Source organism: Uranotaenia lowii, chromosome 3 (genome assembly GCF_029784155.1).
Source record: "Uranotaenia lowii strain MFRU-FL chromosome 3, ASM2978415v1, whole genome shotgun sequence".
Taxonomy (NCBI): domain Eukaryota; kingdom Metazoa; phylum Arthropoda; class Insecta; order Diptera; family Culicidae; genus Uranotaenia; species Uranotaenia lowii.
In genome coordinates, this window is record NC_073693.1 from 187540324 (window position 1) to 187612412 (window position 72089).

At 39.9% G+C, this 72089-nt stretch overlaps 3 protein-coding genes across 3 annotated transcripts; 1 reads left to right on the forward strand and 2 right to left on the reverse strand.

The window, feature by feature from the left end:
* Window positions 1-10165: 10165 nt before the first annotated feature.
* On the reverse strand, window positions 10166-16216 carry LOC129752938 (uncharacterized). The gene has a single exon (XM_055748729.1). The coding sequence runs from the start codon at window positions 16214-16216 to the stop codon at window positions 10166-10168; it is 6051 nt and encodes a 2016-aa protein (XP_055604704.1).
* Window positions 16217-36623: 20407 nt separating this feature from the next.
* On the forward strand, window positions 36624-38867 carry LOC129752939 (uncharacterized protein K02A2.6-like). The gene has a single exon (XM_055748730.1). The coding sequence runs from the start codon at window positions 36624-36626 to the stop codon at window positions 38865-38867; it is 2244 nt and encodes a 747-aa protein (XP_055604705.1).
* A 26543-nt stretch (window positions 38868-65410) lies between these two features.
* On the reverse strand, window positions 65411-66859 carry LOC129752941 (uncharacterized protein K02A2.6-like). The gene has a single exon (XM_055748733.1). The coding sequence runs from the start codon at window positions 66857-66859 to the stop codon at window positions 65411-65413; it is 1449 nt and encodes a 482-aa protein (XP_055604708.1).
* Window positions 66860-72089: the final 5230 nt, after the last annotated feature.

The window sequence follows — 72089 nt, forward strand, 5'->3', positions numbered from 1 at the left end:
GAGGTATGCTGGAAGGGCTCCACGGTATGAACGTACCCAGATGGTCGTGCCATCTACCAGAGCTGCGGCAACACACACGAGCTTGGAACAGCTTTTATAGTGATGGGAAAGATGCAAAAGCGCGTGATCGGGTGGTGGCCGATCAACTCACGAATGTGCCGGTTGAGAATCACAGCCCTCACCCCGGAAGTACCGGTGACGACAAAGACGAATTTTACGCGCAGCTGGAGCGTGAATACGACCGTAGCCCAAAACATGATATCAAGATCGTCATCGGGGATTTCAATGCTCAGGTCGGCCAGGAGGAGGAATTGAAACCGACAATTGGAAGGTTCAGCGCGCACCAGCTGACCAACGAAAACGGCCTCAGACGTAGTACCTTTTTCCAGCACCGCCTCCCACACAAGTACACTTGGAGATCACCGTACCAAACGCAATCACAGATCGACCACGTTTTGATTGACAGTCGGCACTTCTCGGACATCATCGACGTCAGATCCTGTCGAGGCGCCAACATCGAGTCAGATCACTACCTGAAGATGGTGAAGATGCACCCAAAATTCTCCGTAGTGAACAACACACGAAACCGGCGCCCGCCTCGCTTAAATATCGCACGACTGAAGCAAACTGAGGTTGCAGCAGACTACGCGCAATCGGTCGAAGCAGCGCCGCCGGCAGAGGGCGAGCTTGACGAAGCCCCTCTCGAGGACTGTTGGGATACCATCAAGACAGCCATCAACAGTGCTGCGGAGAACGTCATCGATTATGTGGAGCGAACTCGACGGATCGACTGGTTCGGCGTGAAGTGCAGGAGGGTGATGGACGAAGAGAATGCCGCGCGGGCGACAGTAGTGCAAAGAAGCACCCGTCGAAATGTGTAGAATCACCGACAGCGGAAGAGGCAGCGAGTCCGAACTTTCCAAGAAAAAGCGCCGCCTGGAGAAGGAGGAGCACGAGGAGCTGGAGCAGCTGCATCGTTCCCAAGAAACACGAAAGTTCTATCAGAAACTCAACGCATCCCGCAAAGGCTTCGTGCCGCAAGCCGAAATGTGCCGGGATAAGGACGGGAGCATCCTGACGGACAATTGTGAGGTGATCAAAAGGTGGAAGCAGCACTTCGATGAACACCTGAACGGCGCACATGCAGGAGATCAAGACGGTGGGGGAAGGTACATCGCCGGCGTAGCCAACGACGTAGGGGAGCCACTCTCAACGATGAGTGAAGTTAAGGAAGCCATTCGCCAGCTGAATAGAAACAAGTCGGCTGGGAAGGATTGCATCGCAGCTGAACTCATGAAAATGGGCCCGGACATGTTGGCCGATTGGGACATAGAACAGCTACCGGAGGAGTGGAAGGAGGGGGTAATATGCCCTATCTACAAGAAGGGCGACAAATTGGACTGTGAGAACTACCGAGCGATCACTGTCCTCAATGCCGCCTACAAAGTGTTGTCCCGAATCCTACTCCGCCGCCTAACGCCACAAGCAAACAGATTCGTGGGAAGTCATCAGGCCGGCTTCATGGAGGGACGGTCAACGACGGACCAGATATTCACATTACGGCAAATCCTCCAAAAATGCCGTGAACACCAAGTTCCTACGCACCATCTATTCATCGACTTCAAAGCCGCATACGACACGATCGACCGTAACGAGCTATGGAAAATCATGGACGAGAACGGCTTTTCCGGGAAGCTGATCAGACTGATCAAGGCGACGATGAATAAAATGCAGTGCTGTGTGTGGATTTCGGGTGAATTGTCGAGTTCATTCGAATCGCGCAGGGGGTTTCAACAAGGTGATGGTCGCTAGAAGGTGTTATTTCGACGAGCGGTGGGCGAAATGCGGGGCACAATTTTCAACAGATCCAGTCATCTTATCTGCTTTGCCGATGACATTGATATAGTCGGCAGATCATCTGCGGCGGTGGAGGAGATCTACCGCAAACTGAAACGCGAAGCTGGAAGGATTGGGTTGATGATTAATACGTCCAAGACGAAGTACATGCTGGCCTGCGGATCCGAGACCGACCGAACCCGCTCGTCCAGTAATAACAAGGTCACGATCGACGGCAACGAGCTGGAGATAATCGAAGACTTTGTCTATCTCGGCTCACTGGTGACCGCAGACAACACCAGCCGTGAGATCCGGAGGCGAATTATCAGCGGAAGTCGTGGACTCCACAAGCAACTGCGGTCGAGAAGACTTAGCCTTCGCACGAAGTGTAACCTGTATATGACGCTCATTAGACCGGTTGTTCTCTAAGGGCACGAGACATGGATATTGCTCGAGGAGGACCTGCGTACACTCGGAGTATTCGAGCGACGAGTGTGTCCTGCAAAACAGGTGTACGAATCCGGTAGGAACAAGACGAGCGGGGGCGCAACGAGCGAGGTGGTTAGAAAAAGTAGACAAAGTGATCTAGCTAACGTGGGATGCCCGAGAAATTGGAGAAAGGTTGCCCTGGACCGAGTGAATTTTAGGTTCGTCAAGTTATGTCGTGAGACGGAATACTATGTGAATTAAATAAATAAATAATGAAGCAAAGAAAAAAGTGGCCCATGATACCACCCTCTCCCCTACTTTGGGCTATGCCATGATCGGTTTGGTACATCCATTTTGCTGACTTTGAATTACTCGGTTTCATTAGATGTCAATGAACAGGTAAGTGGTGACTAGTAGATATTTTCAAAATTGTTTGCCGCTTTATTGATCATTGCTTTGAATTTTCCAGTAAGGTCCAGCGTTGCGTGAGAACAAAATATTCAAGAAAAACCAAAAAAGTGACAATCCCCGAACATTTTTTTTTGCGTTTTCCATACAAAATTTCAAATCAAAACCCGGGTACCTAAATCATATTTTGAAAATCTGCAAAAATTCTGGCGTTCGTTATAACCCAAAGGGACACTTTACAGAAAGAAAAACTTCTGGGGATGGTTCTTCTTCACGGCTCTCGCGAATAAACACTTTTTAAGCTTATATATTCCAAGTCCTATAGGTTAACGATGGACTTCATACCGCACAGAAAAAAATCATTATAGTCTTTTTGTTGATGTAACTCCTCAGATGAAATAAATAAAATACAAAATTATGGTTGCTTTAAGTAATAAACATATTTGGAATGAAAAATTAAACCGTCACCATGATAAAATCAGTCATACACACACAAAAACCGGCACGTGTTCATACTGTTGATTCGCATTGAATCCCTAAAGCTCAATCGCTGTTGTCGGTTTTCGTCCTCGGGTATTCCGAAAGTTTGCTTTTCAAAGTTTATTTTCCTTCTTTGATTCGGTGCAAGACGTAAAAAGACCCGGTCGGGGTATTTTTTCCCGGACAGCTCCACCCTCGAAGGCTTCGACCCCCCCGGCGAGCTAACAAAAAACGTTCACTGTCTCAACAAATATCAAAAACACCGACTACAATAAAGAGAAACTGTTATGAGACACATAAATCCCTACAGCAAACGGCGTTTCTGACAAAATTAGGAGCCAAACTTTCACATCGTTTGTGGTTGACGATGATTGGATTTGTTTCGATCCGTGCGGGGGTGCCACAATGATGCAATTGAGTTTCACCACTGAATGAGATAATTAAAATTGGTTTGGCAAATTCTACGCTTTTGTGCGCTGTCGAAACACAATTCACAATATACAATGTTATTGCCGGTTACCCAAATGCCAGAAAACCCTATTAATATTGAAATTCATTTGAGAGGAAATGCATTTGAACAGTAGAAATGAAAAGGACTGATTTCGTTAGACAAAAGTGATGAAACATAATCAGTAGGTATAATGACAGTTTGAACTAAATAAAAAACAAAATACTGATCTCTAAGGATTATTTTGAAGTTCAGAACATATTAATAGGAATTATTACATTAGAGGCATTTCTGTTCAAGTCCTTCAAAGACCGTAAGCCGATTTGGGGTACCGTAAAACGGGGTAACATTGATCACCGGGGTAACTTTGACCAAAAATAATTTTTTTAACATTTTTATCAATAACTCAGTCTATAGTTTGAATTTTTCAAAACTGTTTGCATCGTTTTAAAGCCTATTAATGGAGTATCAAATAGGAACAATTTGGTTTGTATTTTATTTTTTTTTCTGTTTGTAAGAATCTAATTTCAAAATCTTAAAATAACTATTTTTCCAGGGCTCGCAAATAAACAGCTCTCCTTACGAGACCAAAAAGCATTTAGAAGCAAACGGGTTGTTGAATGTGAAAGAACAACCTTTATTTTGTATATGTATCGATAGAGTGTTATTTTTATAGTCATTTAATGATTAATTTTTGATATTTTAGAAATAAGGACATTTTCATAGAGTAAGCTCGTATTGGACAAATGAATCCCTATCAGATGGTTAACTTTGAAGAAAAAATGAAAATGGGGATAATGGGCCTAGGGCAGTGGTCGGCAACCTTTTGAGACAGAAGAGCCAAAAATTGCAAATTAAGGAAATTTTAAAGATCGAAAGAGCCGCACTTTATTTTATTCTTACTACATATAATGGTGATCGCTAAGGTACATTGCATTCTGATATGAATTCAGTTTTATTATCCTTTTTCACATCGCCACAGATTTTCGTTGTTTTATTGGCAAACAGAAGATATTTCCTTTCTTCTAAATCAATACATTTTCAAAACGAGTACAACTTAGCAACGTTGAAATTATGGAGATTTGCTATTGTGACCTGATAAAATTTATCATTTCAAACATTGGTGCAATTGATTCCAAACACCTATTCCCAGATAAAAAATAGACTTTCGATGTGTTCTGTTGAAATATTAAAAAGATGCATTAAAAATTTTATATCATAAAAATGCATTCTACAAGGGATAAATTAATTTTAAGAAAACTAAGCGAGGGTTTATCACTATTATTTTTTTCTTAAAATTCTTCAAATAAGCCTAATTTTTTTTTGGTTTTGAACATTCGTTAAAAACCATTGAGGTTGATTTGTTTGTTATGCGCATATAACTATCATTTCAAGTAGATAAATATTTTCCGGGCCTGAAAATAAATAAACCAAAAAATTTTTATTCATGAATGCTCATTTAACGGATTGAAAAAAATTAGTGTAAATTTCACAAAATTTTACGATCGGTAGCGAGATGTGGTCTGATAATACGGTTATGAAATTTCTTTTTATTTTTTTTACTACAAGCATTCCGATTCAGCTTTCTAGCTCTCATTTTGATTTCTGGTAAAATGAAAAAAAAGTTTGAAAATTTTATTTTTCTATAACGAAAATCATATGTATAAAAATGGAGGCGTTTTCTTTGTAACACCATCACGTATGAATGGTCGGTCGGAATAAAGTGGAATTTGGTATCCGAGGGTTTTTCGGGTCAGAGATGGTTTGTATAATAGTTTCAACAATCTCACTTTTTATCGAAGGGATGCTCGTATACAAAATCAACTAGAAACGGGACAAAACTCGAACAACTTGAAGACGATTTTCATGAAAACTGATTCACGAGCACGAAGAAGTTAAAGAACTGTAAACATTTTCCAACGATTTATTAAGTAACGGGTTTAACGAAGTTTACCGGGTCAGCTAGTTAAAATTTAAATTCTCAATTCTGCTCAAAATCGTAACTCTCTCAAGTGCTTTCTTATTCAAACTAATGCAATCTTAAAAAATAATGTCTAAACCTCTGAGTCTCAAATATATCATGTTCTATGAATTCTAATCACACATTCATATTTTTAAATTTGGCCGAAAATGTTAACCGATTATAATGATATAAGATTCATTGTTTAAATAATTTATTTTAATATTTCAATATTTCAAAACAAAACAATTTCAAATATTGCAAACAGTCAAAAAAAAATTTTTTTTTAACTTGACAGATTTGCTGTATTTCAGTGTATTTTGGATTTTTGGAATTGTCAAGAATAGATTCATCCGATGATGTAGAAACTCAACTTTTAAATTCAAATTTAAATTTTTGATGTTGTTTTGATCAGAACTTTATAGAACAAAACCAAAACTAAAGTTCTGATAAACACTCAGAATTCACAATCAACTCTAAAAACAGTCATGACGTTTTAAAAATAATTGCAGAAACACGATAAAAGAATTAGGTTTATAATAAAACAAACGGATTTAAAAGTTGTAAGAAGATAAGTTAAAGTTGATGGAAGAAAATGCTTCTTTACCAAATAAAGTTGTTCCTTCGAATAAATACATAAAAAATTTCATATTACATATGAAATTCTAAAATAAGATTTTTTCAACAATCTTGAAAATTTTGTTCACTTGAACTCATGTTCAAAATTAAAACGAAGAACTTGAATTTTTGAAAATTTGTGAAATGCTTTCATGGATTTGAAAAGAAACATTGAGAGAGGGAATTCAATTTTTGAAAAATTTAAAAACAAAAAAATTTAAGAAAGAATTCATCAGCTGATGTTCGTATTTGATCAGAATGGTGGTAAAGCAAATTTATTTTTAAAATATTCAATTCAAGAAAAACAAACTCAATTTCATAATCTCAACAGTGAGGACTTTATCAACGGAAAACCTCCCAATCCACCGAAGAAAAATTTCTCCAGGCTTCCAAATGCTATTTATTTATTTATTTATTTATTTATTTATTTATTTATTTATTTATTTATTTATTTATTTATTTATTTATTTATTCTGATCAACAGATCACATATAGATCCAAATGAAGACTTAAAATTAAAATTAAATTAAAACAAAACACTTAGGTCTAGCTACGGGCTCCTCAGCGCACTTAGAACTTTTCTTCGGAAAACATCCCTCGAAACGTCGAAGTCAAAATGCTCGGAAAAGCGGTTGAACGACTTCATTGCACCGATGAGGGCGCTGTTTGCTCCATAATTGTTCATTCGAATGGGAACATACAATTGAAGATCCTGATTTCTGAGACCACGGGGTCGCACACTTAGTGGAATAGCTTCCAGTAAAGTGGGACAGTCGATTCGCGATGTTAAGATATCAGCAACGAAAGATGCACGGGTTGCATGTCTACGGGCTTGAAGAGTGTCAATGTCTATAAGGCGGCATCGATTTTCGTAGCTTGGTAAGCGGAAAGGGTCTTGCCAGTTTAGATGCCTAAGGGCGAATCGTAAAAAGCGCCGCTGGATAGCCTCGAGACGTTCAGCGCCGTTCTGGTAGTAGGGGCACCAGACGACAGATGCGTATTCAAGAATGGAACGAACAATGCTGCAATATAGGCTTTTCAGGCAATATACGTCCTTGAAGTCCTTCGCTACTCTAAAAATGAAACCCAGACTTCTGGATGCTTTGTTGACTACGTAGTTTGTAGGTGTCTTGAATTCCAGTCGCTTATCGAGGATGACGCCCAGATCGTTAATATGGTCCACGCGTGCGATGGGCTGTTCTCCAAGGTAGTATTCCGCAATCAAAGGCTGCCGCTTACGAGAAAAACTGATAACTGCGCATTTGTTACGATTCAATGGCAAGCAATTGATGTCGCACCAATTAGCGAAGAGGTTGAACTGATTTTGCAGAAAATTAATATCGTCGTAGTCGTTTACGTTGTAAAACAGTTTGAGGTCATCAGCATAGCAAAGTATTGGGCTGTCAAGGAGTGAAAGCACGTCGTTAAAATACATAAGGAAAATAATCAGTCCTAAATGGCTTCCTTGTGGCACACCGGAGGAGGCAGAAAACTGCTTGGAAAAGGTATCACCAGTCCGAACAGTCAGTTTGCGCCCAGTCAAATAACTGCGAATCCAGCCAAGTAAAGTAACACCGAACCCCAAGCGTCCAAGTTTTCCTATGGCAATTTCGTGGTTCACTTTGTCGAATGCAGCTGACAGATCGGTGTATATGGCATCAGTTTGAGATTTTGCAGCAAAGCTTTCATGCACAAAAGAAGTGAACGTCAACAAGTTGCTTGTCGTAGAGCGTTTAGGCATGAATCCGTGCTGGTCATTAGAAATGTAATTCTTACAAAACGAGGAGATGGGATCCAGGACCACTAATTCGAATAATTTGGCTATCGAACATAAGGCTGAGATTCCACGGTAGTTGTTGACATCTCGTCTATCACCTTTTTTGTGGACCGGGAACATATAAACTTCTTTCCACAGTAGCGGAAAGGTAGCTCTGTCAAGCGAAGCTTGAAAAATAAGACGAATAGGAGTCAACAAAACAGGCATGAAACTTTTTATAAACGAAGCTGGTATCCCGTCCGGACCCGTAGAAAAGGAATTCTTGAGCTTCGACGCTGCCTTTGAGATGATTGCATCCCCGATTTCAATACCGTTCAATGAAAAGCCCAGTGGCGAAATGTTCCTGATAGCACTAGCCAAATGCTCTGGGGATGTGGAAGCTGTTGTGAAGATATTTGAAAATTTTTGGGCAAAAAGATCGCAAATTTCACGATCAGACTTCGCCGTAATGTTATCCAGAAACATGTGAGTAGGAATACCAGGTTCTTTCCTCTGACTATTCACGTGTTTCCAAAATGATTTTGGGCAGGATTTGAGGTTACGTTGTACTCGGCGAAGGTAGTTCTGGTAACAACGTTTGCTGGCTTTTTTATAAGCCGAATTAAGCTTCCGATATATATACTTGGTGTAAGGAGATTTTTGTTCGTTATAATTTCGAAGCGCACATCTTTTTTCCGTTTTCAGTCGTCGCAATTCAGTCGTAACCCAGGGAGTTCGTAGATTTTCTCTGATAGTACGTTTAGGCACATGACGATCAATTACATAGTTCAGGATATGCGAGAAGGTTTCTGCAGCAGAGTTAGGATCCGATAAATCGAGCTCCGATGCCCAGTCGATGGTGGCCAAGATGCGAGAAATGTCCTCGAAGTTGGCGTTCTTATAGTCGAGGTAAAAAGCTGGTAAATTTACAACACGAGCGTTCAACTTAGTTACTTCAAGTGAGGCCGATAGAGCAGGATGATGTGGAACTGCTTTAACGAGCGGTGCAGGAGCTAATTCAATGGTCGGTATACGAGACCCATCGTTATTAGACTTTTATGATGAACGTTAATTGATTTCTAAATCCCAACTTGATTGCAAACTGACAAGATGCTGTTAAGTAGTTTTTTTTGTTTTCTTTTTGAATCCTGGGAAATATTATCTGAACTGAAGGAAAACTCATGTTGCATCCGTTTACTCTAGAAAATTTCGAGGATTTTCAATTGTTTTTCATTGAGCTAAAGAGCCGCAGTTATACATCCAAAGAGCCGCATGCAGCTCGCGAGCCGCAGGTTGCCGACCTATGGCCTAGGGGAATGTATGAAGGTGAAATTTCATTTGTATTTTGAAGCTAAAACTATTTAGCAATTGATTTAATTTTTGCCCCTAAATGTATGTAGCATAATTGTTCTTTTTTCGATTATAAATGTTTAAAAAACGATAAAAAACAAGTAAAATTGATAAACTAGCATTTGTAAATATTATGAAGGTGTTTTGTATCCTTTATGATCCAGAAAACTCGTTAAAACCGTCCAAATTGAGACTGATCAATATTACCCCAAATCATCGAAATCGATTTTTAAATCAAATTTAAAATCTATTATATAAAATTCTCTTGTAACGGTGTTTGTAGTACTACTCCTCCGAAACGACCCAAACGATTCGAATGAAATTATTTTTAGAATATTCTGTAGCCATGCGAATCGGTTTATATCGAATAAAAACAACACAAAGTCGTATTGTTGAGGGAGAATTGTGATACGTCTTTTGAGCGTAGAACACCGTCAACTTGTAGTGTATCTTTAGCTAAAAGCTGTTAATATTTCATTAGCAACATAGAAATTCAGTTATTTTATCCGACTTACAAATTTCGTAACCTCAATTTTCCTAATTCTCCTTCCAACAACTATATCCAACACACTCGCTCGTGCTACAATCAGGTAAGTACAATTTAGGTAAATATCATTGTTTTAATTTAATTTTACTTACAATAATATTATTTCTTTTCTATTTCAGATTCCAATGAACTCTATCGCGTGGACAATTCAATGCTATCGTACTTCCTGTTGACTTTGTGAATTCTACTCAACTGATTTTAATATTGTTTACTGTCATCATCATTCGTTCTCAATCATCATCATAAACTAAACACTCTGAGAAAAGCTCCTATCAATTATCCGACAGTTGAGATACAATTTCAAACAACTTATTCTTAACTACTTTTGTTTAATTATTGATCGGCTAACATTCCCCGACCCGTAACACTGGTAAGGGGTTCTACGAAACCAGTTTTACCTTCTATATCCAACCGTGCAAGTTTAGCCACAGCTCGCCGAATCAATCCTGAAGTAGTTTGTACTACTGCTCTTCTCTTCCTGCCATCTGCTGCCGTTGTTATGCTCACTACTTTTCCTCGGATCCATCCCTTACGTTCTGCTTCATTTACAACAATCACAAGATCCCCCGGTGCAATTTCCTTAGAATCCTGGAACCACTTCGTCCTTCTCGTAAGCGTTGGCAAGTATTCCCGGATCCATCGTTTCCAAAACTGGTCCACGGCGTGGTTAAGAAGGTTCCAGTTATTACGATGCGAAGATCTGTCGTCAATTAACCTTTTCGGCGTCTGAGTAACACCATTTGAGCTTAACATCAAGAAGTGATTTGGCGTCAGAGCTTCCTGGAGTTCGTGGTCTACCGGAATAAATGTAAGAGGACGCGAGTTCACTATTCCTTCGGCTTCTCTGACAATCGTCCTAAACGTTTCTTCGTCAGGATTCTTTGTCATCTGCATGGCGCTGAGTGCTGCTTTGACAGAGCGCACCATTCTCTCCCATACTCCGCCCATGTGTGGCGCTAAGGGAGGATTGAAGATCCATCTGGTGTCCGTGTTTGTGAAACATTCTGCCAAGTTCCCGGTGTCTATTTCTCGTGACAGCTCGTTGCTAGCGCCCAAAAAATTAGTCCCATTATCGCTATAAATTTCTCTTGGTGATCCTTTCTGTACTATAAACCGTCTTATTGCCATCTTGCATGATTCTGTATTAAGAGAATGAACGACTTCTAGGTGTACTGCCCGTATCGTCATACAGGTAAATAGTGCGATCCACCTCTTCACGAGAGCCCGTCCAATTTTAATATAAAATGGTCCACAGTAATCTATCCCCGTAAAAGAGAAAGGTCTGGAATACGCTTTTAGTCTCGCTTCGGGCAATGGTGCCATCCTCGGAATAACCGGCCTCGCCTTTTTCACCTGACAGTGAGAACATGTTTTCGCCACCTTTTTCACTACTGACCTCAGATTCGAAATATGAAATCTTTGTCTAATCTCGTTAACAACCGTTTCTGCGTTGCCGTGTAAAAACCGTCTGTGGTACCAATCGACGAGAAGTCTTGTTCCAACATGGTTGGACGGAAGTATTATGGGATACCTTACATCGAAAGACGCGTACGATGCAGCTACAATGCGACTTTCCAAACGAATTACTCCATGGGCATCCAGACACGGTGATAATCTGAACAATTGGCTACTAGTTGACAGTTGGACTCTTCCAGTTTTCGCTAAATGCGCTGCCTCAAGCTCTTTAAGTTCCCTCGGATACTCCTCCTGCTGAATCCATCGAAATATAGTCATTTCCGCTTTGATAAGCTCGTCTTGTGTTAGCGGACCACTCGGTACCTCTCCCGTTTTCTTGACGCGTAGATGATTGTAATAACGATAAACTTGTCCTATTGCACGCCAAAGCCGCATCCACTTAGAGAAACAATCCCATTGAACCATTCGCGATCCTTTTTCTTCCATGTGTGCGAAACATTTCTGCAATTCTTCAGAAGTATCCACTTCCGACACAGTATCCGCCGGCCACGCATCTTCGTTTTCCAAGAGAAATTCCGGTCCTCTGAACCAGCGACTTTCAGGGGAGAAATTTGGATGTTTACCCCACTTCGTTGCGTCATCGGCTACGTTCAGCTTGGACGGTACCCATCTCCAATCCTCCGCACGTGTTGTAGTAAGTATTTCGCCGACCCGGACACCTACAAATTTTGTGTACCTGCGCTGATCTGAGTTGAGCCATGCGAGCACCGTTTTTGAGTCACTCCAGAAAGTAGTTTTGCTGATGATCAATCGATGTGATTCTATAATCGAGTTTTGCATACGCGCTCCAATAACAGCTGCTTGCAACTCTAAACGTGGGATGGATAAAACTTTCAAAGGAGCCACTTTAGCTTTACCTGCGACGAGTGAGCATCGAATTCTTCCTCCGATTTTGACGCGTATGTAGGCGACGCATGCGTAAGCGCTATCGCTAGCATCGCAAAAAATATGCAGCTGAACTTCCTCCAACTGATCTGTAGTGCAATTCGGAAAATAGCTCCTGTTAATGCGTACATCGCCCAGTCTCGCAAAGTAATTGGCCCACAACTGCCATTTTTCGTTGATTTCCTTAGGAATTTTTTCGTCCCAATCAGTTTTTGCCCGCCAAATATCTTGGATTATAATTTTTCCATGCACTACGAAGAATGATAACAATCCTAAAGGATCAAACAATGACATAACAGCTCGTAGCACTTCCCGTTTCGTTGGTCGTAATGGCTCTAATTGCATCGAGGTACGGTAAGTGAAGACATCCGGTTTGGGTTTCCAGTACATCCCCAAGACACGTTCCATAGAATTGCAGTCTAGACTCAGCATTTTTTCTTCCTTCCCGTCGGACGCCCCGACCCGTTTGAGAAACTCCGGGGAATTTGACAGCCAATTGTGTAGTTGGAACCCTCCCTTTGAGTGCACTATTTTTACCTCCAGCGCCAGTTTAACTGCCAGTTCCACCGTATCAGCGCTGTCCAACCAATCGTCCATGTAGTGGCGTGTCCTGATCGCCTCTGCCGCACCAGGAAATTCTCGTTCATGTTCACTTGCGTTGAGGCTCATAACATATTGGGCCGAGCAGGGCGAGCACGTGGATCCAAATGTGGCAACATCCATTATATAAACTTTCGGCTGATCCCGCGCATTCTCCCGCCACAACAACCTCTGGCAGTCGCGATCCTCTTGTCGTATCCTTACTTGATGGAACATCTCCTTGATGTCGGCACATATGGCCACCGCTCGTTCACGAAATCCAAAGAGAATTCGAGGCAAGGAGCTCAGAAGGTCAGGTCCTTTCATCAACACCGAGTTCAATGAGATACCGTCCACCTTAGCAGCGGCATCGCAAAATATACGAATTTTGGACGGCTTCTTTGGGTTGATTACTATACCCAAGGGTAAATACCAGGTTTTCCTAGGGTCTGCTCTTTGTAACTCTTCGTTCGATGCTTCGTGTATGTAGTTCTTGTCAACGTACTCTTTCATTTGTCGCCGAACACTCTCCGAGATAACTGGATCGCTGGCCATTCGTCTTTCTAGACACTGCAGTCTGCGTTCGGCCATCACCCTGCTGTCCGGAAATTCAAAATGGTCGTATTTAAAAATCAATCCGGTTTCAAACCTATCGGCAATTCTTCTCGTCGTTTGCTGCATGATCTGGTTCGCTCGTTGATTTTCTCTGGATTCCAGATTTTTTGTTGTGGTTATTCCTAGGGAATCAATCCTAAAATATTGTTCCACCAACTCGTGTAAGGATTTACTCTGCTGCTCACATTCGCACATATGGAAAAATCCAGCTCCAGACGATCCAAATTCCGATGCTCCATAAACCGTCCAACCCAGGCGACATTTTGCTGCAATCGGGTCACCTATTGCTCCTTCTCGAATTTTTTGCGTTGCTGCTACGTACAGATTATCATTACCGATCAGAATCTTCGGTATGGCGTTTTTGTAACTCTGAATCGGTAATCCTTGAAGGTGTGGGTACTTCTGAATCAATTCCTGTCCCCGGATGGTCTGCTTGGGCAGGTTTAGGCACTTAACTGTCCTAACCTCCTTCAACTTGTAATGTTGTCCTGGATTAGAGTTGCCACATATATCTAACGAGACTCGTTTAGAATTCTTTTCGTTCCGTCGTATATTTGCGGTCCATTGTAGACATAGCGGTGCTTTTTCTCCTTCTACCTCTAGCTGCTTAACGACTTCCTCTTCTACCAGCGTCAACGAAGATCCTTCATCCAAAAATGCAAACACCTCTACAGATCGTCCATTTCCGAACAGCGTTACCGGTATGATTCTGAACAACGTCGTATGTTCCGCGTGATGATGGTTTGCAACTGCCCCAGTTGCTTTGGGTTCCGTTTCGTCATCCGGTTTCTCATGCAGTAAGGGATGGTGTTTATGTTTACACTCATCAACCCCACACTGCTTCGCGGCCTTACACGGCCTCCTTCCGTGGCAATTCAGACAGCTACTGCACATATTAAGCTCCCGTACCTGCCTCCACCTATCAGCGACGTTCAGTTCCACGAATTTCGGGCAATTTTTAACTCGATGTTCAGGGTCTCGACAGATAAAGCAAACTGGAATAACGTTTCTCCTTAAGCGTTCAGCCTTAATCTTCATTTGGTGGTCAGCGATACGATTATTCGAGACGTGGGACATAATAGCACCAGCGGATGTCCTCATATCAACGACTTCTTCAATATCTGAATCTGATTCAACCTCAGCATGTGCACCGAAGAAATTCTTCTCCCTCATTTTATCCTTTCGTCCGGTTCTCTGAATGGGTTTAGAGCTCATATTGTCACAGTTTACCGACACATTGGAAATACCTTTAATGATGCCGCCCAAATACGTACAGAAAGTCGGCAAATCGGCTGTCCCTACTTTTTCGATATACATGCCCCATTCCATTTGAAAATTCGGTGGCAGCTTCTCAACCAATTCAAACAGTAGCGTTGGGTTGTTCAGATGTTGATCCGCTAGTGCCAGGTGACAGCATAGATTTTGAACAGCTAACCCGAAGCTGACTAATGTTTCCAGTTTATCGGCTCTTGGGGCAGGCACTTGCTTAGCTTTCTGTAGCAACCTATAGATCAAAATCTCTGGTTTTCCATAAAGAGTCTCTAGTGTACTGATGATCGAGGGTACTGCTTCTGGCATCATGAGTCGACTGCATACTGCTTCATAGGCGGAACCTTTTAGACATCTTTGGAGTCTCATAAGGTTTTCTGTATCGTCGAATCCACAGGCTTCTGAAGTCATACGGAAAGTACGAATGAAAAGCGGCCAATCTTCGGGATTCCCGCTAAAAATCGGCAAATCTTTCGTCAATATTTGTCGAGATAATAACTGCTTCTTTGTAGGACACACTTCAAAACTAATCTGTCCATTCGCACAATTAACGCTTCCACCTTCGTCAACACAGGCGGCAGGTGCACCACCACTTGATCCATATTGCGGGTTGCCGTCATACACAGCCGCTGAAGTGCTGGCATTCGCCCATGCTACTTTAGACAAACCGGAAAAACTATCCGCGCGATTGGGAGACAACTCCGATGTAAAGTTGAAATCTCGCTCATATGGCGGAACAAAGGAAAGGTTTTTAAGTTGCTCTACAATTTGGCTTTCGTCTTTGTTCAATTTTGAAGGACCGATCTTCCGACCTGATCTGGTTATTTCCATTTGATGGGACCTGCTATTGGTGTCTATAGGAACTTTACTTTGGAAAAACTTTGACAACTCAGACACCCTATTGTTTGCTGTGTGTGATGATCTACCTATCGGTTCGGCTTTATTAGCTAGCCCCTGACTTCTTGGCTCTCGCAAAGTGGATTGGAAACCCAACGGAGGTAGTCCCTTGCGCCACTCTTCTACCTTATTAATCCCACTCTGAGCGGATTTTCTACTCCTTGTTTCACTTACGGCGTCTTCCTCGTCCTCCAGGGCTTGCAGCTTCTTTTTCATAAATTCTTCCTCCAATTGAAGTTGCCGTCGTTCAAATTGTGCCTCTTTTTCCAGACGTTCCTGCTCGCGTCGCCTTGCATCATCTCGACGTTCGAAATCAAGCTGCTTTTCACGCAGCGTTTTTTCCGCCTCGAGTCGTTGAAGGGTTAACCGAGCTCTGGTTTTCGATGACGTTATCGAATTGAGGGTCAAAGCTCTCGTTGGTACGATCGTCTCTCCCCTAGGAGTAGCAAGCTCGGGTCTCGAATCCATAACCGTAGCTTTTTGACACGCCGGGCACGTGAAACTACGTTCACTGATGCTTTCTCCAACACCTACGCAGGCAAAGTGCCACCAAGTGTCACAGTGATCACATTGGACCATTTCTTCGTTGTCCGGTGCATTACAAGCCGAGCAATTTCCGATCTTACCGTCCGGGAACACGATGTCCATTGGCTTTCCATCCATTTTCAAGAAATTTCTTTTAGTTTGTTGAGGGAGAATTGTGATACGTCTTTTGAGCGTAGAACACCGTCAACTTGTAGTGTATCTTTAGCTAAAAGCTGTTAATATTTCATTAGCAACATAGAAATTCAGTTATTTTATCCGACTTACAAATTTCGTAACCTCAATTTTCCTAATTCTCCTTCCAACAACTATATCCAACACACTCGCTCGTGCTACAATCAGGTAAGTACAATTTAGGTAAATATCATTGTTTTAATTTAATTTTACTTACAATAATATTATTTCTTTTCTATTTCAGATTCCAATGAACTCTATCGCGTGGACAATTCAATGCTATCGTACTTCCTGTTGACTTTGTGAATTCTACTCAACTGATTTTAATATTGTTTACTGTCATCATCATTCGTTCTCAATCATCATCATAAACTAAACACTCTGAGAAAAGCTCCTATCAATTATCCGACAGTTGAGATACAATTTCAAACAACTTATTCTTAACTACTTTTGTTTAATTATTGATCGGCTAACACGTATCAATTGTCCGTAATTATTAAATTTGTAGTTTTTTGAATGAAATGAAAGTCATGGCTTCCATTTTTTCGACATTTTTTTTTTCTTCGGGCGGTTTGTTTTTCGTCTCCAAGGTCGAGGCGTCGCGACCTGACGTCCTTAGAAGAACCATGGCATAGCATACTGATCATTGTGAATATTTTGGCGCGTATTTCTCAACCAAGCATATTTTCAATGCAAGTGGTGGCGACATGATGCCTTGATGTGATTTTTTTTGTTCTTGATTCCTACCTCACTTCTATAGCACATGGTAATGAATGACGCCTAGATGTGACTCAGGTTGACATTTTGCTGATCGAATAAAACATATAATATTTGTTTTGCCAAAATCTGGAATTGAAAAGTCAGGCATCCATTTTTAGAGATTTTCTTTTCTTCGAGGGGTTTGTTTTTCGTCTCCATGGGCGAGGCGTCGCTAGCAAACGTCGTTGCAAGATAATAGTAACCAAAGCATTCTGTTCATTGATCGCTGGAAAAATTTAAAAAATTAGGCGCCTATTTCTCAACCAAGTAACTATAGTTCTTATGCACGTGGGGGCGATATGCAACCTAGATGTGTGTTTTTTTTTTTTTAATATTTGTACACAGCACATGGTAATATATAACGCCTAGATGTGACACGGATTGATATTTTATCGATCGGATCAAAACAATATAAACTAATCCAAATATTAAAACCATTTTTAATTCGTGTTAATTTTAATAGTAAATAGTTGTCCAAAAAATATGAATTTGATAATGCTAAATATGAAATAATGACACTTTGAGAACGTTTGAAAATAAGAAATTGGGAAGCTTTACATTCAATTTCGTATAATCCACTACGCCTAGAACGCTGGACACATTAACTGAACGAGAGTCTGTTCTTTGAAATAGTTTAGATAGGATTGAAGTTTTTAAAGGCCGACTAAAATGTTTGATTTTTTGCAAACGTAAGTTGAAGTGATCAATAAAATCATGTTCTTTTCAGTAACAAAAAGTGAGTATATGCATTTTCCGGAAGAATTTTCAATAAAGAAAGTAAACTAGACGCCATTTAGCAATGAAACATCTACAATTCAAGAATTTTATCTCCAGAATGGCCAAACAGGATATCCCGGGTGTTGAATCTGAAGCGGATATTCAAAATTATTATAAAGGTCTTTGTAAATCAAGGTCTTTTGGTTGAACAGCATTCAGTGAAATTGAAGTACCAAGCATTAATTTATTCCGGAGAAAAACTTAGGATATATCAATGAAAGTAGATAAAACAGACAAACAAGAACAAGTATTGAATTCATTTTTATTAAGACCTATGTGTTTTCACTTGCCTCTATAAATGGGACAAATGTATACTTCGATATTTCTTTTCGTCATAACTAATTTTTTTTTTTCAAAATATTATTTTTCTCAGAAAATATGTAAGTTGAACTGTGGTGATGTTCGTTTGCATTTGCCCCGGTGTTTCATTTTTGAAATGAACTCACGAAAACCATCGAAGCCTGAACAGATCATTTCATTTCGATCTATTAAATTTAAAAAAAAATCTGCTTTTCAATTAAATGTTATTAAATCTTAAAAATATTACATAATCCTAAATGAAATCACAGATCACCACCAACAATGTTCAGAAAATTTTGAAATCAGAACATCCCAATGCTTCATAAGAATCTTTAAAAAAATGGGTGAATAATATCTAAACATATGTTTTCCTCTTTTCAAAACCAATCGTTTCTGTGATTCATTGGGTTAAAGTTCAAATGAATTATTTTGCATTTTTTGCTTGAATAAAAAAAAGTAATATGCAGTGTACAAAATCGTCAGATTTAATGCCATGACAAGTGCATTAAATGTTTGGGAACATTTTAAGTTGTAATGTGTAAAGTCTTTAACTAAAGTATCAGGCGATACTTTTTGGAAATGATTTTGGTGAAAATATGGATTTTAATTCAAACTGCTTCGAAGCATGAGGATGGTGAATAAAAAGCTGTTTGAAAATGGTTAGTAAAAAATCTTTTCTTATGTGTTTCATTTCTTCAGCTCTAAAAAATGCACCATTCAAAGCTAATTAGGAGCTGAAAGCGCTGCGTTAGGCACAATATTCGGCAAATACTCCAAAAAATTGTCCCGATTTCAAAAACAATATAACAAATCGGAATAAATCTACTGAATGGAATACAGCAAATGAAACATATTATCAACATACAGTTATTTATGGAACAAGTTAAAAAAATTGAATTTCAAAAGACCCTTTGAGTTTAAATTCTTTGATTTAATTTTGATAGAATTGAGCGGGACGACTCGAGTAAAGGGAAAGAAGGGAAATGTAAAGAAAACTAGGAAAAATAGAAAATGGACGCCAAATTGAACATGGTAAGACGAAGTTTACCGGGTCTGCTAGTAGTCTAATAAATTTCTGAAGTCATGTTTTACGTTCATAGGAGTCCAGTACTGGTTTTAAAAATATGAAACATGCCACATTCACCTTAACAGAAAAAATAATAATCGAAACATATTGAAAAGTGATTAATTTTACCCCGGATTACGGTAAGACAAAAACGAGATTCAGATATCTCAAGTTTGAGAACATCAGAACTATGCCAAAAGAATTGTGCAAAAGGTACTAATATTAACCCATTAGTGCATAGTGTTGTTTTGAAACAACACTAATTAAATCAAATTTATTTCGAAAACGCATTGATATTCACGGAACATTCCTTCACTAAAGTTGTGCTAAAGATTACAGGAAATCAGCTCAGGATGTTGTTAAAACTGGTTTTCCAATCATATGTAAGTTATTTGAGAAGGTACGCATACAAGTTAACTTTTCACACTGTTGTTTTAAAACAACATTATGCATTAAAGGGTTAAATCAATTGCTTTTCTCATAGTCATAACAGTTTCTAACAGGTGCATTTGTGCCTTCTCACGGTTGTTTTGCACTCTATTTACTTTAGCACGCAGATCAATAAAAATTAGTTTCAAAGGAAAGTGCCGCAAAAACAAAGGTTTTTTTTAACAATATAAAATTACTTAGGTCCAAATACATTTTCCTTTGCTTCCAAGAAATATTTCCCTTTGAATCAAAAAATGTTTTTTGATAAAATATCTGAAAAACTTTGATTCAAAATTTCAAATCCCTCAAATCTGTAACATTTTGTAGAGATGCCATAGAATTTTCTTTTATTTCCAAGTAATTTTTAATTTTATTTGAAATTTTATTCGTTGATTAATTTTCTTTCTCTTTTTTTTTACATAAATCTAGTACCACCAATAGTTTCTTTCGAAAAATAATAATATTTTATATTAAAAATATTTTTATTTATCTTACAAAGCAGGTTTTGCCACTGCGATTACTTCCTGGTCCAAATTATGGGAAGTCTAGTAAACAACAAGAGAGTAAAATAGAAAACCTTGAAGTAAACAAGTCACAACTGGATGACAAAAATACTTTATTTATTATTTGAGCAGGGAAAAGCTACTAAGTTTTCCCAGTAACAATGAATGAAATGGGAAGGTAATTATGCACTACCAACATCAAGATCGTATTAGAACAATAAATAATACTCACTTTGGAATATGCTTGAGTTGATCTACAAACGGTTTTCTGGCCAAACCGTGAAATCATTGCACCTGCCGGATCGTCGTGAAATTCCGTAGCTTCCAACTTGATACCTTTTTCGTCAGCTGATTAGTAGACCAAAATCAAATTCAAACGTTTAATAATTCAGTTCAGTTAACATTAACTTATCAAAAATCCTTCACGCTACCGAGTGGAGTGGAAATGGAGTAGAGTGGAAATTTTCGCCAACCTTCATTGTCATGAATTCGATAAAATATCATAAATGTAGTTAGAATCGTTAGAAATATAATTTTGAGTTATAATGATATCAAAATTTAGTGTTATTTAAGGGGGGGTAGGGTCTAACGGGTAAAAAAAACACCATTTTCACGATTTTTTTTAGAGCTATCGTTCAAACAAATGTATTCAAATTTTTTGCATTATACAAAGCATTGTTAAAAGAACATTTAGTAATTTTTTCGTAGAAAAATATTGAAAAATGAGCAGGTGACGGAGCACTTTCGAGGATGCCTTTTAGAAAACAGGATTTGCGGTGGACACTGTATCTCAGCACAGAATCATCTGAAGTAAAAAAATCAGAGAAATATATTTTTAATAGATGTTTTTCTGGACCCTTACGTTTTTATTTAACTTAAAAAAAAATTTATGAAATTTTTGTGGCTGTTTGAAGTAAAAACTACGATTTTTCACGAAAAAATCCGCCGAAATTTTTATCTGTAAAATCTCCCCAGAGTAAAAAAAAAAAGAAAAACGTTGGGGTCTGGTATTTAATATGTAGAAAATATGTTCCAAATTTGAAAAGAATCGGTGAAGTAGTTTTCAAATGACGATGTCCACGGACTTTAAAAATGTGCTTTCGAGAAAAACGCGTTTGAAGTTTCTGCTCTCTCTCTCTCTCTTGCAGTATTAGATAAGAAGAGATAAAGGCCTATAATTTCTACAGTTTTGCTTCGATTGACTTGAAAATTTGACGCAACATTCTTGAAATGTTTTACAATAAGAAAATAAAAAAATCGGTTTTTTGAAAGTGTTAGACCCTTTCCCACCCCCCCCCCCCCCTTAATTCTTATTTCGCCAGCTGAAAATATTCAAATATTGTGAGAATATTTTATCATTTATGGTCCAGACAACTTAAAGCATCAATGCCAGCGTAAATTATTAGTAGATCTTTTCTTCAAACGTAGTTTTCTCGTCAACTGTTCGTGGACAGGAATTCGAAGAGATCAACGAGGAGGACTTCTTTTAAATAAAATAGCGTTCCAGAAATATGATAGCATAATACAATTGTTTTTCCAAGTGGTGCTTTTTTCCTATAAGAATTTTACATTTAATGAATGTATTAAATTTCTGCATCGATGTCTTAGAAATGCGAAACAGCGATCAACGGAATGGAAAGTATGCTTTTAGTTATTTTTATTTTAATATCATTGATAAGAAAATTTCAATCGTTGAGAACATTTGGGTAGAGTATGCAACAGAGGTGGAAATGTGGTTCTCTTATCAACGGTAACTGATACTAACATACAAAATACTAATTCATAATAATAAAGTTTTTCTGCTTCAAACCTCGATATATTACCTATATGATTTGGATGTCCTTATTATTTTAGAACACATTGGAGTTTCGAAAAAGCGAATATGTACTGATCATCCGTGAAAACCATTGATCCTCAAACTTGTTGCGTAATTTATTCAAAATTGGTTGCTAATTTGACTCGTTCGTAGAATACAGATTTTGCCAAGTATCGGATATTGTATCGGATATTGCTCTTGAGAATTTTTGAAAAAAATTTTAAAGAATTTTTCTCTGACAATCGATTTATAATTTGACTTAAAGGCATAACGTTGATCTGTACAACCCTCAAAGTACTCTGCAAAGTGATCCTGAACAGAATCCAGGAGAAAATCGACGCTACACTCCGACGGCAACAAGCTGGATTCCGATCTGGACGATCATGTGTGGACCACATCACAACGCTACGAATAATACTGGAACAAATCAACGAATTCCAGGACTCTCTTCTGCTGGTGTTTGTTGATTTCGAAAAAGCATTTGACCGACTTAACCATGAAAACATCTGGGCGATTCTATTTGTTTTTTGTTTTTTCTGGGATTTTAACACTCTCGTGTTATTCATCCCCTAATCAGGGCGGTTCTAAGACGAAGAGGAGTACCAGAGAAACTAGTCCATCTCATCGAAGCACAATACGAGGCATTTTCGTGCAAGGTCTTGCACGACGGTGTCTTGTGCGATCCAATCCCGGTAACTGCTGGAGTGAGACAAGATGTATTCTATAACCGCTACTTTTTCTAATCGTAATGGATGAGATTCTAACTGGATCGATTGACTGTGCACTGAACCGAGGATTGCCGTGGAATCCTTCAACAATGGAGCAACTGAACGACCTTGACCTGACTGACGATATTGTTTTGCTCGCCAAACACAACCAGATATGCAGAGCAAACTCGACGACCTCACCGAAAGTTCAAGGCAGCAGGTCTCAAAGTTAATGTCGGAAAGACCAAGTCGATGGACATCAACATAGGAAATCCCCCCAGTTTCATGGTAGGTGGACAACAAGTTGAGAAAGTGGAGTGCTTCTAGTATCTTGGTAGCCAGATAACGCCTGATGGTGGTACCAGGAAAGACAACGAAACTCGGATCAGAAAGGCCCGTTTTGCATTTGCGAGTCTCCGGAACATTCTCTCTACGAACGAAAATCCGAATCTTCAACTCAAACGTCAAATCCGTATTACTGTACTGGTGTGAAACTTGGTGCACATATGCGGTAACAACGCGAAAACTGCAAGTATTTGTAAACCGCTGCCTGCGGAATATTATCCGCGCTTGGTGGCCTGGCAACTGGATCTCGGACTACATCGCCGGTGTCATCAAAGGCCGCTAGAAATCGAGATTCGGGAACGTAAGTGGAGATGGATTGGGCACACGCTGTGAAAAGATGAATACGAGATTTGCAGAGAGGCGCTAGACTGGAATCCAGAAGGACATCGAAGAAGAGGCAGACCCAGAAACCAAGGTTGCCAAAAAAAAAAAATTCTGTGTTTTTGAGAAAAATAATTCTGACTTTCTGTGATTTTACCCAAAAATTCTGTGATGGATTTCTGTTATGCTATTGCTTTGGATTTCATAGAAAAGTCATGATAAATTGGATCCTTTTCACATTTCAGTTGTGCAAAATAAATTACCATTACCAATCTTATCATACTTTTCTAATTCAAAGTAAGAAATCAAAACTTTATACTGTCCAAAAAATTATAATTTCGGAAATCCATTCAAAACTTTAAAATTCTGTGAAATCTGTGAAAATTTCAAAATTATGTGTTCTGTGTCACAGATTCTGTGATGAAAATTTGCTCAAAATTCTGTAAAATTACAGATTTTTCTGTGATTTCGGCAACCTTGCCCGGATCGTCAACAGTGGAGGTCTTTTACCACGGCTCTATGCACCGGAGGATCGGCGCGGGATCATTAAGTTAAGTAAGTAAGTTAAAGGCAGCTTTCCAGTACCATTTGCTTGATTTTGAACAAGTAATTTTCAAAGGGATATGAGGAAATCGAGGTAAGTGATCCAAACCTTTTAACTTCTTCAACGACGTGTACTAAATTATGTAAATTGCTAGTAACTGACCCAAAAAATGAGTCATAATTGAATATGAATTTTTCGAACATCGTTTGAGCTACACCTAACAGATCGTGGTAGTTATCACTTGAACAAAATGTAGCTGCACAAAATAAGCAAAGGAAGTTTTCAAAGTGATCTAAATCTAACGATTGATCCAACAGACTAATTCCAACATAATGCAGAAATGTGGCACATTCGCCTTCTAGTGAGACAAACTCTCTATGCTGCGAACTGCACGATGTATTTCGATTGGTAGTCTGATACAATTGAGCTTAGATGACATCATTCATTTTTCGTTGGAATTCTATCTTTTTACATTATTACCAACCGTGTATTTTTTAAGCAGTTTGTTCATTACCCCTAAATTCTATAGGTGTAACGAATCAGACACGATGAAATCATCAGACACGATGAAATCAAAAGGCAGTTCCAAAAGTGGTGAGATGAATTTGACTGTTTCATTATTTCCCGCTATTCGTTTCTTTTGATAATGCTCTTTCTACAATCCAGCTCGAAAATCCTCATCTGTGCGTTGTGGTGCAACTGTTTGGGGGAAAACATTGGAACTCATGGAAGTGGAATATTCGCCGATGGTACAACATTTCAAGCATCCATGCTGTGAATTAAAGTTGACAACACCTGTAAACAAAGACTCATTATTTTTTTTTGTCTAAAATGAATGATGATTATTGATTTGAATATTATTCCTGACCAAACCTTTAACAATCGCACGAGCAGGACAATCGCAAATAAAAGCTCGAATTCTAAATTCTAAGAGGAAATTGTTCATGATGATCAACAAAAAGGTTAAAAAAAACTCTTCTAATTGCCAGGTTTGTTTTCCCTTCGAAAATTCCTATGACCATAAGTGAAATTTCTGGATGATGTGCAACTTTAAACAGAATCGACCATACTTGCTCTGTTCCATTGTTATATAAGGGTAATCCATCGATATTGACATTGATGTCTATAGCTCGATTTTCGTTCAAGTTGCCGAATGATGATTGCAAACAAACTTCTGAAATTGAAATCAGTTTATAAATTATATTTTAAAGGTATTTCTTACCAATTCCGTTATATCAGTACTTTCCTCCTTGAATATCATAAATATTGGCATCAAATCTGGACGTCCAGAGAAGTTTTCGTGGATCTTTTGGTATAGAAAAGTCTTGAGAGTTGAGCCTGGTTAGCAGTGGCTTCACAGTTCGGAGGGGGACATTGTACTCGATACTCCAGTTCTGAAGAAATTCGATCAAAGTGCCAGAGCAAGTGGAGTCTTCATCCTTGCTTGTTTCACAATCGTCCGGGCTGTATTAACCGTTTTCTTCTAAAAGCCGGTTCTCTTCCGTTCGGAAATGTTCTTCAGTGTTCACTTCACATATTTTTGATGATTCTTCGTGGAATGCAGGCAGCAACAATATATCTCCCGAACTATCTGTTCCCGTTGGTTTCGTGACGAGAAGATTTTTTCGGCCACACAATTTGTTCGATTTGATCCGGATTGTAGATTTTATGTTGAATTTTCTTGTATCGGTCGTGTCATCACCATTTTTGTACCTATTCAGCAGTCTCCAATAGGTTCCACATTTCAAAAGTTTTTTTCCCATTTCCGCTATTCACCAGGATTGAATGAAAATAAACTAATTCATGAACCGACACCGACTGACTAAATCGACGAAAATGTACACAAAACAATTTTTTTCTATCAAACTCTAGATTTTTACGGAGAAAAGAATTCTCTTCATCAGCGGATGTGAATGCTCTCGCTCACTCCTATGTGTTGACCATCTTACTCTTGACTGCAGTGAGATTTATGTTTCCCCGTACAGATTAGGGGGAGCAGACGAAAAAAAAAATGCACTCTCTTTCACTGGACAAGTCGATTAAAGGAGTTTTATCATCCATGTATGTATGTATGAATGTATTGTATAATTTCTCGAGATCAATTCGAGAATTCATCTAATGATTTTTTTAATTTCATGTTTTGTTTATTACCAAATAAACATTGAAACAATTATGGCACAGTTTAAAAAAAGTGAACTCATCTATCAGGGACCCAAGGAGTGGAGTTAATCAAGCAGTTGGAATTAATTTTGTCCTGCTAGATCCAGCACTTCTGTATTTTCCTGCTAGCAAATGAGTAGGTATTTCGCTAAGACAGGTCAGCAAATGCAAGCATTAAGAGAAAACTTTTTCCAATTAAAGCACTGAAAGGCCGGAATGACAAAAGGTAAATGATGCCAGAAGTTGGTTCCGACCTTTCCTGAAATTGTGCACCCCTTTCTATAAATATTCATGAATTTCTTTACTTTCAGCTGGATGAGAAATTAAGAGCAGCCTATTAAAGTACCTGGCTGATGAGGGGGTTGAAATTATTTACTTTACAAAAAGCAGTTTAATTGATGATCTTTTCCGCTTCGTTACAGCGGACACAAGTTGCTTTTTTGCTTTTAATTGAATGATTTCAATTAACGTTGAATTTTTAGAATGAAAACAGCATGATAAATATTGCAATAACATAGAGGAAGTTGATTTTGCTTGAAGTCAATCATTGTTTAGTTTTTTTCATCCAGATCGCCAGAACTCCTATCAAAAACCTGTTATGTTTAGGATATCTTTGTTCCAGTGCCTTGTAAGTTGTTTTACTCAGACATCTGTACTTCGCACATGTTTACAAAAGTGTAATTCTTGTAAAAAAAAATGTATAAATTTGGAATTTGTTTCGCTTGAATTCTGGGAATTTATTTTTCAGTGCTAATAAGCGAACAAGATGAAGAAAGACTCTGGTAGAGAATTTTGTACGAGCTGAAAACTTCCGTATGCATTTTATCTCTCGTTCCAAATGTAGCACGTTAAACATTTTCATTCATGAACGTGAAACATGTTGGACAACAACAAATGTTGTCATTGAGAAAATTTCCCGAATCACTTGACTTCTCGTAATGAAATGAAGCCCCCGCGCCCGGACTATGATGAAGCGTTGTTTGATTGCCAGATAAACAAATCAGCTGATGAAACACCGTCTCAAGAAGCGTGGGGAATAGAATAAAAGGTTGAATACACGAGTGATTTACTTTCCCGTCAACTTTTTGACGAGAGACTTCACGACCCGTGGGATGTAATTTTACGCTGCTGGAGGGCCAATGCTTAGCACAGCAAACATCTCGGCGAGCAAAGTGTCGAAAAAGGTAAACTTTTGATCCTGCATTATTCATAAACTTTCCACTGTAGAGTCAACAGTGGCACCACCCACACCGTTATCGTGAAAAGTGTTTGTTTGAGAGTGCCCAAAAGTGTCCCCGGATGGTTGTACTTAGCATTCTTTCTTTCTTGGGAAGGTGTACTTCTCACAGTCTTTAACCATGCCCTCGACCTTGTCTTGGAAAGATTGCGATGATAAATGATGTGTTGAGGAGATCAAATTACACGAGGACATCGATTGAAGATAGTTGGTTTTTTTCAATTTCAATTTTTAAATCAGCTGTAATTACTTTTTTGCAATACTTTATTGGCAGTAACTTATCGAAAAGTTATTTTCCAATTTGTGTCCCCATTTCAATATTTTAAAAGTAAGTAGGTGAGCAGTGGCAAAATCATTATGGGTTTTGAAAAAAAATTATTTTAACATAATCAGAGTATTGATAGCAGGATGTTATTGATGGATACATATGGACCTATGTATAAACCGTTTAGTAATAGCTATAACTCTTCTGAAGTCAAACGGATCGGTTTCATCATTGACTTTTGTTTTATTTGCATTCAAAAATGTCGTTCTGTATGGGCTGAAGTTTTGGTAAAATCTAGGCATTTGATTTTAAAATTTCCAACATGAGTTATCCGAGCAATACGGGCGTTATCCGGGAAAATGTGGGCGAAACCAAGGAATAATTAAATAAAAATCTAGAAGAAAAACACTTGAAACACCTCAGTAGAATCGTGATTAAGGCTTTCAGAAAAAATGTTCAAGTTTATATGACAAAAATGACAAAAATGACAAAAATGACAAAAATGACAAAAATGACAAAAATGACAAAAATGACAAAAATGACAAAAATGACAAAAATGACAAAAATGACAAAAAAGATTAAAATAATGGAAATTACAAAAAATACAAAACAAATGAAATTACAAAATGTTTTTAAATAATTTTCTTTTTCGAAAATAACAAAAAATACAAAAACAGATCAAAAAAACTTTTTTTTGGTTTATTTATGACTTTGTACCACCTTGTGGCGTTCGTGTCTAAGAAGATCAAAATGAATACAACAAACCTGCATACAACAAAGAGATTTCATGGAAGTTTGGGTTGATAATTATGTAAGAATTTACCATTTTGAAATTTTACTCAGACAGAGCGCTTTCTTTAGTAAAAGGTAGTAAAATTTTTTAAAGAGTTTTCAAACAATGCTCAAAGTTTTCACCGACTCGAAAGCAACCGAAATAACCAAAACCGTTCTGTCGATATCAAAGTCAGACGAAACCAGATTGACTTCCAGCTGGTGATGCAGGATTCCGAGAACAGATTTCACTTAAGTCGCCATCATCGCCTTTTACCATCTGCCCTACCCACAGTTTGTTCAACATTTAGCCCAGATTCAACCCACAGGAAAATTGAAATCGACACAAAATCATGTCTATCAAGATATTTTGCAAACAAACCACACCGCAAATGTTCCACTTCGTCATGATATCCAGCTTCGATCCAACATCCTCCCTCAGGCCAGTGAAGGAAGCGGCAGGAGTGTGGCCAGCGTTGCCACAAGAAGAGGTTCATCTGGAATAGCTGATATTTTCAGCTGGTTCTTGGTATAGATAGTGCAACCAGAAGCTTGCGGTTAATTAATTATTGAAGCAAGATGAGAATTTAACAGATTTTAAAACTTGACGGCGTTTTTATAGAGGTACTATGATAGATAACTTCAGTTAGAAAATTTACGAGAAATAAAAAGTGAGTTTTGAGTTCATATCATATCCTAAGAATAAGTTTCACCATCGTATCATGTTAAGAATGCTAATTGCTCGGTTTGGCTGTGGAAGACAATTGAATATGGCAACCCTCTTCGGGCCCGACTTGAGGGTTTTCATCGACCGAGATTTCCACCTCATGCCAAGTATTTATCCTTTTCTCGGGATTCATCGTTGATTCCTTCCTTCAACTAGAAAAAAAGCACGGAGTTTGAATGCTTGTGGTTAGTTTGGGGCGGCATTTGTTCGAGCTAATTCAGATAATTCGAGCTTATTTTTGTGTATGAACTTAAATAAAATGAAATGATCTTATGTTCAAATTTTTAAAACGTGAATTTTGGCAAGCTGAATGAAGTTTTATATTTATTTAGTAGCAGTAAATATGAAGTCAGTTAACGTTTTCTCATTTAACAAAAAAAAATAACACAGGGGAGCAGTATTTTCGATGTATCTTTTTTAAAACTGCTTTTGGAAGATTTTGACGTCCTCGATTCGAATCATTCCGTCAACTGGGGCAACATGCAAAACTTTTCAACTTCAATGGCATCTAAATTCTTAATGCCTACAGATAATCATACCTCTTGTACATCAAAAGTTTTAAGGTTGATGGCACACCAAATTGACATTGTCAGAAAAATTATTGGTTTTACCAGTTATTTTTGAATTTTCAGAAACATGCGATTTTCACCCTTCTAAGAAAAAGGGGTAAGTTGCAACAAACTCTGTTATTAATGAAAAATCAAATAAAACCTTTGAAAATTTTTATTTTTAGATATATTTGTGATGTCATAACGCATAAAACATCAATTGCAGTAATTTTTGGTATTGTTAAATTGTTAAATTTTACATTTTTCTATCTAGAATGTTTTGAAGGAAAAAGTGTAATTTTGATGCATACATTTAGGGGTGAAAAATACTACAAATACTCTATAAGCTTGAATCATGAAAATAAATCTTAGGATGGATGAAATTTGAATGTTAACAAACGCATAATGTAAAACAATCATATTCCAGCATATGGAAATGAGATTTATGAGGTTTAGTTCTGATTTTCATTTTGTTGCATTTTGCTCCAGACTGGTAAGTGAAATAAATAAATATTTATTTAAAAAAAATTGGTGATTGCCCGAAAAATATTTTTAAACCAACAGTGTTGGTATAGGACAGTGGTTTTCAAAGTGGTCCCTACCGCCCCCTTGGGGGCGTTGAGAGCTTCTAGGGGGGCGGTGAGCTAAATTTTGAAATTTGGGGGGCGTTGGAAGGGCTCAGGGGGGCGGTGAGGTCGTATTTGAAATTTTCACTAATCACGAAACAACGTAGATTTGTAATAACAACGAGTAAGTTCGACGCAAAAAATGAAATTATGTTACAAAACTAGACATCAGGTCAAATTTTGGTTCCAGTATCTCCTTGATTATTTTAAAATGTAAATAAAGGAACTAAAAGATTTTTTTTTATATTTTTCACTGATGATCATCATCATCATCATCATCATCATCATCATCATCATCATCATCATCATCATCATCATCATCATCATCATCATCATCATCATCATCATCATCATCATCATCATCATCATCATCATCATCATCATCATCATCATCATCATCATCATCATCATCATCATCATCATCATCATCATCATCATCATCATCATCATCATCATCATCATCATCATCATCATCATCATCATCATCATCATCATCATCATCATCATCATCATCATCATCATCATCATCATCATCATCATCATCATCATCATCATCATCATCATCATCATCATCATCATCATCATCATCATCATCATCATCATCATCATCATCATCATCATCATCATCATCATCATCATCATCATCATCATCATCATCATCATCATCATCATCATCATCATCATCATCATCATCATCATCATCATCATCATCATCATCATCATCATCATCATCATCATCATCATCATCATCATCATCATCATCATCATCATCATCATCATCATCATCATCATCATCATCATCATCATCATCATCATCATCATCATCATCATCATCATCATCATCATCATCATCATCATCATCATCATCATCATCATCATCATCATCATCATCATCATCATCATCATCATCATCATCATCATCATCATCATCATCATCATCATCATCATCATCATCATCATCATCATCATCATCATCATCATCATCATCATCATCATCATCATCATCATCATCATCATCATCATCATCATCATCATCATCATCATCATCATCATCATCATCATCATCATCATCATCATCATCATCATCATCATCATCATCATCATCATCATCATCATCATCATCATCATCATCATCATCATCATCATCATCATCATCATCATCATCATCATCATCATCATCATCATCATCATCATCATCATCATCATCATCATCATCATCATCATCATCATCATCATCATCATCATCATCATCATCATCATCATCATCATCATCATCATCATCATCATCATCATCATCATCATCATCATCATCATCATCATCATCATCATCATCATCATCATCATCATCATCATCATCATCATCATCATCATCATCATCATCATCATCATCATCATCATCATCATCATCATCATCATCATCATCATCATCATCATCATCATCATCATCATCATCATCATCATCATCATCATCATCATCATCATCATCATCATCATCATCATCATCATCATCATCATCATCATCATCATCATCATCATCATCATCATCATCATCATCATCATCATCATCATCATCATCATCATCATCATCATCATCATCATCATCATCATCATCATCATCATCATCATCATCATCATCATCATCATCATCATCATCATCATCATCATCATCATCATCATCATCATCATCATCATCATCATCATCATCATCATCATCATCATCATCATCATCATCATCATCATCATCATCATCATCATCATCATCATCATCATCATCATCATCATCATCATCATCATCATCATCATCATCATCATCATCATCATCATCATCATCATCATCATCATCATCATCATCATCATCATCATCATCATCATCATCATCATCATCATCATCATCATCATCATCATCATCATCATCATCATCATCATCATCATCATCATCATCATCATCATCATCATCATCATCATCATCATCATCATCATCATCATCATCATCATCATCATCATCATCATCATCATCATCATCATCATCATCATCATCATCATCATCATCATCATCATCATCATCATCATCATCATCATCATCATCATCATCATCATCATCATCATCATCATCATCATCATCATCATCATCATCATCATCATCATCATCATCATCATCATCATCATCATCATCATCATCATCATCATCATCATCATCATCATCATCATCATCATCATCATCATCATCATCATCATCATCATCATCATCATCATCATCATCATCATCATCATCATCATCATCATCATCATCATCATCATCATCATCATCATCATCATCATCATCATCATCATCATCATCATCATCATCATCATCATCATCATCATCATCATCATCATCATCATCATCATCATCATCATCATCATCATCATCATCATCATCATCATCATCATCATCATCATCATCATCATCATCATCATCATCATCATCATCATCATCATCATCATCATCATCATCATCATCATCATCATCATCATCATCATCATCATCATCATCATCATCATCATCATCATCATCATCATCATCATCATCATCATCATCATCATCATCATCATCATCATCATCATCATCATCATCATCATCATCATCATCATCATCATCATCATCATCATCATCATCATCATCATCATCATCATCATCATCATCATCATCATCATCATCATCATCATCATCATCATCATCATCATCATCATCATCATCATCATCATCATCATCATCATCATCATCATCATCATCATCATCATCATCATCATCATCATCATCATCATCATCATCATCATCATCATCATCATCATCATCATCATCATCATCATCATCATCATCATCATCATCATCATCATCATCATCATCATCATCATCATCATCATCATCATCATCATCATCATCATCATCATCATCATCATCATCATCATCATCATCATCATCATCATCATCATCATCATCATCATCATCATCATCATCATCATCATCATCATCATCATCATCATCATCATCATCATCATCATCATCATCATCATCATCATCATCATCATCATCATCATCATCATCATCATCATCATCATCATCATCATCATCATCATCATCATCATCATCATCATCATCATCATCATCATCATCATCATCATCATCATCATCATCATCATCATCATCATCATCATCATCATCATCATCATCATCATCATCATCATCATCATCATCATCATCATCATCATCATCATCATCATCATCATCATCATCATCATCATCATCATCATCATCATCATCATCATCATCATCATCATCATCATCATCATCATCATCATCATCATCATCATCATCATCATCATCATCATCATCATCATCATCATCATCATCATCATCATCATCATCATCATCATCATCATCATCATCATCATCATCATCATCATCATCATCATCATCATCATCATCATCATCATCATCATCATCATCATCATCATCATCATCATCATCATCATCATCATCATCATCATCATCATCATCATCATCATCATCATCATCATCATCATCATCATCATCATCATCATCATCATCATCATCATCATCATCATCATCATCATCATCATCATCATCATCATCATCATCATCATCATCATCATCATCATCATCATCATCATCATCATCATCATCATCATCATCATCATCATCATCATCATCATCATCATCATCATCATCATCATCATCATCATCATCATCATCATCATCATCATCATCATCATCATCATCATCATCATCATCATCATCATCATCATCATCATCATCATCATCATCATCATCATCATCATCATCATCATCATCATCATCATCATCATCATCATCATCATCATCATCATCATCATCATCATCATCATCATCATCATCATCATCATCATCATCATCATCATCATCATCATCATCATCATCATCATCATCATCATCATCATCATCATCATCATCATCATCATCATCATCATCATCATCATCATCATCATCATCATCATCATCATCATCATCATCATCATCATCATCATCATCATCATCATCATCATCATCATCATCATCATCATCATCATCATCATCATCATCATCATCATCATCATCATCATCATCATCATCATCATCATCATCATCATCATCATCATCATCATCATCATCATCATCATCATCATCATCATCATCATCATCATCATCATCATCATCATCATCATCATCATCATCATCATCATCATCATCATCATCATCATCATCATCATCATCATCATCATCATCATCATCATCATCATCATCATCATCATCATCATCATCATCATCATCATCATCATCATCATCATCATCATCATCATCATCATCATCATCATCATCATCATCATCATCATCATCATCATCATCATCATCATCATCATCATCATCATCATCATCATCATCATCATCATCATCATCATCATCATCATCATCATCATCATCATCATCATCATCATCATCATCATCATCATCATCATCATCATCATCATCATCATCATCATCATCATCATCATCATCATCATCATCATCATCATCATCATCATCATCATCATCATCATCATCATCATCATCATCATCATCATCATCATCATCATCATCATCATCATCATCATCATCATCATCATCATCATCATCATCATCATCATCATCATCATCATCATCATCATCATCATCATCATCATCATCATCATCATCATCATCATCATCATCATCATCATCATCATCATCATCATCATCATCATCATCATCATCATCATCATCATCATCATCATCATCATCATCATCATCATCATCATCATCATCATCATCATCATCATCATCATCATCATCATCATCATCATCATCATCATCATCATCATCATCATCATCATCATCATCATCATCATCATCATCATCATCATCATCATCATCATCATCATCATCATCATCATCATCATCATCATCATCATCATCATCATCATCATCATCATCATCATCATCATCATCATCATCATCATCATCATCATCATCATCATCATCATCATCATCATCATCATCATCATCATCATCATCATCATCATCATCATCATCATCATCATCATCATCATCATCATCATCATCATCATCATCATCATCATCATCATCATCATCATCATCATCATCATCATCATCATCATCATCATCATCATCATCATCATCATCATCATCATCATCATCATCATCATCATCATCATCATCATCATCATCATCATCATCATCATCATCATCATCATCATCATCATCATCATCATCATCATCATCATCATCATCATCATCATCATCATCATCATCATCATCATCATCATCATCATCATCATCATCATCATCATCATCATCATCATCATCATCATCATCATCATCATCATCATCATCATCATCATCATCATCATCATCATCATCATCATCATCATCATCATCATCATCGTTCGTAGAGAGATCTGACGTGACCGCCAGATGTTTCGGAGACTCGCAAACGCAAATCGGGCCTTTCTGATCCGGGTTTCGATGTCTTTTCTGGTACCACCATCAGGCGTTATCTGGCTACCAAGATACTGGAAGCACTCCACTTTCTCAATTTGTTGCCCAGCTACCATGAAACTGGAGGGATTTTCTGTGTTGATCTCCATCGACTCATCCATTACGATGAGAAAAAGCAGCGGTGACAAAATACATCCTTGTCTCACTCCAGCAGTTACCGGGATTGGTTCGGACAAGACACCGTCGTGCAAGACCTTGCACGAAAATGCCTCGTACTGTGCTTCGATGAGATGGACTAGTTTCTCTGGGACCCCTCGTCGCCTTAGAGCCGCCCAGATGTTTTCATGGTTAAGTCGGTCGAATGCTTTTTCGAAATCAACGAACACCAGCAGAAGAGAGTCCTGGAATTCGTTGATTTGTTCCAGTATGATTCGTAGTGTTGTGATGTGGTCCACACATGATCGTCCGGATCGGAATCCAGCTTGTTGCCGTCGGAGTGTAGCGTCGATTTTCTCCTGGATCCTGTTCAGAATCACCTTGCAGAGTACTTTGAGGGTTGTACAGATCAACGTTATGCCTCGCCAGTTACCACACTCTGTCAGGTCTCCTTTCTTCGGGACCTTAACGAGGATACCCTGCATCCAGTCGGCCGGGAATATTGCAGTATCCCAGATGTGGTAGGCCACGACCACACGACCAATCAGAAGCTACTAGAATATCGCAGCATGCTATCTTCACTCTAGGAGTTTTTCCTGTATAAATACCACTACCTGTGTGAAAGATCTGTCATTCAGTTGTCACACTTTCTTGAATAAACATATACTTTAGTTTAGTCAACTTGCCTTTTCATTCGTCTGGGAACACGACAAATTGGCGACGAGAGCCTCGAAGGATCCCGATCATGGACATGGATATTAAAAACGCTCTCCTCCGGCTCAACGATATCCTGGCCAACAAGCAGCAGCAGATGGCAGTTCTCCTGCAGAACAACGCAGCTCCCCAGGCTGAGAAGAAGGATCCCTCAATCAACGCTGTGTCCCTCCATCCCAAGCCTCCCGGGAAGAAGACGAAAAAGATGAAGAGCATCAGTTTGGTGAAACATGTTGACATCTCCAAAAAGCGCAAATTTGCTGAGGTAAATTTGAACGGTGTCAATGTGAAGCTCCAACTCGACTGTGCGGCTGACATCACCATAATTTCGACGGAAACCTGGGCTTGCATCGGGAAACCAAAAATCAACCCTACGAACATCGTTGCTGTCAGCGCTTCCGGTGACAAGCTCGACTTGAAAGGAGAGTTTATCACCGAAGTAACCATCCGGAACGTCTCCAAACAAGGGTGCATCTACGTTGCCAACCACTCCGATCTCGACGTACTGGGTATCGACCTCATCGAGTTGTTCAACCTTTGGTCGGTCCCCTTCGACTCGTTGGTGAACTCCATCCAGAAATCCGAAGACGTGGCACAACGACTGAAGGTTAAGTTCCCCGAAGTGTTCCAGAGTTCCCTTGGGCTGTGTACCAAAGCACAGGTTACACTCTACCTCAAGCCGGATTCCCGACCAGTATACTGCCCCAAGCGCCCGGTAGCCTATGCCGCTCTCCCGAAGGTGGATGCTGAACTCCAAAGGCTACAAGAACGCGGCATCATTTCTCCAGTGCAGTTCTCCAATTGGGCTGCCGCCATCGTCGTGGTTCGCAAATCGGACAACGTCTCTGTTCGAATTTGCGGCGATTACTCAACTGGACTCAACGCAGCTCTAGAATCCGACCGGCATCCTCTGCCTCATCCCGACGACATCTTTACTGCCCTGGCTGGGGCACGCATTTTCTCCCAAATCGATCTGTCGGACGCATACCTCCAGGTCGAAGTGGAGGAAGAATCACGCAAACTGTTGACGGTTAACACCCACCGAGGCCTGTTCCAGTACAACCGTCTTGCTCCAGGTATAAAATCGGCACCTGGAGCCTTTCAACGCATAATCGACTGCATGGTAGCTGGCATCCCAGGTGTAAAAACCTATCTCGACGATATTCTGGTATCCGGACGAACTCAAGAGGAACACGATCGCAATCTGGACGCGACGCTTGGAAGGATTCGTGATTACGGATTTCATCTACGCATCGAAAAATGCCATTTTTCTCTTCCTCAGATTAAATTTCTTGGTCACATCATCGACAAGGAAGGTCTCCGCCCAGTTCCAGCCAAGACTCGTGCGATCTCTGAGATGCCGGCCCCCACGAATGTGTCACAGCTTCGATCCTATCTTGGCGCTATAAACTATTATGGACGGTTTGTAGGCCAAATCAAGGAGCTCCGTGCGCCGCTCGACCGGTTACTGAAGAAGGACGCCAGCTGGGAATGGACTCCAGAATGCCAAAGCTCGTTCGACCGCTTTAAATCCATTCTGCAGTCTGACCTTCTTTTGACACACTTCGACCCTCGGAAGGAAATCATCGTAGCTGGTGATGCATCCAAACACGGCGGCCATCTGACGACTGCTCCATACCATCCGCAATCGAACGGCCAAGCGGAAAGGTTTGTGGACAGCTTGAAACGAGGACTCAAGAAGCTCGCAAAAGGGGAAAGCATGGCTACAACACAGCACTTACAAACATTTTTGTCAGTGTACCGTTCCACGCCAGCTCGAAGCGCTCCTGACGGCAAGACCCCTGCTCATCGTTTCCTCGGTAGGCAAATCTCCACCCAACTGGACCTTCTGAAGCCAACGCTACCAAGCCCAACACGAATCAACGATGCTCAAAACGCTCAGTTCAATAAACGTCATGGCGCTGTGCAAAGGAAATTCGTCGCTGGAAATCCGGTTCTGGCCAAGGTTCATCAAGGGAATTCCGCACAGTGGATTCCGGGTCGGATCATCGAACCCAAAGGTAACGTGAAGTACACCGTACTCCTGGACAACGGTCGACTCATCAGATCCCACACCACTGAAGGCCTGGTTCATCGAAACAGCAGCACCGGTTCCAACACCACGGACAAGACCAACCCGAAATCGCTGTCTGCCCAAGCGATTGAGATCTTTCTTAAAAAAGGGAGATGTGGTAGGCCACGACCACACGACCAATCAGAAGCTACTAGAATATCGCAGCATGCTATCATCACTCTAGGAGTTTTTCCTGTATAAATACCACTACCTGTGTGAAAGATCTGTCATTCAGTTGTCACACTTTCTTGAATAAACATATACCCAAGTAACACAGATTAAGCCAATTGGCTTTTTTGAGTTTTAATATTGTTTTATGAAGACTTTTCCATGGCATCAAATTTTTAAAACGGTTCTATTGTAACATAGAAAATGCTTCATTTATCGTGTGTTTTAAAAGAGCCCTGAAAGTTTTGCTAAAACTTGAATAAAACACTATCTTAAGAGTGCTGTAAAAACGTTGCAAAAGTATTGCTTAAGCATCAATAAAACACATACTTTCCTGTTTTTATTAGAGCTTTGGTACCAGTTTTAAAAATGCGCTCAATGCGCTTTTAAAACTAGCCTTCAAACCAAGTTGAAAAACTGTTTTATTGGAACAGTCAATGTAGGCATGATAAAACTAAGTGACAGATAATTTGACAATCGAGAAGAACGTATACACGCTTAAACTTTTTTACTTCTTTTTGAGATAGCATAATCTGTTTTGAAAGAATTATCACTCAAAATTGAGAAAAACGGGCTATCAAAATGAGATAAATTAAAACAGTCAAATTCATCTGAAAAATAAAAACAACTTTGTTGCATCCGCATTCAAATTTCATAACAACCGCAAATCAGTCCACATCATTCATCGCTCAATTCTTATGGATTAAATAAAGCACACTGTGAATAAACGTTTTTTGTAATTCGATAAGGATAAATGGATGAGACAATTAATTTACAATTACGCCGAATAAAGTATTAATTCTATAAAGTATTTAGTTCTATTTATCCATCTCTATCTCTCAATGCGAAGTTAATGTATATTTACGTCATCCAATCTAGAGTTAACAAAATTCTTTCCGGATAAAATGCCCTTGAACATATCTAGAAGACTGCAGCCACCGGCTTCTCCTCAGCAAAGACGGAGAAATTGAGCATCATCGCTAGCGAAAATGTTCATTCTAAGCTTTCATCAGCCTTAACAAGTTTCAGATGATATATTCAGAATGAAGACCACAAGCATTGGTCGATCATTGAAAATTACGATTTGTTTAAAGCGTAACGCAGTTCTGGTTATCGTAAGCAAAATATCCGACGGAGGCACGTTTTATAGAATCGTTTTATCGCTTCCAATTGCAACAATAACCATTATAGTTTGATATGTTGCATATTATAATTAATAGCATTTCCTAAACCGTTTGCATAGTGTTTGCAGAAAAGTTTTCCCATACAACCCATACAACATAACCTAACTACAGATTTAAAATTCAATCTTTTCGAAATTCAGGCAATGTAATTTATAATTTCTATAATGGTTTGCTAAACGTTTTTTACGTTTCATAAATTGTCGTTTGACGATTTCAGAAATCGTTTGGTTATAATCCTCATTTATGCGGGTTATTATTTAGCTTTGAGGCCAGGCTTTTGACGACAGTAAATTATCTATTCCATAACAGTCTGAGATTATTTGATAACAATACCTGCTTGGTATTTAAAGATAATTGACCACCCTCTAATCATAGCCAAAAGGAAACAAAACAAAAAGTTGCATGAATGCCTTTTGTCAAGCAAATGTTCTCATTTTTTGCAAAAAACTCCTCTTCCTCAAAAATGGATGAATCCATCATGAGCGTGTATACCATTTAGGGAAACGTCAAACGCAGCTGTGATTCAAGGTCTCTTAAAACCATTTTAAAACTGTTAATTGAATTGTTTTATTACAACATTTTTCCAACCGGCATAAAACCATTTTAACACTGTTTTACAACTGCCTTAAGATTTTCAATAATAATTTACTGATCGCCATATTGATTGTGAAATTGAATCGAAATTACTGACGCCATCTTGATGGAAATTATACTTTAATACTATAAACTAGACATTTTTAACAAATTTGACAATGTTGGTGGTACTATTTGTTGTATAGGTCATAATTTTCAATGCAAATCAAAAATTGCAGCATTTGAGCAAATTTATATTTTCCTTAAATTATTTTTTTCAATTAAAAAAATGCTCAAAATGTAGTCAATCTTGATTTTCTTTAAAGCGCGCTTATGTTTTGATGCTATTTCGTATATATTTCACCAGAAATCTGAGGTTGCAGGAAGTTTCATGCTAAGATTTAAAATGAAAAAGAAAATAATTTTAAAATATTTCAAATGGAATCTTTACCAATCACCAAATGCTTGAAAGAGTAAGTGATAACACGACAAAAAAAAACGGAACAGAAAGCTCCCACAGTAAAATTTCTATCGGATTCCACAGCTGCCACAGTAATATTCCTATCAGATTCCACAGCTCTCACAGTAAAATTCCTATAAGATTCCTTGACGTAGTTTTGAAGGAGCTGTGGATAGTCTTAAAAGAGCTCTGAAAGGTTTCTAAAGGCTATGTCTATAAGGTCGAATAAAACTATTCTGTTGGATGTTTTATTATAGCGTATAGAATTAGCTTTAAAAACGTTAACAAAATGGTCCCTTTTGGCCATATGTTAGCTTTAAAGTAGTTGTGCTAATAGCGTAGAATGCGCTTTGGCTTATAACGTAGCTTTAGGAAATAGTCTTAAGCGGACTGTTAAGGTTGGAATAAAACTTAAATTGTTACTTGGGATACTTTAGTTTAGTCAACTTGCCTTTTCATTCTTCTGGGAACACGACACCAGATGTCAGCGAAAAGACGGTGCAACATTTGTGCTGATAGGGCAGGGTTGGCTTTCAGCATTTCAGCAGGGATGCAATCGATCCCAGGTGCTTTGTTGGATTTCATGTTTTTGATTGCCGCTTCTATTTCAGCCAGCGAGGGCGCTTCCGAGTTGACGCCATTTATGCGACTCACTGTTGGCGCTTCGAGCGGCGGGTTCTGTTGGCCATCGCTATTCGTGACTCGGAAGAGTTGTTCGAAGTGCTCAGTCCATCGTTTGAGCTGATCTGTTCGATCGGTCAATAACTGACCTGCTCGGTCTTTCAGCGGCATTCTTGCATTAGTCCTTGCACCACTGAGGCGGCGAGAAATGTCATATAGTAATCGGATATCTCCATTGGCGGCGGCTCTTTCTCCCTCTTTGGCTAGGGAGTTTGTCCAGGCTCTCTTGTCTCGTCTACAAGCTCGTTTAACTGCCTTTTCCAGCTCCGCATATCGTAAGCGGGCGGCTGCTTTTGCTGACCCGGTACATGCCTGCTCAATTCCGACTTTCGCCTTTCTCCGATCATCGACCATCCTCCAAGTTTCATCCGACATCCATTCACTTCTTCTTCCACAAACTTTACCGAGAGTACCATGGCTCGTCGTGATAAAGGCATTCTTGATTTCACACCACTGTTCTTCGACTGTTCCGTCTGTCGGCAGCTCCGAGGCTCGGGATTCTAGCTGTTCAACGTATGCCCTTTTCACCTCTGGATTCTCCAACCGGCGGACGTCGTATCGACAACCGACTTTCTCCTCGCGCCGTTGGACACGCGCAACTCTCAGTCGTATCTCGCCAAGGACGAGGTGATGGTCAGATGCAATGTCTGCGCTTCGTTTGTTGCCGACATCAAGAAGGCTCCTTCTCCATTTTCGGCTGATGCAGATGTGGTCAATTTGATTTTCTGTTCGGCCATCTCGGGATACCCAAGTGACCTTATGTGCTGGTCGATGGGGGAAGAGCGATCCACCGATCACCATGTTGTTGTTGCCACAAAATTCTACAAACAGCTCTCCGTTTTCGCTCATCTGTCCTAGGCCATGGTGCCCCATGATGCGCTCAAGGTCCTGATTATCGGAGCCAATCTTTGCGTTGAAGTCGCCCAAATGGATTTGAATGTCACCCTTCGGAACTCTCTCAACCACGCTGTTCAGTTGACTGTAAAACTGCTCTTTCTCCTGCAAGTCGGCAACGTCAGTTGGCGCATAACACTGGACCATTGTAAGGTTTCTAACCCGTGTTCCGAATCTGGCTACGATTATTCTTTCGTTTATCGGTTCCCATCTAATGGGCCGCGTAGGCCTGCGGGCTTAACAGGAAACCAACTCCTCGTTCCCGAGTAGCATGTTCTCCTCGTATGCCAGAGTAAAGCCGGACTTGCCCGGATTGTGTCTTGTGTTCTCCAGTATTAGGCCAACGGACTTCGCTCAGTCCCAGAATTTCAAGCTTGAGGCGGCTAGCCTCTTTAGCAAGTTGTTCCAGTTTGCCTTGTTGGGCAAGGGTTAAAACATTCCAAGTTCCAATTCGTGTCCGTGTTTTCATGCTAAAAGTCGTCGCCAAAGTTCCAGGTCGGTCATTTCTTTCGGATTCCGTAACAATTTCAAATCGGGAGCAGTAGGTTGTTAGCCTAAAGTCCCTATCCCGCGATGGGGCTGCCATCTTGGACTTAGCTGGCGGGAGCCGCATTTCATAAATTCAGCCGCTTGCTGCAAGACAGACGCTGTTTGAGCCGCCCCTGACCTGGAGAACAGACGCCCGGTTGTTGTTGCACGCCGCCCCTGACCTGGGGAACAGACGCGTGCGGCCACCTTCTCAGTCTGCATGCGACCAAAGCATCCACCGGGGTTGGGTACCCGATCTCCGCTTAGGTTACTCGCACCCCAGCCGGCACCGCGGGGAGGTAGAGATAGGAGTTGTGAATAAGAGGTGATATGACCACTATGGGGCCTCGTGTTGCACATTATCCACCGTTTACCAGCCAAATGAGCAGTAAATATCAATTTCTACTATCATTTTCCTAACAATCAATCATGGTTATTTTTTACCTATCTGACATTTATTTATTGGACATAATTCGAATTAAGATTTATTTTGAAATCTGTGTTTTGGAAATATTTACTTATTTCAAATTTGACAGCATCAATGCATTTGAATGTATCAATGAGTGACCGAAAGCATCTTTGATTTTAAACTTTCATTATGATTTGTTTTAAAAAGATTGATACATTTTATCACTAAAATTTATTATTTTTTGAGTTCGTGTGAAAATAATGAGTAAGGAAATGATGTTAGAAATCAATTTCCTTCTTTATTATGTAATTTGGTATTGTTATTATTTTTAAGCTGAATTTTAATTTCGAAACCACCAAATCGAATTTGGTAGATTTTTTGTACATAAATTCATTCTAAAATCTATAAAATCGAACCCACTCATATTCTGATTCCTCCCATACAAGTTTTTAAACTTGACTCATGTTTGTTTCATTTTTATAAATTTTCAATGAATTTTTAACAAAATGTGTTTTGTCGTTTTGACATATTACAGTTTGAATGAAAATTGTCGAAAAGTCTAATTTTACAACAATGTACAAAAATTTATAAACCTCGCTTGAAAAATGTGATGCTGATTTTTTATAAATTTTGGATGAGGTTCCCCCGTTCTTAAATCGATAAGGGACATTCTGTAAAATCACTCAATTGTCAATCGTGTCAAACCATGCTTGCGAACCAATTTTGGTGAAAATTGTGAGAATTGTTTGTGTTGTGTCTTATTTTAATTGAAATTGCATGGTAGCCATCCTTCTCTTTTAAGACTTTTCTGAAATCTCGGGTTGCAAATTCTTACTTCTTTAAAGTTCTCTACAGTTGTCTAAAGTGAAAAGTTTTCCAAAAAAAAAACTCGGGTTTCAAATTTCTTGTTAATCTGATAACTTGTTTATACGTGATGGTGTTAAAAAGAAAACACCTTCATATATAGATCAAAGAAAGTTTTTTTGTATAGGACCTCCTCGACATTAAAGAAGGAAATGTCCCACATCACAACAAATCATCCTTTTATGCCAAAATTTGCATGTGTACCAAATCTTCTGAACATCGCTCAAAAATAATATGAATTATAAGGATTTTTCTATGATTTTACTATGGAAGCCCCCCGTTTTGTCAGCGATAGGGGTCATCCTTTAAAATACATCAACTTCTTGTTTCAAATGGTGCTTGTGAACTCATTTATATAAAAATGTTCTGAAAATCGTTCGTAGTATGTAATATTTTAAGTTAAATTTGTATGATAGAGGCCCCCTTTCATAAAATGTGAGGGTCTTGAAACTATTATACAAACCGCCTTTGGCTCAAAAACACTCGATTAGTAAATATCACGTAATTCTAACAACTCGATTCTCGATTATGCGTGATTGTCAGTTAAGAGCAAATTTTTAGTTGTGTAAGAATAATTTTGACGATTTTGTTTTTGCTGATTGATATTTTCTCTTTTTTAATAAAAAAGTAAAAGCTTTCAAAACCATTGCTTTTTAAATATTTCCAATAAAGAACAACACATAACTATTATTTTTTTGCGGATTTTACCGCTGCTTAAAATATTTTACATCCAAGGCTGAACTCATCTTCTTAACAATGTGGCATTTGTAAGGAACAAGCACTTTCGCTCATGCATCAGAAGAACGAATTTATCATCCAAAAATGGCTCAGAAGAAATCTTCCGTCTTCATTTATTTCCTGAGATTTGAATAAATACAATAAACCTGCACATTAGAAATGAATATTAAAGTGACCCAATTTGTCATAAGCAGTGACCATACACAATCTGTTTGCAGCCCCAGCGAAGTTGTGATAAAAAGCATTCAAAAGAGCAGGAAAACTATCCGGCAAGTTGAACATTGCCACCGACGGAGAACTTATTCTTCCCTTGAAATGGTGCACTGATTCAGAACTTTGTCAACCCCCGGACGCAAAAAGCGGAACAAACTTTGCAACATCCCCGAGGGGTCGGCACCAGAATGCTGCTATCGCCAGCCATATCGCCAGAACACGGAAAGCGAAAAACCTCCATTCCGTTCCATTCCATTCCGATGGTAAACATCTATTGCCGATTCCGAGAGAGCATTTCGGTAAGTTTGGCGAGCTTGTAGCCTCTGTACTGTACGCGTACATAACTACAATAGCCTGGCCAGCAGCACGACTCTCTTTGGAATAGATAAAAACCATTTTCTATCTCATCTGGTCAATGAATATATTAAATGTGTATGACTTTCTGTGGGGCATAAGCTGAGAGTAGTTGAAATTATTCAATTGTAGTTTTTACAGGCTCATTTGTAACTTTACGGTCCTACACACAACATGGCTCTATTATATTATAGGGATACTCATACTTCAGGAAAGTTTCGATCAAGATTCCAATGATTTATTGTACAAACCTGATTTGCAACTACTTCCCTCTGAAAGTTCTAGCTTCACTCTAATTTGACTGGTTTTATTCATAATTTTGATATGATTTAAACTAGTGTGTATTTCGTGTATTTCCCTCATAATTATGTATCTCAATCCCTCAATTTGAACCAGCTTTCACTGATCTTAAAAAGTGCACTTTTTTTTTGGATTCCGCCGGTACCTTTTATTCTTCACACTTTCATCTATCATTTAGAAATTGAACCTCCCAAACCCCATACGTTATGGAGTTTTGGGCCACTCTCGTGTATATGCATTAGATTCCAACAAAAGAATGATCCGAGCGAGTTGGTTATAGAAATGTTATAGGTACAGTTTGGTAATTGCTTAAAAAATATATGATTATGAGTCTGCTGCACTCATCATAAATTCTTCAGATTACTTTATTGAAGCTACATGTAACAGTTCACCAATTGGTCTCTTTTTTACCTTAACACAAACAGTATCATCGATACATTCCATGACCTGGAGCAAAAAGTCGACTATATGTACAAACCTGGCATAGCAACGACAGGTAGCCATCGTAAAACCAACACCCGCAATGGGACTATTTCACCTGCATCGAGGGATTTCTTCCTCAAACAGTGTAGGAAACATACCTTCGTATGCGCGCACATAGGGTGGCATTATAATATTTTATTTTTATATAAATGATACAAATAGCTGCATTCACAACTTTATTTCATTTCTACAAACACCAAACACCATATGTCTTTGCAGAAACCGAGCTTTGCTCTGTAGGTATGGTAAATCTCTGACAGACATTTGGTCGCATAACTATAGAATCGTGTTTGCAATACTAAGCTCATCGAATTGAAAATTTGATAAAAAATCGTTTTACATCTTGTCAATTAATGAGCATTTATGATGATTAATTCGAATACAATTTACAATCTCAATAGAATCAATGGTTGTTGTCTTATCTATTCCTGTCATCAATTTAATTTCTTCACACTTTCTTTTTTTTCATTTTTTATTCTTTGCGAGTCCCTCAAAGTGGACCAACATTATTTTCCCTTCTCTTTCAAACAATTTATTGCGGGTTTAGTCAGCAAATTAACTTTTGTGGCAGGAAAAATTCTCCTTATTCTGATGTGGCCTGCAACCCTACAGACAAAAATAACGCCTAACTTTTCAGCATTCCCCGTCCATCGTTGTTGTTGGTTCGTTCCAGAACATTTGCTATGGTCGAATTGGGGCCGACCATTAAATGTTTGCTTGGCAGTAGCGACGTAAAATGAAAATCGTGTTGTCTTCCGCCCAAGGAACAGTACAGGGATGGCACAATTGGCATCAGTGTCTCAAACCTCAGCCAGAATACGGAATCGAAATGAGTGCGTGGCGTGTAGGCGGAAATTCCGAAACTATACCCTTCTGCACGTTTCGTACTGGCAGTAATGTGTATCTACATCTACTACTGTCCTTTAGTTCTCCTAACGAGCTTGGGTTTGGTGGAAAAATTCTCTCGTAACCGCATGTCTGTGGCTGGCCAACTTGCCAGTGCCATATCTTGGTTATCAGTAAGCCAGACAGACCAGCAGTGTAAGGACAAATGAGGACTAGTGTTGACCTCTAACGGCGTTGTTGAGATAGAATTTCAATTATCCGAATGAACCGTTGCAAGGGAGATTAAGAAGACGAAATTGGCCGCAGGTGGAACGCAATCAGAAAGTGAATTCTGTGAACGACAAGAAGCCTATTTTGGCAATGATGAGGTGTCACTTGAAGCGTCTTCTAATTATGAGATACTCGGTATCAGATACACGTTGGAGCTCCTTTTTATATAAATTATTCTGAATTTCATTCCTTGAGATTTCAATCCTCAAATTCATATGAAATTTTAATAGAAAACGATTATGGTTTAAAACATTTTATTTCTCTGTAGTTATGTACATTAGACTGCCCCAAATTTGTATGGGAAATTTAAAACCTGTGAAATGTTATGCGCTGCAGGTTAAAATTGATCCTTGACCTAGTACAAGATGTCATGCCAAATTTAGGCCCAAGGGAACCAAAGTTATTGATAATAAACTGATTTTCATTTTCCTCCCGAACAAAATGTCTCAAAATCCAATACAAACTTCAGGCTCGTTGAACGACCCCTTCTTGTGATCCGATCTGGCCCAGATTTGGCATGAGATCTTGTACTAGGCCTAGGATAAATTTTAGCCTGCAGCGCATAACTTTTTCAAAAGTCGGGTCATTTGGGGCACAAATAACAAAATTTAGCTAAATAATGCTAACAATAAAAAAGTTAAAATTATTTACATATAGCATGGAAAGTACTTACAGAACGATGTTTGTTGGCTGACAGTTCTAATCGAACAGCTGATGGAGGGTTTCGGCGCCAGATGTTGGGTCTCCTTGTACCTGATCGGAAGCGACTGATATCGCTCAAACGGAGGACCGGAGAACTGGACTACATACATACAAGGTACAGAACAATCGACGGCTAAAACAAGGGAACGGAAGCTCTACGAGAAGATGCTGACAAAATATGGCTGCTGTGTGATGGACGACGAAACGTATATAAAAGCCGATTTTAAGCAAATTCCGAGTTTGGAGTTTTTCACCGGTAAGAGCAAAATCGATGTGGACGATAAATTTAAGAAGAAGAAAATGTCGAAGTTCGCCTCCAAATATCTCGTTTGGCAGGCCATCTGCTCTTGCGGCCTAAGGAGTGAGCCTTTCGTGACAAAGGGCACAGTGTTACCAACTCGGTAACATTGTTTTGTTTTGCTTTAATTTTATTTTTATATTTATTGATGGGTTGGAGCTAGGGTAAGATTTTCTAAATAGATAGCTTAAGACAACGGCGGATTCAAATTCAAAAGCGTGGTCAGCGAGGAGTAGGTGAAAAACCAAACGCACATGGGTTGGACGATTTGCGTACGCCTATAACGCAACGCCGCATGATTCACGCGTTTTGGGAAGAACGCAAGTAGAGCTGAGCCGAGGTTTCTTGCTGAGGCGAGAAAAATCACCAAGCCTCTTGGTTCCCGGCAGTGATCGAAGGCAGACGTACCCAGAAAGTGCTCCGCAAAGTTAAGGAGAATATCTAAACCGATCCGAAACAGTTCCATCGTTTAGATTATCCAGACCTTGTGTGCCAACAAGACGGACGATCAGCCGTGCAGTGTGAGTTAACGAATAGTGTGTGGTGGTAAATCGATACGAGAAGTGTACCAACCTATTCGCGCAACATCAACTAAACCCGTGCGTGCGAATCCAAGCAGCAGTTCGCGTGGTCGACCAGCTAAAGCGAAACAGCCATTAGCGCGTGGTTGGTTTGCCCGTCCGAGCCGCCGAAGGAGAGAGAGAGAGAGAGAGAGAGAGAGAGAGAGAGAGAGAGAGAGAGAGAGAGAGAGAGAGAGAGAGAGAGAGAGAGACCGCATCATCCAGCCGGTAGTGCGGGGTATCGCACTAGTTTTCATCCCATCGCCGAAACCTGAGTTGCGCGCTTAGCCTAAAGCGCGTGGTTGGTCTACCCAAGCCGAGAAGAGAGACAGAAACAGCCAGCCGTTAGCGTGGTGCGTGGTATCGCACTGCTCCCGTCCCATCCAGGCGTCTCCAAACGTTGCGTCCGGTGCGACGACGGTCCAGCCGAGAGGTCCCATAGGCGCGTGTGTGGGTTGCCTATCCAAGCCCGGTAGAGAGACCGGATTGCCCAGCCGTGCCGTGAGTTTGGTGCGTGGTACCGCGCTTCCTCCCCCTGTCCATCCAGGCGTCGCCCGGTGCCTGGCGATCAAGACGTTCGACCGAGTGGGCCGATTGCCCCGCTACCATCCCGATCCCGTGTGCGTGACATCCCAACGTGAATACGCCGAAATACAACAGCTTTTATAAAGGTAACTTTTGTGTTAGGAATCCTCCCATCCGAAAACTCCCCCAGCCTAACATACGCCCTGAGACCCAGGAACAAAAGAGGCCTTGAGCGCCCAAACCCATTAGTCCCCGTGGCTTTAGACCAGGGACTGGGTGTTGCTGGGCAGCCCCTTCTGGGCTGAACCCGTTCCTGGGGAAAAAGTAAAGTTTCAACAGTAAATGGGAGATCTACGATTTCTGAGTGCATTGAGAAGCGCTTCATTCGTCTTTAAGACAGGCTTCTATTACAAAAGTTAGCACACGTGGTTGCCCACAGGGAGATCTACTATCACCTCTTTTATGGAACCTAGTTGAATCTCAACCTAGTATGAATCTCACCGATTCATAAGTCAGGAAATGCTCATCGTGTGGAGAATTACAGGCCAATATCGATTCTTTGCTGCTTTTCTAAAGTGCTAGAAGTCCTGATATACGAGAGAATCTATTCCAATACTCCAATACTCACCGATGTCCAGCACGGGTTCATCAAGAAAAATCAACCTTGACAAACCTAATGATCTATGCCAGCGATTTGCATTCTGCAACAGGTAAAAAACTGCAAGTGGATTCGATTTACGTAGATTTTGCCAAGGCCTTTGACAAAGTACCTCACAGAATCGTAAGAAAAAAACTTGATCGATATGGATTTCTCGAGTGGGCAACTGAATGGCTGTATTCGTATCTGCTGAACCGTCAAGGCTTCATAAACATTCGTGGGACTCACTCCTCCGTCTTCGACATGCCGTCTGGTGTTCCGCAGGGTAGTCATCTTGGACCGCTCATCTTCGTGATTTTTATTAACAACCTGGCTACATTCCTTCAGTCGCCGAAACTGCTCTTCGCAGATGATCTTAAAATCTACCGGACCATTAATTAGATATTGGATTGTGTTGCGCTTCAGGAGGACGTCGATCGATTATTAGCATGGTGTGGATTACACGGTATTGAAGTTAACGACGAAAAATGTAAGTGTATAAGCTTTTTGAAAACCAGAGCCTCTGTTGTCTACGACTACGGTATGAGTGACACCTCTCTCGAAAGAGTAACCTTTATTAAAGACCTCGGAATAACGTTTGACCAAAAGCTCTCATTTGTTCAACACACTGCAACCATTGCAGCTAAAGCCTTTGCTTTGCTCGGTTTCCTGCGTCAGAATACACTCAGCTTTGAGGACCCGTATGCTCTGAAAACAATTTTCTGCTCATTGGTACGCAGTGTTCTGGAATACGCGGTACCAGTCTGGGCACCCTACCACCCTGTCCACAGCGAAAGACTCGAAAGGATTCAGAAAAAATTCCTCCGCTACGCACTGTGACGATTGCCATGGCAAGATCCCGAACGGTTACCACCCTATTCTGAGAGGTGTGCCTTGCTATCAATAACGTCTCTGAGCCAAAGAAGAACTATTCTACAGCGCACCTTCGTCCACGATATCTTGACAAATGCCGTTGACTGCCCGCAATTGCTCCAGAGATTGAACATGTACGTTCCAGCCCACCGACTGCGTATTCAAACCATGTTTTGGATGCCAAGAAGCAGGATAGTCTTCGGACAGAATCACCCCCTCGTTCGATGTTGTGAAGTTTTCAATGCTGTTTCTCACTTGTTTGACTACCATGTTACTAAATCAAAGTTTAAATATGCAATCCGTGACGTCACCTAACTTAATTGCTATGTAATTTAGTTATAAGCTATTCTTAAGCAATCAGTCTGTATGACAATAGTCAAAGACTTCAGAAATAAATAAATAGTTGCAGAAGGCTCGTTGAGAAAACTCAATGACCGTGGAATACCAACCTAAGGATTCGCAGATGATTATCTTCTGCTGGTAAGAGGTTTGTGCGTAAGCACATCATTTTATATGATGCAACAAGCTCTGCGCTCTTTTGATCGATGGTGTTCTCATGTAGAACTTTCAGTTAATCCTTCAAAAACAAATATTGTTTTATTTACTAAAAAAACGTATTACCCGCGGGGTGCGCGCTCTGCTGTTTTATGGTTCCGAAATCACTGTGTGTGATCAAGTTAAATCTTTGGGTGTCATTCTTGAATCCAAATTAAACTGGTCAGATTACATCGAATTCAGAATCAAAAAATCATGAATGGCCTTCGGACAATGCCGACGTGCAATCGGGAAAAACTGGGAACTCAAACCCAAACATATTCACTGGATTTACTCCACAACAGTAAGACCAATTATGGCCTATGGGTGTCTAGTGTGGTGTCAGAAAGGAGAAGTTGCAACGGTTCGGACAAAACTAAATCACCGAAGAATGCGTCTTTTAAGGATGTCCGGATCGTTCACAACAACTCCTACTGCAGCACTAGAAACTTTGTTTTCTATCAAACCTCTACACTTGTTCCTAAAACAGGAAGCCTTCTCATGTGCTTTTCGTCTACAGGCAGTTGGTCTCTGGCTGTCAGGAAATATCGAAAGATTATCGAGTCATACAAATGTGTGGCCTGAATTAGTTAGATTAAACGAGTTTAATTTAGCACCAAACGATTTAACACTGTCAGGTAGTTTTTCTTTAAAGTCAAATTTCCTTCTCCTCAAGAATAGTTATCAGGTTTCGTAGGAGGACCAAATGCCCTCTAATATTGTATTTTATACTGACGGTTCATTATCAAACGGCCGTGCAGGTGCAGGAATTTACTGTCACGAGTTGAACATAGAACATGCTTAACTTCTAGGTAGATATTGTACAGTTTTTCAGGCTGAGCTAAATCCTATATAGATATATGAAGTGAAAATTGCGCTCCAAAGGATAATTATATTCAGAACAATTTATTTCTGTTCGGATAGCCTAGCAACCATCAAAGCACTTAGCGCTTCCAGTTCTAGATCAAAACTGGTAATCTCATGCAGAAAAGCAGTCGAAGAACTTGCTGAAGGCAACGGATTACACCTCCTATGGGTGCCTGGACATAAAAGAATTTTTGGAAACGAGTGCGCCGACAAACTCGCCAAAGCTGGATCGGAAAAGGAATTTTGGGTTCCAGAGCCAGCTGTCCCAATATCGCCATGTTGGTTCAGAAACCAGACATTCAAACTTGGTCCTCTAACCAGCATGAACGATACTGGGAAGTGTTGGACACTTGTCGCCAAACAAAATAATTTTTAGAAAAACCATCTCCAATCATATCGAGTTACTTGTTAACTTTAAGTAAATCGATCACATTGACTATCACATGCACAACATTCAGCGTGCTGAATCTCCAAGTATGTGGTTATTGTGAATCAGATGTGGAAGATCCCTTTCCATCTTATATGTGGCTGTCCCTCATTTGCCAGACTACGTTTTCGTACTCTGGGATCTTACGCTTTAAGCGAGTCTGTGTTTAAGAAATTAAACTTAAAAGTCATATGTACAATCATTCCTAATCGAATGTAGAAAAAAGCTTTAATGCTGAATCCCTAAGTGGATAGGCATTATGCCATCTCAAATAGATGGAATTTATTTCTACATTTTATTAGTTTTCTGGTTTCTCAGGTTAATGATGAAATCTTGGATAAAAAAAAGGGTAGGCACAATTTTCTCGTATGTTTGGATAACGTGTCGCTATTAAGAAGAAGAAGAAAGTGTCGAAGTTCGCCTCCAAATATCTCGTTTGGCAGGTGATCTGCTCTTGCGGACTGAGGAGTAAGCATTTCGTGACAAAGGGTACAATAAATGGCGAGATCAACAAATCTGAGTGCTTCGAGAAGCGCTTTTTGCCGTTCTTGCAGCAGCACGACGAAGCTCAGCTATTTCAGCCAGATTTGGCATCATTCCACTATTCTAAAAGTGTCCTGGAGTGATATGAGGCCAATTCTGTTTATTTTGTTCCAAAGGACATGACCCCGTCAGACTGTACGGAGCTGCGCCCGGTGAAGCAGTACCTATTAGGCGATAATAAAGTGGGAACTTCGGAAGAGCAAGAAGGCAGTCAAAGACGAGGAGGACATGTTAAAAAAATGGGGGAAAAACTTAGAAACTGGTACCGGATGACACTGTAAAGACTTTGATGGAGGGCATTAAGCAAAAATGCGTTCAATTTTACACTCTAACTTTTCTTTTGATTTTTGAAGTAAATATACATATGTAGAAAGCAACCATAAATTTTGGTTTGATTCTAAACATTATAAGAAAATTGGCATGACATTTTTGGAGTCGCAATAATTTAGTGTTCGTTCTTTAAACGTGAATCAGCAATCTCTTTAGTAAATACCTGATATGTCTTATGCTATTGAGGACGGAGATAAGATTGTATTGACCATTGACTTAGAATTCTACAGCACTATCCTCTCTTTATATTTGAATCGCACATTACATTTGCCACCATAAAGAAAATAACTCGAACTTCATTGCCTACCTGGACCTGGACCGACCTGGAACTTTGGCGACGACTTTTAGCATGAAATCACGGACACGAATTGGAACTTGGAATGTTTTAACCCTTGCCCAACAAGGCAAACTGGAACAACTTGCTAGAGAGGCTAGCCGCCTCAAGCTTGAAATTCTGGGACTGAGCGAAGTCCGTTGGCCTAATACTGGAGAACACAAGACACAATCCGGGCAAGTCCTGCTTTACTCTGGCATACGAGGAGAACATGCTACTCGGGAACGAGGAGTTGGTTTCCTGTTAAGCCCGCAGGCCTATGCGGCCCTCATTAGATGGGAACCGATAAACGAAAGAATAATCGTAGCCAGATTCAGAACACGGGTTAGAAACCTTACAATGGTCCAGTGTTATGCGCCAACTGACGTTGCCGACTTGCAGGAGAAAGAGCAGTTTTACAGTCAACTGAACAGCGTGGTAGAGTAAATTCCGAAGGGTGACATTCAAATCCATTTGGGCGACTTCAACGCAAAGATTGGCTCCGACAATCAAGACCTTGAGCGCATCATGGGGCGCCATGGCCTAGGACAGATGAGCGAAAACGGAGAGCTGTTTGTAGAATTTTGTGGCAACAACAACATGGTGATCGGTGGATCGCTCTTCCCCCATCGACCAGCACATAAGGTCACTTGGGTATCCCGAGATGGCCGAACAGAAAATCAAATTGACCACATCTGCATCAGCCGAAAATGGAGAAGGAGCCTTCTTGATGTCCGCAACAAGCGAAGCGCAGACATTGCATCTGACCATCACCTCGTCCTTGGCGAGATACGACTGAGAGTTGCGCGTGTCCAACGGCGCGAGGAGAAAATCGGGTGTCGATACGACGTCCGCCGGTTGGAGAATCCAGAGGTGAAAAGGGCATACGTTGAACAGCTAGAATCCCGAGCCTCGGAGCTGCCGACAGACGGAACAGTCGAAGAACAGTGGTGTGGAATCAAGAATGCCTTTATCACGACGAGCCATGGTACTCTCGGTAAAGTTTGTGGAAGAAGAAGTGAATGGATGTCGGATGAAACTTGGAGGATGGTCGATGATCGGAGAAAGGCGAAAGTCGGAATTGAGCAGGCATGTACCGGGTCAGCCAAAGCAGCCGCCCGCTTACGATATGCGGAGCTGGAAAAGGCAGTTAAACGAGCTTGTAGACGAGACAAGAGAGCCTGGACAAACTCCCTAGCCGAAGAGGGGGAAAGAGCCGCCGCCAATGGAGGTATCCGATTACTTTATGACATTTCTCGCCGCCTCATTGGTGCAAGTACTAATGCAAGAATGCCGCTGAAAGACCGAACAGGTCAGTTATTGACCGATCGAACAGATCAGCTCAAACGATGGACTGAGCATTTCGAACAACTCTTCCGAGTCACGAATAGCGATGGCCAACAAAACCCGCAGCTCGAAGCGCCAACAGTAAGTCGCATTAATGGCGTCAACTCGGAAGCGCCCTCGCTGGCTGAAATAGAAGCGGCAATCAAAAACATGAAATCCAACAAAGCACCTGGGATCGATTGCATCCCTGCTGAAATGCTGAAAGCCGACCCTGCCCTATCAGCACAAATGTTGCACCGTCTTTTCGCTGACATCTGGGATACTGCAACATTCCCGGCCGACTGGATGCAGGGTATCCTCGTAAAGGTCCCGAAGAAAGGAGCCCTGACAGAGTGCAGTAACTGGCGAGGCATAACGTTGATCTGTATAACCCTCAAAGTACTCTGCAAAGTGATCCTGAACAGGATCCAGGAGAAAATCGACGCTACACTCCGACGGCAACAAGCTGGATTCCGATCCGGACGATCATGTGTGGACCACATCACAACGCTACGAATAATACTGGAACAAATCAACGAATTCCAGGACTCTCTTCTGCTGGTGTTCATTGATTTCGAAAAAGCATTCGACCGACTCAACCATGAAAACATCTGGGCGGGTCTAAGGCGACGAGGGGTCCCAGAGAAACTAGTCCATCTCATCGAAGCACAATACGAGGCATTTTCGTGTAAGGTCTTGCACGACGGTATCTTGTCCGAACCAATCCCGGTAACTGCTGGAGTGAGACAGGGATGTATTCTATCACCGCTACTTTTTCTAATCGTAATGGATGAGATTCTGACTGGATCGACCTTGACCTGGCTGACGATATTGTTTTGCTCGCCCAGACACAACCAGATATGCAGAGCAAACTCGACGACCTCACCGAAAGTTCCAAGGCAGCAGGTCTCAAAGTCAATGTCGGAAAGACCAAGTCGATGGAGATCAACACAGGAAATCCCTCCAGTTTCATGGTAGCTGGGCAACAAGTTGAGAAAGTGGAGTGCTTCCAGTATCTTGGTAGCCAGATAACGCCTGATGGTGGTACCAGAAAAGACATCGAAACCCGGATCAGAAAGGCCCGATTTGCGTTTGCGAGTCTCCGAAACATCTGGCGGTCACGCCAGATCTCTCTACGAACGAAAATCCGAATCTTCAACTCAAACGTCAAATCCGTATTGCTGTACGGGTGCGAAACTTGGTGTACATATGCGGTAACGACGCGAAAACTGCAAGTATTTGTAAACCGCTGCCTGCGGAATATCATCCGCGCTTGGTGGCCTGGCAACTGGATCTCGAATGAGGAACTGCATCGCCGGTGTCATCAAAGGGCGCTAGAAATCGAGATTCGGGAACGTAAGTGGAGATGGATTGGGCACACGCTGCGAAGAGATGAAAACGAGATTTGCAGAGAAGCGCTAGATTGGAATCCAGAAGGTCATCGAAGAAGAGGCAGACCCAGAAACTCGTGGCGGCGAAGCCTAGCCGCTGAAATCCGAACTGTCGACGAGAATCTTGACTGGGACCAAGTGAAGACGCTGGCTCCGGATCGTCAACAGTGGAGGTCTTTTACCACGGCCCTATGCACCGGAGGATCGGCGCGGGATCATTAAGTAAGTAAGTCATTGCCTACCTTAGGGCGAACGAAAACCGATATTTTCAATAACTAAAGTTTAAAAAAAAGATTATTTGCTTAAACAAGCTTTTATTCATTAATTCATAAATTAAGCTGTTTCACTTCAAGATGTGCCCTGAAATAGTAATATGATGTAAATATTCAAAAATGCCATCAAAATCGAGTACCATAAAATGGGAAGAATAAATAAGGACATGAAGGTGAATCGGGACACAAATGGGGAAAAAATGTTGTGATCCAAATATTAAGCAATCTACACTTCATTTGATTTCTTCCTTCAGAACCAAAACGTTCTTTGATTTATTGCGCAAAAGCAGATATAAATGCAAATTGCTATATGTTGTTTTAATAAATTTAAAAAATAGATATTTGAAGCATAAAAAATACAGAAAAAATTAGATACCATGCCAAGTGTTGTTAGACATCACTTAAAATACGATGCGGAGAAAGAAAAAAAAAATGACTAAATTTGTAAAAGAGAGAGTTGTTTGAACTAATTTAGTTCGTAAGTACATCTTTGTAAATCAATTTTAAAAGACACGAATATCCCAGGAGTGGTAAAGGGTGTCTAATAAACCTAATAATAATAATAATCACTTTGAATATGGATGTGACATGTCTACGAGTTTGATGTATGGTGACGAATTCTTTAAATATGATTTCGGCGAATAAAGGAAGAAAATAATTCAAACAACTTTCAACGGTAACACATTTCAACAAAACATTCTGTAGCCCACTAATTAAGGGGTTAATCCATGTCCATAAAAGTTTTATAATCCTCCAAGATTGTGGAAAATCATGCCTTCAAATATTTTTTTTCGAATAAAGCTTAGTTCTTTTAGAAATGGGACACTTTGATTTGCTGATTGCTCATTTACTAAAAATCAGACATTAAAAATTTTGACAGCATTTTGTTGCCTGTGAAAAATACTATCCGACCTATTGTTTTCAAAATAATTTAAATTCACGAGTTCTTGAGATTTTTACGATGCAAGAGAAAAAGAAAAAATTAATTTTGCATAGTTTCCTTCTAAACCCATAGTTAACAAATTGATATCTGACAAAATCGTTGATTATTCAAAGAATTACCACGTGAGACTGGTGGAAAAGTATGTAAACACTGATAAAAATGTCCGCAAAGTTGAAATCAATTGAAGTGAAGCAAATGATCGGCAACTACGGTTAACGGTCATCAGAGAAGTCAAGTCTCATACCAGAATTTTTAATTTCTAGTATGCAAAAAAAAAACAAAGTGTAGATCGCTGAAATGTCTAGCAAATTTTTCCTCCGATAAGCTGAAAGTGCTGCCATGCAAACATAATCTCAAACAACAAATTTTGGCTAGTTCCAGAAATCGTAAGCTTTATAGCCGGTGCCGAAGCAATTATTATTATTATTATAATATTTATTCATCGAACATTTTGTTTAAATGAATTAGAATATAGAACAAACATCAATCAGATAGAATTAAATAGACTGGACTGGCGAACACGACGAATAAAACGACTAGCTGGTTCATTGAACTGGTGCAGATGTTCAGCGTCCTGGAATACTCGCATCATCGCACTCAATGGCTCATTATAGCCGTAGGATGTTCGGTGGACTCGATTTGATAGTAACGAGTGAGATCGTAAGGTCCTTAATGGCGCACTAAAGCATATCATTTCCAGCAAGTGTGGTGACTGGACCTCACCGTTCAATACTTTAGCGACGAATGTTGCTTGTTGAATCCTTCGGCGGCGTTCCAGTGTTTCAATACCCAAAAGCTGGCAGCGATTAGGATAAGCGGGAAGATCCTCAGGATGGTGCCATGGTAGATGTCGTAGGGCGAATCTTAAAAAACGCTTCTGTATGCGCTCAATTCGTAAGATCCAACACAGCTGGTAGGGGGCCCAGACAATTGCAGCATGTTCTATAATGGATCGGACGAGTGCACAGTAGAGCGACTTCAAGCACAGCGGATCAGTAAATTCTCGTGCTATTTTTGAAATGAATCCAAGTTGTCGATTGGCTTTATTTATAACGGTTGTTCGATGGCTGTTGAACGTGAGCTGTGCATCAAGGGTAACACCTAGATCGTCAACTTCCAATACCCTTTTAAGATGCTGATGATCGATGCTATAGTCGTGTAGAATGGGTGATTTTTTTCGATGGAAGGTTATTACATAGCATTCAGGGATACTAACCGATAACTTATTCAGTCTACACCATTCACTAAACCGATCGAGCAGCGATTGGAGCTGGGCACAATCCTCGGTGCATCTTATTGGGACATATATTTTCAAATTATCAGCATATGCAATCTTAGTTCCATCATCCAAACTGATTATCAGATTGTTGAAAAACAATACAAACAGCAGAGGCCCAAGATTGCTTTCCTGAGGCACCCCAGACCGATTTATGAAAGGAAAGGATATGCTATCACCAAATTTAATTCTGATACACCGATCTGTGAGGAAGGATTCCAACCAAACAACCATGTTCTCATGAACACCAAGTTTAGATAGTTTGGCAAGCAATATTCTGTGATCAATCCTGTCAAATGCAGCCTTGATGTCGGTGTAAACAGCATCTACTTGGTTTCTACACTCCATCTGGTTCAGGCAAAACGATGTGTAAAAGGTTTGTACTCACCGATCTACCAGGCATAAACCCGTGCTGGTCAGCCGCAATATATTGGGATGAAGCTCGCAATAGAGCGCCACTCACGATGATTTCGAAAAGTTTAGGACCTGCCGACAAACTGGTTATACCTCGACACTGCTTTACGTCTCTTCGATCGCCATTTTTAAACACTGGAAACATAAACGAATTTTTCCATTTTTCAGGAAATTTACGTTGCTGAAAAGATCTGTTGTAAATTCGTGCTAGAGGCATTGAAAGAGCTTCGATGCAGCGGCAATAAATTACAGCTGGAATTCCATCAGGTCCAGGAGCGAATGAGGTTTTCAATTTCCTCGCGGCGCACACAGGGGTAAAACATAAAAAAGGCGATCAAAACTGTTTTCTGCCGAAACAGTTCGTTTTAGACCTATAGTGTCTTCGAGACAAATGACCAACATTACAAGGGCTAAAAAATTAGTTTTTTGAAAAATTGATTAATCCACCTAGTAGTGAGTTAGAAAAACTAACTTTTTTAATATCCATTTTAGAGCTGTATTGTCTGAGAAAAGTTTTTAGCTTGTACCAATTCTAGCAACTTTGCTAAAGAAATCATAGCTGTAACATTAATCGTTTCAAAGTTATGACAATTTTTAGAAAAATAACACCAATTTTCAGTTTTTTCAACATAACTTTTTTGCGCTTGATTTTTCATATAAAATATGTTCTAAAGAGTTTTAAAGACAGAAAAGTTGTACACTTTTGCTGAATATACTGTATAGAAATTTTGAAGTTTAAACGAGATATCTTAAAAATACTTAACAAAAATAGTCATTTTGAACTAGTTATATCTCCTGAGTTCGGACGAGTTCGGGTACATATTTTACAGTTTTAGAATTAGAAAAGTATCGCCTTTCAAACAATGTACAATTCAAAGTGGCCAATTGTGACCTTCATAGTGTAAATGTCAATAGAAGTGAGATAAAAATGAAGTTTTTATACTAATTTGAGCCCATCTACCATCTCAAGTCCAAGTGGTTCAAGTAGGCCTACTTTTAGGAATCCTACATGTTGCAGCCTAATAGTAATAGTTATACTCAAATTAGTATAAAAATTTCACTTTCGGCTCACTTCTATTGACATTTACAATATGAAGGTCACAATTGGCCACTTTGAATTATACATTGTTTGAAAGGCGATACTTTTCTAATTCTAAAACTGTAAAATATGTACCCGAACTCGTCCGAACTCAGGAGATATAACCAGTTCAAAATGACTATTTTTGTTAAGTATTTTTAAGATATCTCGTTTAAACTTCAACATTTCTATACAGTATATTCAGCAAAAGTGTATAACTTTTTTGTCTTTAAAACTCTTTAGAACATATTTTATATGAAAAATCAAGCGCAAAAAAGTTATGTTGAAAAAACTGAAAATTGGTGTTATTTTTCTAAAAATTGTCATAACTTTGAAACGATTAATGTTACAGCTATGATTTCTTTAGCAAAGTTGCTAGAATTGGTACAAGCTAAAAACTTTTCTCAGACAATACAGCTCTAAAATGGATATTAAAAAAGTTAGTTTTTCTAACTCACTACTAGGTGGATTAATCAATTTTTCAAAAAACTAATTTTTTAGCCCTTGTAATGTTGGTCATTTGTCTCGAAGACACTATAGGTCTAAAACGCACAGTTTCGGCGGAAAATAGTTTTGATCGCCTTTTTCATATTTTACCCCTGTGTGCGGCGTGTACAATTAGCTCTTGGTTTATCACAAAAGTGTTAAGTTCGATAGCATCGACTGGGACATGATAATTGGCTTCGCTGCACTCAGTTTCGGAAGAAACAGTGTCTGAAAACACCGATCGGAAATGCTCTGCAAATAAGTTGCAACAGGTATCCGGGGAGTTACCAACAGCATCATGGTAGAAAACGGAAGTAGGTAAAGAGCTCGTTTTACGTTTTGAGTTTACGAAAGTCCAAAAATTTCGCGGATTACTGCGTAAACTAGATTGTAAGCGTAGGACGTGGAGCTTATATAATGATGCGTTTAGTCTACGGTAAGCGACGCTTGCTGTTTTGAACTGTTGTTGAAAATTCTCTGTTCGATTTTTTCTCAGTCTGCGAAGACAAGCATTTTTTTCCCGTCGTAGTTGCCGCAACGTGGGCGTGCTCCAAGCTGGTGTCATAGGCGCTTTAAATCTGGGAACGTGCGAATCCAACCAGGTACAGATCAAGTTGCAGAACGATTCTGTCATAGCATCAACTGATGAATCTCCGAAAACTGCATCCCAGTCAAAACTGTTCAAATATTGAAAGAGCAACGAAAAGTCCGTCTTCCGAAAATTTAAAGGCCTATTCCTAGGTTCGGAGGTTTTTCGAGAATCGTAATTTGTAGACATAGTAGCAGGTAAATCGAAGACGATAGGTGGGTGATGCAAGTCTATCGGTACGAGTACATCGGGAGCATTTCTAATTACAATTAGTTCCTCACTAGAACCAAAAACAAGATCCAGTATCCGACCGAGGTGATTGCTGTTAGCGTTGAATTGATTCAGATTTAGCGAATTCATTCCATCGATCAATGAGGCAGCGGCAGCACTGATGGGTGTAACATTCAAGAGAATCGCACCTGCATCACTCGCCTCCCACAACAAACGAGGTTGGTTATAATCGCCACATACCAAGACGGACTCCTCAGGAGAAGCACGGGTGCACAACTCGCGTACGGTGGCCACATGGGACTCCAAAATGTGCATACAATTGCTTTTGTCAGGAGGCACGTATATGGCACAGAAAATGATTTTTTTCCCGTTGATATTCGCTGCAACACAGACTTGTTCCAAATCATTTCCGCTATCAGTAGAGACGAAGCTGCTCACGTGGTGTTGTTTAACAGCAATCAAAACTCCACCAAAGCTTTTTTTTGAACTATTTTTTGAGCTGCGGTCGCAACGAAAAACGGAATACCTATTGCCGAAAAGTTGGGCAGCATTGATTGAATCCGTCAAGCCAGTTTCGGTCAGTATGATGACATCGTAGCTGCAATCGGTGGTTGCCAAATAGAAGTCCTCTGTTTTGGTGCGTAGGCCCCGAACGTTTTGGTAATAGCACCAAGCTGCGTCATTGCAAGGAGTCCTGTTTGATGCAAGGCTAGAAGGCAAAAATGCATCACTGGGTGAAGTGCTCGAAGCAGACGAATACTTGCCGTGACATGGCAATTGGAAGCCTCCCTCTGAACCACCTGACCAAACAACGGGACGACTTGTAACAGGAACAGTCGGTCGTTGGTGGCCAGAGAAGTGAACTTCCGAATTGGCATGAGAAATGGTGCGTCCCGACGTCCAATTGAAATTTACCGGAGCAGCATCGGTGACATCGGCAGCGAGTTGCAGCAGTAGGTTGCCATCATCAAATATTGGTTCTTCGGCAGAATTGAATACATTCGACCCATACGATGCGGGGCAGACGTATACTTGCCGTTGCATGGCAATTGGAAGCCTCTCCCTGAACCACCTGACCGATAAACGGGACGACTTGTGACAGGAACAGTCGGTCGCTGGTGGCCAGAGAAGAGAACTTCCGAATTGGCATGAGAAGTAGTGCGTCCCGATGTCCAGGTTGAATTCGACGAGATAGAGCCGGTTTCCGAAATATCATCAGCAGCATACTGCAGCACCAAGTTGGTGTCAACATGAATTTGCTCGCCATAGCAGGTAAAACAACCCAAATAACAATTCGAGGTGTGGCTAGAAGGCAGGAATGCATGACTGGGAGAAAAATCCAAGGTAAAAGAATACTTGCCGTTACATGGCAATTGGAAGCCTCCCCCTGAACCACCTGACTGATAAACGGGACGACTTGCAGCAGGAATGATCGGCCGTTGGTGGTCAGAGAAGAAAACTTCCGAATTGGCATGGGTGGTGCGTCCCGGTGTCCAATAGATATAGTTTGGCGGGTGATTATGTTTGAATCCTAGAACATGTCTGTTCGTGGTAAGGTCCCTAACATATTAAAGTATGTATTTGCTGATTGTTTTGTATAAAATATAATGATTTGCCAAGATTCTGCTCCTGTGAAAATTTTTTTTATTTTTTATTTATGTTAATGCCTTTGATAATCACCATACAGACATATCTTAAACATAACACAACTTATGTTCTAAGACTACGAATAATATTTTTAAAGACATCTTTGGACTGGTTAGAATTGAAAATGCTTGACACTTCGTTAAAAACACGACAAAAATTATAGAAGGGCGGTGTTTCAGCGGTGTTTCTCCGGATGAAACCAAAGATGGCAAAAGCTTTTGCGGTGGTGGCGGCTATGTGTTCCATAAAAGTCAGTTTGTGATCAAACACTACGCCCAAATCTTTTATGGAAGTCACTCTCTCCATTTCTTTTGTGTCCATGGTGTAAGCAAAGCGGATGTGCTCTCTTGATCTATGGAAAGTCATACATTTACACTTACTCGAGTTAGCTATCATCCCATGTGACCTGCACCAGTCCAAGAGTATCAAGATGTCAGCTTGAAGTGCTGCCCAGTCCACAAGTGATCCAATAATTCGGTATATTTTAAGGTCGTCTGCGTACATCAACTTCGAAGATTTGAGTATCAAAACAAGGTCGTTCACTAAGAGTATAAAAATGAGTTGGCCTAAGTGGCTTCCTTGAGGGAGGCCGGACGGAACGTCGAATGGCTGAGATCTGATTCCTCGTAAGTTCACAAATGCTTGGCGTTTCATCAGGTAAGAGTACAGCCACGATGTGGACCACGACGGGAAACCAAAACGTGCGATTTTTTTGATTGCGAGCTCGTGCGGTACTTTGTCGAATGCTTTAGAAATGTCCACGTAAATAGCGTCAACTTGTTGTTTTTTTGCTCATAGCCGAATGCAGTGTATTAGAATAGCACAACAAGTTGGAAACAGTTGATCTTTTCTGCACAAACCCTTGTTGATATTCTGGTATTATCGGTTTGGCGGCGTTGTACAGTCTTCCATATATAATTGTTTCGAAAACCTTTGATACACAACAGAATATTGAGATCGGTCTGTAATTTGTCACATCATGTAAATTTCCTGATTTGTGAAAAGGAGTTACAGCAGCCATTTTCCAAACACTAGGAAAAATACCATCAGTAAGCGATCGATTGAAAATTATCCGTAATGGCTCGGCGATCGAAGCGGCAATGTTCAGTATGAGAAACGGAGGAATACCGTCTGGATCGGGACCTTTTGAAGGATCAATGGCTTTTAAGGCAGACAAAACTTCATGTTGGGTGAGAATTGGCTGAGGTTAATGTTTCGTTCCGGATTATCGGATTAGAAATAACGACTATTCGAATTTAATCAGCTTTACTCTTTTTATTTCGTCCGCATGTAACCGCGTTTTTCTCTACTCTACTTTTCTATTTTATTCCTCTTATTCCTTCTACACTCTCAACTCCTTTTAATCATTTCTACCTACTATCTACTCACTACATTCTCTCTTTTCTACGACTTGAATTCTTACTTCAATAGGATCTTTAAACATTGCTCATATCCAATACAAAGTCGTCATAACGCAAAGGTTTTCTAATCTGTCGCTTTGGCCTGACCGGTTGGTCTTAGAGTGTAGTTGGTTCTGCTGTCCCGGATGAAGTTAGAACTGATCCTCGCCGTTGCTCCGTCTGGCTCGTGTTGATCGGAGTGCTTTGCTGCATCGGAGTTGACCAGCATGATGTATCTTCTCCTGTGTCGTCGTCGCCGTCAGCTACTGTTGGCAGCTTCTTCAAGTGGCTTGAGTTTCGGCGGTATCTGATTCCCTCAGGCGTTTCTACAGTAACGGCGTTACCGTGCTTGCTAATAACCGTTGCAGGAGTAGGTAGGTACGTCGAAGCTAGTTTGTTCGCAGGATGCAGATTTTTCATTAGGACTTGGTCTCCTTCTCGTAGATCTGCCTCTCTTACATTCCTTGCTGCATCAGCATACACCTTGGATCGATATTTATACGCCTGATCGTTGTCCCTGATCTCCTCGTCCGCTGCGTTATTGGCTTGGGTGATCTGTGGAATCCAGTCCCGAAATTTTCGACCGCACATTAGCTCCGCTGGGGATTTCCCTGTCGCTGGATGTGGAGTGAGGGAATACACATAGTTCTGCTCTTCCAAATCCTTCCTCCAGTTGGACCGGTTCAGCTCAGCAATTTTCAAGATTTTTAAGATACTTCGATTTTGGCGTTCGGCTTCGCCATTTGATTGTGGCCAGTAAGGTGTGGTGTGGCGAAGCTGGATTCCAAGCTCTTCACAAAAGTCCTGCACCTCTTTGCTGCTAAAATTTGCTGCATTGTCGCTCATCAATCTGCATGGCAGCCCCATTCGCATGAACAGAGGATGGAGTTTACCAATAATGTCCTTCGAAGCAGTTTGACGCAGAACCTCCACTACTCTGAATCGGCTGTACAGATCCACGACGACTAAAAGAGATTCTCCAGATGGCAGTGGACCCAGAATATCCATACACAATGTTTCCCATGGATTTTCAGGCAATTCTCGCATTGCCATCGGTTCCGGTGGTGAAGTTCCTCCCACAATCTGGCAATCTAAACAACTTCGTACAGCTTTTTCCACGTCCTTGTCCATAGACGGCCACCACACTTTAGATCTTAAACGCTGCTTTGATCGCTCTATACCGGGATGTCCAATGTGCGCCAGTGTCAGAACTCTCTTTTGTAGACTCTGAGGTATAATCATTCTGTCACCACGCATTACCATTTCGTTGCAGCTGTAGATTTCGTTTTTAAATGGTGCGAACTTTTTCAACTCTTCGGTCCAACGGTTTGTCAACATAGCCTCCTTTAGTGCAGCCAGCAAAGGGTCCGCCAATGAGTGACGGATTACATCTTCCACCGACAGTGCCACGGGTCTCGCCTGTTCCGTAACGGTAAGAATTGCTTCCTCACCGAATCGATCGTAGGTTGTGCAGTTCTTGAACTGCGGAAGCCGTGAGAGTGGGTCCGCGATATTGATTTTCCCCGCTATGTGGACGACTTTGAAGCGAAACGATTGAAGGCGCATCGCCCACCTTTCAATTCTCGGGCAAGTTACATGGTTTGGTCCAAAAATGACTTTCAGAGGCTCGTGATCAGTCAGAAGCAATAACTCTAAGCCACGAAGATACATGTGCAGTCACTCTGTAGCCCAAACTAGAGCAAGGGCTTCTTTTTCATTTTGTGCATATTTTCTTTCGGTGTCGAACAGGCCCTTGCTGATATAGCAAATCACTCGTTTTGCGCCACCTTTTTCTTGAAGCAGCACACCACCAAGACCCGAAGGACTCGCATCTACGATGAGAATGGTCTTATCTTTCGGAGAGTAGAACCCGAGATGTCTAGGATTCTCCAAAACCTCCTTTATTCGATGGAAAGCTGCTTGATGCTGATGGTTCCATGAAAGTACGGTGTCCTTTCGAAGCAGTTCTCGGAGTGGAGTTGTCAATGTAGAAAGATGTGGAATGAATCTCCCTAGATACGTGATCATCCCGATAAAACTGCGCACTTCTTCTGCTGTTTGTGGCTCGCGAAACTTTCTGATGGCGTCCACCTTATCTAATGTCGGTCGGATTCCGCTGGCAGAGAGCACATGCCCCATAAAAGTAACTTCAGATCGTCCAATCTCGCACTTCTTTTGGTTGATTGTGATTCCGTTCCGGTCTAAGCGATTCATCACCTCCACCAAGGCAGCATCGTGTTGTTCTTTTGTAGAACCGTACACAAGAATATCGTCGATGAATGCCTTGACTCCGTTTACTCCCTTCAGCACACGTTCCATTATGCTTTGGAATACTTCGGAGGCACAATTCATTCCAAATGCAAGTCTCTTATACCGATAGTAGCCATTGTGCGTCGCAAACGTTGTGATATGTCTCGAATCTTCCGCCAAGACCACTTGATGAAAAGCTTTCACCAAATTAATTTTCGAGAAAAACTTGCAATTATGGAGGTGTGGCAAAATATCTTCGAATGTTGGCAGCGGAAAATGTTGCGGAATAATAGCTTTATTTGCAGCCCTCATGTCGACACACAATCGAACTGCTGACGGTTCGCCTGCCTTAGAACCCACGACCAGCCGAGATATCCACTTTGAGTCTTTCGGTGCCATCTCAATGATATCTTGCTCTAACAGGAGATCAATTTCTTTCTGTACTTTGTCCTGGAGCGGAATCGGGATATGACACTTGGTGTGCTGGACCGGCTTTACGTTTTGGTCAATCTGCAGTTGAACTTCCATACCGATGATCCTGCCGATCTTGTTTCCTTTCGCCGTGACGTTCCATACGTCTGTGTTGATGGAAAGAATTTGGAGATCTGTAGCGGTCTTGCGGCTCAGAAGACTGGCACCATTTTCTTCAACAACAAAAACTTCAGCTACGACTTCGTTGTGTTTCGTTGCGATGCGGGTTTCGAATTCGCCCAAAACATGTAAACGATTATTTCCGTAGGCTTTCAACGTCTTCCGGCTTTCTTTGTTTTGAGAGATCACTTTCACTTTTTGTTTCTTGAGGTAGTTCCAAGTTTCACTATCGATTACGTTCACTGCTGCACCCGAATCAACAATCCACTTCATTTTTACACCACCTACACAGCACACTACATTTTCTCCCACAATTTCATCGGATCCAGCAGCAAACACAAACTTCTCGTCATCTTGTTTATCGTCAACGTCAGTGACAGAGTCATCTGAATCATAACACTCATCTTCTTCACCACCAACAGCCTCATCTTTCTGAACACTTCGCACTCTTCGACTCTTTTCTCTACTGCTTCGAGTCTTGGTCTTACAACAGTTTTTGTAATGTCCTATCAGACCACACTTTTTGCACTTCTCTTCCAGAGCAGGACAGTCTTTGAAGTTGGCAAAATGTCCCAACCGCCCACAGCGGAAACACTCATTTTTCGTACTCGTCACTTTGTTGATATCCGATCGCTGCAGCTGTTGACGCACCTTGTCAATCGTTTCCAACGAACGTCCTTCCTTGACTATTTCCGCTAATGTCATGTTCGGTTTGGTCAGGATTTTCGCCCGAAGCTCGTCCGAGGAACCCTTTTCAAAAATTTGTTCCTTAATATTTTCCTCCAACCATTCGCCATACTCGCACAGATGGCCTTGCTCCTTCAGGCGTAGAACAAATTTCGAAATCTTTTCATCCGGTCCCTGCTGCAGATTACGAAAAATATGTCGCTCTTGCGGTAGACATTTCATCGGCAGAAAATGTTCGTCGAGCACTTTCATCGCCTCCCTGTAGACATCGGATCCTTCGGGCACCTCCCGGTCTTCGCCACCAGTCAGGCTGTCGAAAATGTCTTGCACGCCCTCTCCTGCATAGTGCAAGAGATATGACTTCTTCCGTGATGCTCGTTCGATATTGTTCACGTCCAAGAAGATCTCAAACGAGCGCTTCCACTTCTTCCACCGTGTACTGACGTTGGTGGTATCATCCGGATCGAAAGGCGGAATGCCTGATCCAAGCGGGTTCATTGTTGTGGTTATGTTGCTCTGACGGCCAATCGCAGCATCCAATCCTCGATCGCCAAATGTTACGTTCCGGATTATCGGATTAGAAATAACGACTATTCGAATTTAATCAGCTTTACTCTTTTTATTTCGTCCGCATGTAACCGCGTTTTTCTCTACTCTACTTTTCTATTTTATTCCTCTTATTCCTTCTACACTCTCAACTCCTTTTAATCATTTCTACCTACTATCTACTCACTACAGTTAAAACGACGTCAAAGCTGGGCAATGCTTCAAGGTATTCGTTAGAGGCAGGCGGTGATTGTGAAGTGTGGACGCTCTTAAAGAATTCGGCGAACAGATTCGCGGATTCGGTAGTAGTTTCAGAGGAATGACCTTCAAAAGTAACTCGCGATGGAAAGCTGTTGGAATGACGTCGAGATTTGACAAACTTTTAGAAATCTGACGGGTTATTTTTCATTTCTCTCTCCATATTACGGATGTATCTCTTGAAAACAGTATTACGTAGCTCGGAGTATTCGCCTTACTTTGTTACAAGCTCGGTTCTGTTCGCATCAGTTTTATTTCTGAAGTATTTTTTGTGCAACTTGCGTAGTTTATTTCTACAGCGACGAAGCTTAGCATACTGCTGGTATCGGAGCTGGCGTTTTCTTGGAGTGTGAAGCGCGACTGTCCTTATCATGTGTTCGTAAAAAACAGTTACTTACAAATCATAAACTTTGGTTTTTGCTGTTTTTAAAAGCCTAAAAAGAGTAATCTTGTATGTACCCTTCGCAACCTAACCGATTATACGTTGATATAAATCTCATGATGGTTTTACTTTTTTTTGTCTGACTTTATCAGCAGAGTTTCATTGAAAACGCTTTTAAGTAGCTAAAAAATAATCAAGTTTTGTTATTTCCGAAACAGCTGTATCCACTAAATTGCCCGCAGTTTCTTTAAAAGTAGCAGAAATTGAAGGAGGAGGATACAGCCACCTAGACTACAGATTAGTACAATTGTACTAATCTGTAGTCCAGGTGGCTGTATCCTCCTCCTTAAGGTAAAAGTTGGAAAAACTGATCAATATCATGACTGAAGAAAGTGTGCGCCGGCCGATAGGAGATACCAAGAATAAATTAGAAATTTTTCTTACAAAAAACGATAAATATTTTTTTTCAAATTTTTTCATGAATTAACATAAAATTATCTTCATTTCCTTCATAGGAAGTATTTCTATCAAAAGAATGGTTTTTGAAATACACGCATTTGTAACTGTCCCATTTCTAAAAGAACTAAGCTTTATGAGTGAGGTTGATAGAAAAAGGGTTGGAAAAATCAATTTTCTTTTCTTTAAATTTGGTACTGGTCAACCATCCAAACCGTATCGGGTGCTTAAAGAGCAGCATTTGACAGAAATATTAGGAAAAAGGCCAAAATTGTCCTAGAGCCATCCCATTTCACGATACCTATTCAAAACGTTTTTTTTTCTTTTTGAGGACTCATAATACATTACTTTCATTGAAGAACCTTCAAGCATCTTACAAGTTCAAACTTGTTCTAAACTGATTACTTAGTAGAGCTGCAAAATGCTTTTAAGCTTGACTGGTGTATCCTGTGCCGTTCTTGTTATGTCCTGTCGAAACTACAACTGTTGAAAAACTGTGTAATGTGTGTAATAATACTTGAAAATTAACGTCAAGTGAAATGGTTTATGCTAAGTTATATTCTCTGCCATGAATATGGGATAGTATTACTTCAATTTAGAAATGGGCTAACCACCCCCATCACCAACTCGAAACCCACATTCATTCAGCTTTAAAATCTATGTAAACGCTTTACAATTGAACATTCAAAGGCATTCAGTAATGGGTGCAAAGTTAACTGAAAGCCAGTGACACGTACTTTTGCAAAATTAATTAAAAATCCTCGCAGTTGGAAAGTCATTCATCTTAAGTGCAATTTGCTGCCGGAACGAAGAGTCATGTTTAAAGTTATGCTGTTTTCACTACATTTCCCATGCATTTTCATACGGGACATAATCAGACAGACAAGCGGCAAACAGTTCAAAAGCCATCAAGTGATGTGCCATGTCCGAGATGTCTCCAGATGGATGTGCCACGGTTCCAGGAGAGCATACAAAACATGGGCAATAACGAGAAGCATGTGTCCCATGTTGACAGTTGTCTCTCCATAATTAATGGGCTGCTGTCGTTGCTTGTCGAATTCTGTCTGTCTCGGCTGAGCAGGTGGAAGTCGGAAATTTGAGAGCAGTTGAACTTAACGTCTAATTGAATAAATCGAACACCCATATTTGACTCGTGGTCTTTAATAAACTAATTGAATCTTAAATCTATTCAATTAAAATTCAATCTGTTCCAACAGATTTTAGGGGTTTCATGTGATAAATAGGACACTTCCTTTTGCTAATAACTCATTTACCAGTTGTTGAACATTAAAAATCTTAATACCATTTTACTGCCTGTGTAAAGTACTATCATACCTATTTTTCCAAAATATTGATGATGCAAGAGAAAAAGAAAAAAAAATTGCACAGTTTCCTTCAAAATCCGTCATTATCAAATTTAAAGCTGACAAACCCGTTGATTATTCAAGAATTACTGTGAGTGAGTGGTGGAAAAGTGTGCAAACATTGTCAAAAATGTCCACAAAGTTCAAATCAAGCATTGGAGTGAAGCATATGATCGGCAACTATGGTTTAGGGTCATCAGGGAAGTCGAATCTCATACCAGCATTTTAAATTTTAAATAAGCGAAAAACTAAGTGTAGATCG

Coding starts and splice junctions, on each gene's coding strand:
- LOC129752938 (XM_055748729.1), bottom strand. CDS start 16,216: ATGGATGGAAAGCCAATGGACATCGTGTTCCCGGACGGTAAGATCGGA.
- LOC129752939 (XM_055748730.1), top strand. CDS start 36,624: ATGGACATGGATATTAAAAACGCTCTCCTCCGGCTCAACGATATCCTG.
- LOC129752941 (XM_055748733.1), bottom strand. CDS start 66,859: ATGCGCCTTCAATCGTTTCGCTTCAAAGTCGTCCACATAGCGGGGAAA.